This window comes from Hibiscus syriacus, unplaced genomic scaffold (assembly GCF_006381635.1).
Source record: "Hibiscus syriacus cultivar Baekdansim isolate YM2019G1 unplaced genomic scaffold, ASM638163v2 tig00111810_pilon, whole genome shotgun sequence".
Lineage (NCBI taxonomy): Eukaryota > Viridiplantae > Streptophyta > Magnoliopsida > Malvales > Malvaceae > Hibiscus > Hibiscus syriacus.
In genome coordinates this window covers 270138-342226 of record NW_024063186.1, presented here as the reverse complement: position 1 = coordinate 342226, position 72089 = coordinate 270138, and the positions used below count along the sequence as shown (strand labels likewise).

At 35.9% G+C, this 72089-nt stretch overlaps 1 protein-coding gene and 2 pseudogenes across 1 annotated transcript; 2 read left to right on the top strand and 1 right to left on the bottom strand.

Annotated features, from left to right (window-relative positions):
* Positions 1 to 19645: 19645 nt before the first annotated feature.
* On the top strand, positions 19646 to 20792 carry LOC120171095 (annotated as a pseudogene).
* Positions 20793 to 29052: 8260 nt separating this feature from the next.
* Positions 29053 to 32386, top strand: LOC120171096 (annotated as a pseudogene).
* A 1734-nt stretch (positions 32387 to 34120) lies between these two features.
* On the bottom strand, positions 34121 to 54859 carry LOC120171094 (mitochondrial proton/calcium exchanger protein-like). Its single transcript, XM_039178890.1, has 15 exons — positions 54736 to 54859; positions 53665 to 54310; positions 53275 to 53587; positions 52847 to 52993; positions 52616 to 52704; positions 52349 to 52441; positions 52001 to 52127; positions 51581 to 51645; positions 51313 to 51487; positions 50589 to 50783; positions 50452 to 50499; positions 40662 to 40808; positions 40409 to 40491; positions 34660 to 34775; positions 34121 to 34440 (listed from the first exon to the last, which is right to left on the bottom strand). The coding sequence occupies exons 2-15, from the start codon at positions 54246 to 54248 to the stop codon at positions 34352 to 34354; spliced, it is 2271 nt and encodes a 756-aa protein (XP_039034821.1). The 5' UTR covers positions 54249 to 54310; positions 54736 to 54859; the 3' UTR covers positions 34121 to 34351.
* Positions 54860 to 72089: the final 17230 nt, after the last annotated feature.

Genomic DNA, 72089 nt, shown 5'->3' with positions numbered 1-72089 from the left:
AAGTTTCTCCAAATTGGCTTTGAGTTGGATATCATTCGTTGTGAACTTGAAATCCAATCTCGAGCAAATTGTGTCGCTTAAAGTTCAATATCCTTTGCTGTGAAGTTGAAACTGAATCTGAATGAAACTGGAAAGTTGTTTGTTGACAGATGCTTCTTCGCTGTGAAGTTAAACTTTGAATTGGATATCCTTCGTTGTGAAGTTGAAATCCAATCCAGGGATGGATGCTGCTTGTGGGCACAATATTCTTCATCGTGAAGTTGAAATCGTGGATGGCTCCTTTGTTGTGAAGTTGAGCTTTGCATTGGATATCCTTTGTCTTGAAGTTGAAATCCAATCTTGTGTAAGTTACGTTGTTTCGAGTCCAACGTCTTTCGCTGTGAAGTTGAAATTGACTCTGAATGAATCTGGAAAGTTGTTTGTTGACATACAACTTTTCTCGACTTAAGTTGTGCTATAAATTTCCTATAAATGAAGGATGGCTCACCCTTCGCGGGTCTAAACCAATCATATTTCTTTAAATGGCTTCCCTTCTCGGGAAAGCCAAGTGGTATATTTTGTCAGTCAGATATCCTCCGTCGTGGAGTTGAAATCTGGTTTGCAAACGTCAATTGGAAACTAGCCACTCGTCGCTAAGTTAAGCTGAAGTGGATCTGTTTCGAATTGATTCTCGAACCCGTTTGAATTTGATTTTAAGATCTGTCGGTTTTTTAATAGGTCAAGTTGGTTGATGTATAGCTCCTTGCTGCTGAGCTAAGCCCCCATCATCAATTTCTAAAGGTTCTTTCGAATCGACTATCTTTATTCTTAAATGTTGAAACTTGACTCTAAAATCTGCAAAACATTATGTATGCAAAAAAATGGTAAATGTGATACTCTTATGTATGTCTAAGATGCATGCAACATGAATTAGTTATGTTTTATCTCTTGGATGGAGCCTCATTTTTGTCTACTGGTTTTGTCCTTGGAATCGACCATGCCCTATTTTCTTCTCAGGTTGTTGATAATGTCACAAGTTCCATCTGGTCTCTCAGACTGATTATTTTCAAGAATGTGAAATGCTCAAAATTTGGCATTGTTAATTCTTTCTTCAATAGAGGCAAAAAATGAGCCTCAACAGCTTCCAATACTTTTCACATTTGAGACTGTCTTTTTTGAAAATGTTTTTCTCCTTTCTCTTATTTTAGGAGGGAAGAAAAAGATATAAAAATGTAAGAATTCTGTAAAAGATTGTCCCTTAATCGCTTTCAGAGTTATAGCTTTTTGAAAAATTTCCAAAATTTATGAGTTGGTTTTAGGTTGGCTTCCTATTTTCTATGGTTTTGGCCACCAAAATGTTGTTTCTTTCTTGATCCTTTTGAACATCGTAACATGCCCCTATTTCTTATCTTAACATTTTAATCGGATACAGACAAAATGATGCAACTAGCATAATCAATTACTAGACCTTCTATTTCGATCCTCTGAAATCTTCCATTTGTTCAAGCTTTGTAGACTCGTCTAACAAAGGCAGTGTGGAAATATCAATATAAAAATGAAATTCCTGAGTGCTCGTGTGAAATTGACTATAGCAGGTGTTCCTTAACTCCCTTAGTCCATCTTTACTGAAACTCCTTATTTAGATAAGTTTAATTTAATCTGCCAATGTCTGGCTAGTTGAATCCATAAAGCCGGGGCGTTTAACCAATTGCTTTAGAGGGACAGTTCAATATATAAACACCTTTATCAGGTTAACTGAATCTTATCCATAAAGCCAGGGCGTTTAACCAATTACCTTAGAGGGACAGCTCAAGCTTTATTGTATAAATATTATAATCACCTTTATCAGGCTTGCTAAATCTTATCCATAGAGCCGGGGCGTTTAACCAATTGCTCTAGAGGGACAACTCATGCTTTATTGTATATATATAATATTATAATATGGGTATACGAATCCAATTTCTTAAGTTTGTCAAGAAGAACCTGTTATAGTCTAGGTGTTGTTAAATGTCAAGGAATCTCATCTTTAGAGTTCAATTTCCAAGCAACTGACCTAAACTAAATTCACCAACTCGATTATTCCATCTGTGAAGATCATTATCATCATCGAACGTCCTCAATAAAAGTATAGTAATGTCATACACAAAAGACTCCCCATGTTGTCCGCTCCTATGTATATCTAATACCAAGCCACTTGTTCATTCCCTTGTGAAATGAGATGGCTATATCGGTTCTTAAAAGAGAAGGGTATAGTGTTCGAGCATTCCTTTTGGGGTAAAATCAAAGGTCATTATTTTTTAATCATGTCACAATGTCAAAGATCTATAACTTCGATCATTTACAAAGTTTTTGATTCAGTTGATATTCAAAGAATTTCAAGTTGTAAATTTGGTACAACATTCAACATAAATTTATTTAAATATCCTTAAAAAAAAGTTCAAAAACAAATTAAAAAGAAAAAAAATGAGGAAGTTCAAAAAACAAAATCAATCAGAATGCTGCAAAATGGAATAAGGCCTTATTAGGATGCCCCACTAGTTGGATTAGGGCCTTCATCTGCCCTTGCTTCCCATTTCTCAATTGTTTCACTTGTCAGGGCTCCTTTTGATGTACCCTCAAACACACAAAATCCTACTTCCTCCTGAACAGCTTCTTGGGATAATCCTATTTCCTTGTGATTTATCAATATTTCTTTTCCTGGTTGGAAATTGGGCCCAAATTTAGATCCAAAACGATTTTCCTTGGTGGTGATGGTTTTGGATGGATCCCGAACGCATATTGCAGCTGTGACTGGTGTAATATTCGTCAGGCCTTCTAAGATGCCCAAAACCTCTCTTGCCTTTAGGAAATCTGATATAGGCATTTGAGATGTTTTCAAAGCTACGTCTGTCCCATTGATTCTTAAACCCACGGGTCAGTCTTGGACCACATCCATGGAAGCCCTTTTTCTTAGATTTCCTTTCTGATCCTCTTGCACCTTATGTTTTTTGCATGAATTCTCTGTTGAAGCAGTTTGAAGTGTCTTCTTGGCTACATCTACCCCAACCATTCTCAAACCCATGGGCCAGTCTCAGATTACATTCATAGAAGCTCTTCTGCTCGAATTTTCTTTTTCACCCTTTTGCACCTTATGTTCTTCACAGGAATTCTCTGTTACAGCAATGACTTCTGAGTTTTGGACCTTTATCCCTTTTTCAACCTTATACCCCTGAATTGCTTGTTCTAAAGGATTCTCAAGGTTGCTAGGAACCTTAGCTGAATAATCTGGGGTTCCATCCTGGTTTATCCAAGGAATCTCTTTATAGGTCCACTTCTTATTTGGGGGCCACTGTGGTTGGACATATCCCTGTGTAATCCATCCAGCTATGAGCATTTTTTAATGTAATTTTTCAAGCGAAAAGTGGAAGGGGAGGAGCTGAAAACCCTGCACTTTATTTTTCTTCTCATCTGGTCCCCGTGAGGAGAGACTACTTGCCAATGGCTTTATAGATAGAACTTAAGTGTATTGACTGGATGCTTATAACAGGTTAGAACCTCTAATCATGATAGGTTAATCCTTCTTAGCTTTCTTAGTCGATGTTTGGTCCACTTCTATGACCCTCTTCTTTGAGTAAAGCTTATCTTTCACAAGGGAAATTTCATCCCTCATTAGTTCCTCCTCCATTATTGGCCCAGTGGAACCTTATACAACCATATTTTAGTTTCAGCACCATCATTCATAGTCCCATCCAAAATAGGATCCACTAGTGGCTTCTCTCCATGGATAACAACATTTACCATTTCCATCAACTTAGCCATTTGCTTTCTTGATTCATCCTGAAATCTTCTTGCTTGATCGATCATCTCCTGTTGTTTTTTTATAAGTTGCACTTGAATTTTCTCAATCTTACCAACACGCACTAGTATCTCATTCATTGCTTTGGATCTTCTTACAGACACACTTCAGGTAACTTCAATTTGCCTTCAATGTTTCTCTTTTAACTGCCTTTTCTTTGAACGAGCTCGATGTGTCCAATTTTTGTTCCTTTTTATGAGACATCCCTTGTTAGTTAACGTGGTTGTAATGAAGGAAAAGAAAAAAATAATGCGAAATATACAAGAATGCATGATGCATGAAATGTTCGAGGCATTGATCCAAAAATGTGTTTGTTATTATAAATAATCCTTATTGGGGACAAAAGTGTTATTTCTTAAGAGACAAAAAACATGTTAAAGGTATATTCTTCTAGACCCCGAACAACTTCTAATAGTTTGATTCATCTTCTGCATTCGTCTGTCACCAGTTAAATACTCTGTCGAACCGTTCTGGCCTCTCTGAGCTGCTTTTTGTATTTTCTTAAGAAATCTCGAATGGTTGCATCTTTGGTTTTTACTTTCTGCTGAGTCTGCCCTCAACGAAAGCGCCTTTGGAAGCCTCCATTGAAGGGAATTGTTTGAAACTCACTTGTTTGCTTCTTAGATTTGTCAACAATGGCTTGTCGTCCTTGAATGGACTCTTCAGGTCAATAACCTTTTTTTCTCGTCTTTTCCTTGCAACCCTTGTCAGCTCAAAAAGTTAACTTTTGGTGTGTACAATGTAAATCCCAGTCTATTCTGAGTATTCTCTGACCATAGCTGTACTTATGAGCTTTTCATATCTTGTATTATAATCCATTTGTCCATTAATACAAATTATTTACGTTTAATGAACACGTTTTTGGTGGATCAACACCTCGTTTGAATGATGCAGATGATGGAAATAAAATAAAAGAAAACATAAATGAAAAAAGTTAGTGAGGTAAAGAAAACAATCATGAAAATAAAAGTCCTACCCCATATGATATCTACCCCACATGCTTATTATTCTTACCCGGACATGATCTCTATCCTGCATGTTAATTTAGGACAAGTCCTAACCGCATATTTTTCTAGTTCACATGCTTTGAACATAAAATAAGGCAAGAAATGAACTAAAATAGCCTAGGGTTTGAAATGAGGTTTTGGGGTGGTCTCTAATTCTCTATAGTCTCTCGGTTTAGGTTCTATAGAAGGTACCCGAGTTCTCATTGCTGGTGCCCCCTTGGGCTTGTCAGACCCTTAGTGCTAAGCCCATTACAAGCTTATGTGGACTAAGTTAAACTCGAGAGGATATATTTCCTTATGCCCATACGGAGAATAAATTCACACGAAAGCATAAGGTATATGAATCCCGAAGGTTACTTGCTAGGCTCATAAGAAGAATAAATTCTCACGAGAGCGTCACTTTCGCCCCCACTTAAAAAATGGGTTTGGAGCTCAGGAATAGAGCCTTAGATGGAAAAAAGCTTAAAGGGCTAAAATCATTGAAATAAACTGTCAGTACAACTATTTATTTGAAAAAAATAATCAAAAGTAAGTGATAAGGATCAAAAAGTTACCTTAAAATTTAAACTTACCATTTTTATTAAAAAGACAACTAGAAATTTCTTTAGCCTGACTCACTTACTTGTCCCCAGCGAAGTCGCCAAGCTGTCGGAACCGTCTTTCGGGTGGGTCCAAAATTGGGCTTCGACTTAGGAAAATGGTTTGGAGCTGTCACCGATCATTTATTTTAAAAAAAAATAAGTTGATCGTATACCTTTATTTCTTACATGATCTGCATCTTACTAAAGATATGTCAGATTCGGGAGTCGGTTACAGTCAATGAATGGTTTGCACCCTTGAACTGCCCTTTCGGTACTACGTAATTTCTAGCTGTCTTAAATTAAGAAAGTTGTAATTTAAATTAAAGGGTAAAATAATGATTCAAATTGCTTACCTTTAATGAATTTACAAAAATACCCTTAAAAGATCAAAACAAGATATTAGATAAAAAAATAAAAAGCCTATAATAATAATAATGATAATAATAATAATAATGAGGAAATTAAAAATTAAAAATTAAAAAAATCTAAAACAAAAGAAATAAATAAGAATAAACACAAAAAAGCAAATACGAAAAATGCTAATAATAATAATTATAAAAAAATAAATAAAATAAAAATAAAAATATATATATATATATATATATATATATATACAGAAAAAAAAGTGTAAAAAAAGCTACCACCATCACTTCACCGAAAGTGAAGGGGAAATTTTGGTGAGATAGGGGACAAAAGAGGGGCCCTTAGGAGACAAACATGATAGGTAATGTATATATATATAATAAGATATTTAACAAAAAAAGTAAAAAAACAATAATAAGAAAAAAAAATATACATATATCAATAAACATTAGAAAAACAAAAGTAAAAAGTAGAAATATATATAATAATGTATAAAAAATAAAAAAAATAAGTAATAAAATAAAATAAAAATAAATAAATAGATAAATAAATAAATAGATAAATAAATAAATAAATAAATAATAATAATAATAGATATAAAATATTAAATTAGATGAATAAATAAATAAAGAAATAATAATAAGGATTGAACTATAAAAAATATAAAATAGGTGGCAAAATTAAAAACAAAATCGGAATAAAATTTAATTTTTGGGGGCTTAAATGTAAGAATTAAAACAAGGGTGACCAAAACCACGATTTACCCACTTTGATTCAATAACACGTGGGTCAGAGCTTCTTGGGTCGGGTCGGCGGGTTGGATCGGGTCAACTATATAACTTAAAAATCACAAACATTTCTTCATTTTAAAACCTTCCCCCAAATAGATCAAAAGACCCTCTCCCCTTTTCTCTGTAAAGTTCATGTGTGTTCTTCATGTTCTTCAAGAACAAAGAACACGCTGTCGCATTTTTCAGATTCCGACGGTCCGTTACCTCACCGGACGCCGTTTATCGGTGGCAGAACCTTAAAAAATTTTTGCTTTTTCGAAAGCCCGTAACACCCTCATTCCAAATATCACCACCATTTTCAATAAAAGACTTCGAGGAAAGCTAGATCTAGAAAAGATATCTCGCACTCAACCTCCTCCGATCATCGACCTTCCTCCAACAGTGGGTTTTGCAAAGAGAGAGAAAAAGACAACACCCAAACATGCAACCATGAGAGAACCGAGCCGAAATGGGTAAAAAATACATTTCTTTCTTTATTTTCTTTTTTGAAAGTTACAAATGTTCGTTTATTTCCTTGTGATTGTTTCGTGTGTAATATCGTGTCATTTGTGTTTGCTAGTACATTTATTTATAGTCTAAGAGCTTTTTGTTTTTAGTTCGAATTTTTGAGTCCCAATTGAACTAAAACTCTTGATTTTTGTTGTTTTTTTATGTCCTCTAACTCCACGACGTTGCTTGTTGCCGAGAAAAACGATATTGGTTGAGTAAGAGGAGGGCTCGTCGAAGGGGAGAAATGGCGATGAAGGAAAGTTAGGGTCTTTGGAAACCTTAACTTCTCATTTCAGGTTACTGATCCAGTTCGCTCTAGCGGGTCCAAGCGATTCGGATTTCGGGTCACTGTTGGGTTGCCCGATTTGTCTCTTTGGGATGCTGGGTTATTTTGTAATGGCTTTGGGCCACATGCTTTGTAATGGACCTGTACATAAAAAATAAAATGTAAATATATATATATATATATATATATTATAATTTATAATATTATATAATAATATTAATTTAAGCGGACGAAATTAAATGTCTTCAAAAACATATTTTAAACCCATAGTAACATCCTCCAACCGATCACCATTATGCAGTTCCTTAGAACTGCATCCATAAGGACTTACCCTAAGCACACAACAGAAGAGCCTATAACACCCATTTTCCGTATACATTTCCGTACACAAGTCATTGGTGTCACATGACTTTTAAAACATTCCCTCATTTGTCAAACCCATAAAATTTTGTTTCGAAAATAAAACAAACATTTTAGTACAATAATAAAACATTCTTTAAAACATATTACCAAAAATTATCACATTTATATACATTTCAGAGCATTTTTCTTAAATTCGATTACATGCCAGCTAATTTTTAAAATAAACATGGTTGTCCTATTGTTACTGATGAGTCAACCTTAGATTGATGATAGTTGTTGCTGTACCCCTTACTCGGCTAGTCTTTGTTGATACCTACGCGTGAAATCAATACACATTAAGTATTTACTTAGTGAGGCGTAATACTATAAATGAACTACAATTCATACATAAGCATGTCATGACTATCAAAATCCTAGATAATTTGTATACTTCATGAGAGTCATTTAAAATCTTTTCAGTTAAACCATGAGTGACACCTTTTATACCTAATTGCACTATTACCCATTTAACTGTCATTAATGGTACTTTTATGCCAAAATGCACCGTTAGACATTTAACTTGCATTAGTGGCACATTTCTGCCAAAAATGCACAATTATGCATTTCACTTGCATTAGTGGCACATTTCTGCCAAAAATACACTATTTTGCATTTAACTTGCATTAGTGGCACCTTTCTGCCAAAAATACACCATTTTGCATTTAACTTGCAATAGTGGCACCTTTCTGCAAAAATGCACAGTTATGCATTTCACTTGCATTAGTGGCAATTTTCTGCAAAAAAATGCACCATTTTGCATTTAACTTTCATCATAGAGTAATTCATACTCTAAAACTTATTAATAATATCATTTCCATACACATTATAAACAACTCTCTAGCTTTTAACAGGCTTAGTTAGAACCATTCCCCTTTTGCAAAAATGAATAAAGATGTAAACAAGAAAACCCTTACAAGGTAGGTGTTTACAAAATTAATCTCAAAATAACAAAAATCTTTACAAGAGAAAGGAAAATAAGAATAAAAAACTCTTCTCCTGTGTTTGATTGCTTGGATAGGTGTTCTAACCCTTCTTCAAGTATCCTCAACTTGTTTTTATAGGTTTGAATATGTTTGTGGCCATTTCTAGCCGTTGGGGATGATTTGGAGTTGTTGGGGAATATTTTTCTGCAAAATAAAACTTCCCAGGACAGAGAGTATCGATACTACTTTAATGAGTATCAGTACTACCTTTATAATTTTTAAATCAACTAGTTGTTACTAGTCATTGGGCTTGACCAGTATCGATACTATGCTCATGGTATCGATAATATAGTGTAAAGTAGTATCGGTACCCCTTGGAGTATCGGTACCTATTTTGTGGAATTTGAGTTATTTGGAAAACAATTGGTAGCATCGATACTACAGTGAGAGTATCAATACTTCTCTTACCTTTGGTATCGATATCACATGAACAGTATCGGCACTACGTACCCATAAAAATATTTTGTGCTCAAATTCTATTTTAATGGACTTTGAATTATTTTTTAAAACTTTGATCAAATTCAATCAAGCCTGTTGAACCATGTTTTATAATGTTTTGATATAACAAATTATGGAAAAATGTTTTTGGACTTGAATTGATTTTGTTCAAAAGTTTTCAAAAATAATTCAAAGTCCATTAAATTATAATTTGAGCAAAAATAGTTTTTTCACGTACGTAGTACCGATATTGTTCTTACAATATCAAACTATATGGACAATACCGATACTATTTATGTGCTACCGATACCCTAGGTAAGAGAAGTATCGATACTCTCAATGTAGTACCGATACTACCAGCTTACTCAAATTCCATAATGCAAAATAGGTACCAATACCCAAAGGGGTTCTGATACTACTTTACATAGTAGTATCGATATCATAGGCTTAGTATCGACACTGTTAGGCCTAACAGCTAGTAACAAATAGTTTTATTTAAAAATAACAAAGGTAGTACCGATACTCCCTATAGGAGTGTCGATACCCTCTGTACTATACAGTTTTATTTTTGCAGAGAAAACATCCCCAATGGCTCAAAATCATCCCAACGGCTAGAAATGGAAACAAACACATTCCAACATATAAATACAAGTTCAAGACACTTGAAGAAGGGTTAGAACACCTATCCAAGTATTCAAACACAAGAGAATAATTTTTCACTCTTTATTTCTATTCTCTTGTAAATATTTATGTTTTTGTGAGCTTTATTTTGTAAACACCCTACCTTTAAGAGGTTTTATTGTTTACTTCTTTTTACCTTTTATAAAGGGGATTGGTTCTAGTTTAACCAAGTGAAAAACTAGGGAGTTTGTAAAGGATACTCTTGATCATATGAAAAAGAAAGAACAAATTAGTAGATTTGTTGGAAAATCATTGGTGAGGAGCTATGGTAGTAAAGGTAGACTTAGTTGAGAAGTTGAACCACTATAAATCTTTGTGGAAAATTGTCTATCTTTTCTTTCTCCTTACTCCCTAAACAATTTTTTGCCAATTCACCCCTTGTACATTTTTCGGTTGTTCAAATTGAGCTTCAACAATCTTAACAAAGTCCAAAAACATTTTACCTTAATTTGTTATATCAAAATAATATAAAATATGATTCAACCGAAAGTAACACTCTTTCAATAAAGACGTATTACGTAGACAATGTTTTTCAAAAGATATGTTTTGTATAACATATTTTTACTCATAAATAACAATATAAAATTTAAGAATCATATGATCTAATTATTAAGTGTCAAAGAAAGTCTTGAACTCGATCAAATTCATGTTAGTATGACAGTGAAAGATAGTTTTATTTCTATTAGTTTTGGTTCATTTTTTTCATTTCTTACAATTTGATACTCTGTTCGTAGGGACGGAGCTATTAAGAAGGTGAGAACTTAATGTAATAGAATTTTAGGTCATTTTTAGTTTAAGTATTATTTAAAAAATGTATTTTGTCCCTTCCAATTTTTATATTTAAATATTTCATTCAACTTTATTTTTTCATTTTAAAGAAAATTAAACCCTCTTAATATTTGATCTTAATTCCGTCCCTACTGCCATATCGATAAAAACACCCTACAAAATACACTATTATAAAAAATACAATATTTTTCTGAATACCATTTAAATAAATAAATGAATATAAAACTAATATTGCTCCCATGAATTAACCGAAAATAAGAGAAACAAAATAAAAATAAGAGAAAATCGCCTCAGTAACCAAAAATGCCTTATAATATACGATTTTAACCAACTTTTTCCGGATTTACCAAAATGACCAACAAAATCGCAATGCGATCGCTAATTCGCAACGCGATCTCCATTATCGCAAATTCGCGTTGCATTTCACGTTGCGATAGTTGGAAATCGCGTTGCGATGGTCTACAGTGTCGTTGCGATTTTCCCAATTCGCAATGCGAATAAGTAAATCGCAACGCGAATTGGTAAAATCGCAATGCGATACTGACTATCGCAACGCGATACTGACTTTCGCAACGCGATACTGACTTTCGCAACGAGATAATACATAATCGCAATGCGATTTTCAAAGTTCGCAACAGGTTTTAGTTTCGCAACACAAATTTTTTGGGTATATATCTACGCAGCAGCAACAACTCATAACCTAAATCCCTAAATTGCAACTCATTCCATCTCCATCTTTCACTCTCTCTGGCGACATCCGTTCCTATATCCGTTCCTACATCCTTCCCCATCCGGCAACGGGTCTTAGTTTCGCAGCTCGTTTGTTTAGTAAATTAATTTACAACCATGAAATCATCTAATGTTGATCATGTTTGGATAGATTTGTGTTTTGGAGGGTCATGGGAGAATGTTCATGGTGTTTTACAATATATGCCTTTACCCATGAATCTTCAACTAAAACTGTCATTAAAAAAGTTAACTAAACTCTAATGTTACGTGTTTCAAAGAAATTGAATTTAGAGCCCCTAAGTGGATTTAGGCTATCTTATCAGAGAAATGGTAAAGTTTATTTGTTAACCGACAATGAAGATGTTGAACGATTCATTGCTTACATTAGTGTTTCAAGTGATGATGTTACATTGTATGTTGTTGAACCTAGAAGTAGTATTGTTGGGTCAGTAGCGGGTAGTAATCAACTAAATTTTTCTCAAAACCCACAACCTTTCTCTAATCCAAATCCCAATCAACTTTCAGCACCAAATTTCGGTTTTCGTATTGACCAATTAGACGATGATGAGCCAACAGAAAAAATTGTGAGTACTAGTCAGTATTCGAAATTTGATCTTGGTCAATACCCAGACTTTGATATTGGTCAATACTCGGATTTTGATGATATTTCAGAAGAAGAAACAGACCCTGCGTGTAATGATTTTGATATTGGTCAATTCCTGAATTTTGATGATGAAACAGCCGTTGCCAAGGAAGATATTGTTGATGATAATGAGGAGGAAGTTATGACTGTGAATGAACATGTTGAACATCCATTCTGTAATTCATATAATCCTGAAGAAGAAAAAGAAGAAGAAAAAGTCCCCGAAGAAAAGAAAATGCCACGGGAGTATAACTGGAATATGCCAGAATTACTTCAGATACCGGAAGAAGAGTTGGTAAAGAAAGCAGTTGATTGTTACACAAAAGTTATTCGTATCAAGAAAGATGATTGTTTTGATACAAAGGAAGACTTGAAGATAGCTTTGTATACGAAATGTGTGGAAGATAGCTATCAACTAAAAGTTAACAAATCAAGAAAAGATGATTGCGAAATGTTTCAAGTTAGGACTTTTATTGATAAACATACATGTTCAAGAACCCAAGTTTTTCCTCACCATAGACAGGCAAACAAAAAGGTGTTGGGTGGTTTTCTGGCTGAGTTAATGTTTTTTAATGGCAGGGTATATCAGGGACATGAAATTATGACTGACATGAATGCTCGGTTCAAGATTAGTATATCATATTCTCAAGCTTGGAGAGCCAAATGTTATGCCTTGGAATTGTTGAGGGGGTCGCCAGAAGCATCGTTTGCCCAACTGCCGGCTTATTGTCACAATTTAAAGCTGAAAAATCCTGGGTCGGTAACTCATATCAAAACAGATAGAGATGGACGATTTGAGTTGTTGTTTATCGCCATTGGTGCTGCCGTTAGTAAATCAATATAATTCTGTTGACTCATTTTTGTTAGTTACATGCATTTCACATTTAAATGATTATATTTCTTGTGTATATTATTTTGTAGATTCGTTCGTTTATTACTTGCATGCGCCCAGTTATTATAGTTGACGGAGCACATTTGAAAGGTCGATACCTTGGAGTAAACTTATTAGCAGTAGCCATGGATGCTAACAATGGGATATTGCCAATAGCTTACGGGGTTGGCAAATCTGAAACCTCTGATTCATGGACATGGTTTATGGGGCATCTTAGGGATTGCATAGGTCCTATTAGCAATCTGACAATCATATCCGATAGGGCAAACTCAATTGACAACGATGTTAGAAGGTGTTTCCCATATGCTTTTCATGGACTTTGTGGTGTTCATTTGTATAGAAATCTAAAATCAAGGTCTGCTGGTATAAAAAAGCACAAATGGACATACTGGAAGGCTGTAAAAGCTTATCGGGAAGTGGATTTCAATAAGCATATAAACTGTTTAAGACGTGTTTTGCCTCAGTGTGCTCAAACACTAGAAGATGTCGGGTTTGAAAGATGGTCAAGAGTACATCAACTTGGAGCAAGATATGGTTTCATGACGTCTAATAGTGCAGAATCAATCAACGCTCTAAGTCGTCATTCCCGAAAATTACCCATTACTATGTTAATGGAGTTTTTTCGAGCCTCTATTCAACAGTGGTACTACAAGAAAAGAAACCATGCAGGTATTATTTCTTTGAATTCGTAACTTATCATATATTTTACTAAGTTTTATTTATTTAAATTTACAGGAACATTGGAACATCGTGTTACACCATGGACTGAAAAAAAGATAACGAAACGTGTTGTGAAGTCAACGTCATGGAGAGTTGAACCATGTTCAAACACTTTGTTTGAAGTACTGGATAATAACTTAAATGGGCTTGTCGATCTAAATGCAAGGACATGTAGTTGTATGAAATGGCAAACATCTAGTTATCCGTGTGGCCATGTTATAAAAGTTGCTCTTCATCTAAACCAAGATGATTCAAGCTCATACGCTATGGAATGCTACACTACAGAAGTATATCGACATACTTATGCCGAGATTGTCTACCCTATTCCACATCCTTCTGAGTGGGACATACCAGATGACTTACAAATAGTTTTGCCACCAGCCATGGACAGAAGGCTACCTGGCCGACCAAAAAGTAACGATCGTATACCGTCTAAGGGTGAAGAGAAGAAGAGATCGACATGTAGTCGGTGCAAGGAAAGTGGTCATACAAGGTTGACATGTGGATCACCAGTGCCATCACAATCATCTTTTCCTCTACCAAAATATGGATCATCATCAAAATCCAAAGCTCATATTGTGTCAAGAAAAAGGTAATCAAAATCGCAATCATCTTTAAAATCCCAATCACAACTGGCTTCACCTTTTGGGACTGTTAACTTAGGTGATTTTTAAATGCAAACGTTGTATTATGTAGATTTTATGTGTGAACTTTTAACATTTTCAGTTAGGCATGTATTAGTAACTTGAGTTTGAAAATTGCTATGATATGTTCAGTTGTTATCACTTAATAGGCAATCATCTTAATGTCTATCGCAACGCGGAAATTACTATCGCAATGCGAAATGAAAATCGCAACAAGAGAATCGCAATGCGAAATGAAAATCGCAACGCGAATTTCGCAATGCAAAATGAAAATCGCAACGAGGGAATCGCAATGCGAAATGAAAATCGCAACGCGAATTTAATTTCGCGTTGCGATTCTCTCGTTGCGATTTTCATTTCGCGTTGCGATTCTCTCGTTACGATTTTCATTTCGCATTGCGATAGTACTTTTTGCCTTCAACATAATGCAGATTGAAATCAACAAAATCAACCATTACATTTCAATCAATTAAACAAGCACAAATAAGAATTATGTTAACATCAATTAAACAAATCAACTTTTACAAATCACCTTTTACAAATCAATTAAACAATCAAAAAATAAGCAATAATTCTTATTTCCTCATCTACTATTGAATCAACTTTTGCAGCCATACATCATTTTCACGCAGCTCACTTCTGAGATTAACCTACATAAACCAAACATTTGCTCAAACAACACTTTCTACACATCTAAAACCTACAAACAGCAAATTATTGAATTCTAGGTACTTAACCAAACATTTTCAAACCACAAGCCTATAAACATACCAATTGTTTATGGACATTTTTATAACGTGGATGCAGGTAGGCAGCGTCTCGTATATATCGATCTAGCCATATAATGCCGAAACCACAAGCCTATTGCAGCTCTATCTCTATCGGTGGGAGGTAGATATTTTATACTTCCTGTGATCAAACGGTCCAACGCCAAGCATACGAGAGGACCACAATCCCCTCTGGGTCCTTTCGTTTGTTGTGGTGCGGTCTCGTCTCTGCTAACTGTAATATTGAGCTTCTTTGGCTTCTTGTTTCCAGAACGAGTCCAATAATTTATCGCATCCAAGAATTTAGCCAAATAAGAGCTTCATCCCTTAATAATATCTCTTAAATCAGCCAATGATATGTAATTTATCATGCTGTCATATACTATTGCCTTAAGGGATGGGATCTGAAGCTCGACGAGAAGCCAATGTTTACGTTCCAAAATAGGGATAAACACATGCAATCATAAGTAATAATTCATTCATTTGCGCACTTATTTATGAATACCTTTAAACTCAATCTAAAATAAACACTAACCTTATCGACCTCCCACCATGCAGGATAAAGTTTAGCTTGTCCATTGCCCAACGCAAATGATTCATCTCGTTGATTCTTCAAGTGAGCGGCGTTAAAAGACGTCGGCATAATTGTATATCGTGTATTTCTTTTATTTTCCTTAAGTTTCCTAATTATTAGAAAACGTGACACCCACGCATCGATATGCTGTTTTACAAAAAAAGACATATATTAGTAACTTACATAAATTTAAAAAAAAATCAAATTAAAATATAAGAAAAATATAAGACTTACCCCTCCATCGAAATAGCCATTGTCTTCGACCCCTAATAATACGCCCCACCAAGACCGATCAAGCAACAAATAGATATCATCGTTGAGCTTGCATATGTCAGTGAAACACCCCTGGCTCCGTTCATGTAGAAAAAATCAACTGTGGTCATAGCCCAAAGGGTGTTATCCAGAATTGTGTCCGGTAGTTGTTTCCTCTCCACTTCAGATACCGGTATGGTACTGGCCGGTAACTCATACGAGAGCCAACTTGAATCCATCATGTCCGGCACATCAGAGGGTTTCTCAAGAATCCTACATATGACGCCATGTGAATCGGACTCTTGAATGGTGGGAGGGACCTCTTCAACGATGACAGTGGCCTCTTGAACGGTGGGAGGGGACTCTCGAGGAATGATAGGGGCCTCTTCAACGATAGGAGTGGACTCTTGAGGGATGACAGGCGAGTCGGGCTTCTTCTTGCGGTGTCTTCGCACTATTGGGGTATACGGAGACTTAATAGCACGTGCACGTCGTCTGATGCGTGAACTCTGTCGTGCAAGAAAAACCCGACGTAAAGCATCCACCTTATCGCTCAGCTAAATAATTAAATACAAATATCAGTAAATAAACATACATGATATTTAAACAGTGAAAACAAAGACAAATATATTTCAAACTTTCAACCAAAAGACAAAACAAAGAAAACAAAGACAAATATATTTCAAACTTTCAACCAAAAGACAAAACAAAGACAAATACTAACTTCACAGTGTTAAAGAATACACAGTTTAGCAGAATTGGCAGCAACCGAATAAATTTACTTCAACCAAAAGACAAAACAAAAAGGCAAATACTAACTTCACAGTGTTAATAAACAGTTTAGCAGTATTGGCAGCAACCGAATAAATTTACTAAGCAATCTAAGTGAAATGGTTAATTTAAGTGAAATTACGAGTAAATTTATCATCAAGTTAAATATGGAAAATCTTAAACTTACCTCGTTGCATAGAGTATGAACCTCATTCTGCAACGATACTACCATCTCACGTAGAGCTGCAACCTCACCACGTAAAGTAGACACCTCCACACGCCATGCACCATCGTTATCGCGTAGAGTACCGATCTCCTCACGCAAGGCATTAACCTCATCACGTAACTCCCTTGACTCATCCCGTGGAGGTGGAGAACAGGGAGATAGAAGTCGTGGCATCTTTGCCGGTCGCCTATCATGAGGTGATGGTGGAGAAAAGGCTCGATGATGTGACGGGATAGGTGATGGCTCTCGTTGTAGAGGTGTATAGTCGGGTCGATCAGGTGATGGCTCTGGGTGAGGTGATGGCTCTCGAAGTGGAGGAAGTGGAGGCTGCTCATCATTCGTGCCATCAAGAAAACGCTGACTAGCTTACCATCAATCAGTGGCAAGCTCAGCCTCCGTGGGTGTCAGTCTCATTAATGGAATGTTGGCCTCCTAAAAATATAAAAACTCAAACAAAGTTAAACGTCTACTATTAATAACTTGTTTATATATGATAGTATTTGTGTTAACTTACATTATTTATTGTCGCATATGGTATTAAGTCTTCCCAATCCAACAGACGTTTCCTCTTCCAGGAAATAGCCCTGGGAATATCATTTGAAGTTTTTATTGCATATGTCTTCATGGCGGGAAAGGCCTCGAATATCCAAATCTACAAACAATATAATAACAAATATTAGTAATTGTTAAATAATTAATTATAATTTTGAAAACATTATATAGAAATTCTTACCTTAAAGGCCCAAACAAAGCCTGACAAAGTGTATTTCGACCCATCGCCCCGCAAACTTTTACGGTCATCAAAGGCAGACGACAACTTAGTTCAGGTAGCTTTCCATATATACGAACCCCACGGAAACAGATTACATGCATTTAGGTCCTCTACCAATAATATTAGCTCCTGAGGAATAGGTTGTCTGGCCTCTCTGTCTAAAAAGTTGGCATACAAAAGTAGTAGAAGGCATACTCGGACAACATCGACGTCATTCATCCGAGTAAAACCATCTTTCTTATTAAACAATTTCTTCATGTCGTCGACGTGTAAGTTCGGCTTCTCTATTGACTCATCAGGAAAAACCCTGGATAACCATGATGGGCGGGTGATATGACGAGTGTACCGGCCTACATCATCGTGTCCGAATCGTAGACCAGTGATTAAGCAGAACTCCTTCCGCCCAAAACAAGTATACACCGGTGGAAAATGAAACAATATCTCTTCCTCACCACGTTGTATACTGTCGGGTAGATCGCTAGTCATGGTCTGAAGCCACAAATGGGTCAAATTAGCATCTCCACCCGGATGCTGTACTCTCAGCCATGGCCCGAAGCATGTTTCCTCAAACAATTTTTTTTGTGCAGGTGAAAGCTTCGAAGCAATTGTTATGGCTAGGCTAACTTTATTCCTTAATGTCAATGAAGCCGAAAAAAATTTCTACAAAAACAATAAACATACCAAGTTAGATATACCAAAAACTACACTGTCAAGATATACAAAAAACAATAAACATAAATAGTAGTTTATTCTTGAAACTAAAATTTGCAACACTGTTTTGTCTTTTGGTTGAAATGAAAATCGCAACGAGATAATGAGAATCGCAACGCGGAAATGACTATCGCAACGAGAGAATCGCAACGCGAAATGACTATCGCGACGAGAGAATCGCAACGCGAAATGAAAATCGCAACGCGAAATGAAAATCGCAATGCGATTTTGGTTTCGCGTTGCGATTTTTATTTCTCGTTGCGATAGTTATTTCCGCGTTGCGATTTTCATTCTCGAAACTATTCTTCTTCTGCATTACTTCAACCAAAAGACAAAACAAAGACAAATACTAACTTCACAGGCTAAACAGTTTAGCAGTATTGGCAGCAATTGAATGAATTTAATAAGAAATCTAAGTGAAATGGTTAATCTATTATTGAAATTACCAGTAAACTTATCATCAATCTCAATATGAAAAACCTAAAATAATGCAAAAATTTCAAAATAAAAATAAAAAAAACTAACCCTCGGAGGTTGATTTTCCATTTCTGAATGATTGTGAGGGATTTTTGACTGTGAATGGTTGTGAGGGATTTCGCCGGTGATGGGGACGGAAATCTTCGGAGATGGGGACGGATTTCGTCGTAGAGAGTGAGAGATGGAGATGGGACTGAGTGTTGTGATTTTGGGTTTGAGGTTATGAGTTGCGATTACTGTGGACGGTTCAGTTTCCGATTTATTAAGAAAAAATTCGTGTTTGGAATTTGAAAAAAAAAATACGCGTTAATACGAATGGCGCTATGTAAATCACGTTGCGAAAGTCAGAATCGCGTTGCGAAAGTCAGTATCTCGTTGCGATTTTGTATTATCGCATTGCGATAGTAAGTATCGCATTGCGATAGTCAGTATCGCATTGCGATTTTCCCAATTCGCGTTGCGATTTACTTATTCGCATTGCGAATTGGGAAAATCGCAACGATACTGTAGACCATCGCAACGCGATTTTCAACTATCGCAATGCGAATTTGCGATAATGGAGATCGCGTTGCGAATGCGATCGCATTGCGATTTTGTTGGTCATTTTGGCAAATCCGAAAAAAATTAGTTAAAATCGTATATTATAAGACATTTTTGGTCACTGAGGCGATTTTCTCTAAAAATAATCATGTGAAATTAAAGTTTATATAATTTTAATAATATTTATCTGAAAACAAAAAGAATTACAAGGAGCAGAAAAGGGAAACCCCGTCAGTCATCAATGATGAAACGGTGGGGGGTGAAAGAAAGAGGAGAGATAAGCGAACGTAGCCAATACCAAAGCCACAAAGAGCCAATCCGATCCAAGAAAGTGGTGTATCAGAGAAGACATGAGAAACCAGTTAACGTCAACCAGAAACGACAACGCATCCAAGGCCACTCCTTGCTGCACCAAGGTAGGGCTGAAAAGGGGACCATGGACTCCCCAAGAAGACGACTTGTTGTCCACTTACATCAACAGAGAAGGAGAAGGTCGGTGGAGAACTCTTCCCAAGCGGGCCGGACTCCTCCGTTGCGGCAAAAGCTGTCGCCTCCGCTGGATTAACTACCTCAGGCCCTCCGTCAAGCGAGGCCAGATCACCCCCGACGAAGAGGATCTCATTCTTCGCTTCCACCGCCTTCTCGGCAATCGGTATCATTTCTCCGCATTCAATTTCTCTTCTAGGGTTTCTTTCAGGATTCTCGAATGCACCAGACTGTTCTAGGTTTAGGATTTAAATATTTCGAGTTCTATTTTGTTCAAATCCAAATCATATATATATATTAATCAATTGACTGGCCAGATGGTCGCTGATAGCTGGAAGAATACCTGGGCGTACAGATAATGAGATTAAGAACTACAGGAACACTCACCTGAGTAAAAAGTTGATTAGCCAAGGAATAGATCCAAGAACCCACAGGCCTTTAAACCCTATCCACTCACCAAGTACCCATCCCAAAGCTTCTTCTTCCTCCTCCAAGGTTAAATCATGGAGGTGCTGCTACTGCTACAACAACCCCTAACCAAATTGTTAAGCCCGCAGCTTCTTCCAGCACTGGTCAAATCACCACGGCTGCCGGCAAAGAGAATGAGCATGTCCAGAATCACTATCAAACCGATGATGCACCGATGGTCCATGGATTCACCACAGCTCTGCTCAGCAGCGACCAAAATCAAGGGATTCTAAGAAGCAACGAGGAAGAGGACGAGGATTGCAACGATGATGTCTTCTCTTCCTTCCTCAACTCATTGATAAACGAAGATGCTTTGGCCGATCAGAATTCCGTGCAACAGCCGACCAATGGGTTTGCACAAGCCGATGCATTGGCCTGGAATTTCAACCAAAATGATCCCGAGAGGGTTAATGATCAGCTCAACTAGCTCTCTTATGAACCCTCAGGCTCGGCTTGCTTTGCACTATGAAATCAATACAGCTGCAGAAGATACATAGAGCTTGGTTTGTTATCATTTTATGTATGTTTGTGTTTAGCAAATACATAATTATTTATCGTTTTGAACAAAGAATGTACTGTTATGAACTTGTTGTGTGATCAAGGAGTAAGCATAATTATATATTACATTTCGTTTCTTGAATCATGCTGTAAACAAAACATGTACTTGCGCTTATCTGTTTCCACTAATTTTCCATGTCTGTCCTTAGATAAAGTTTTATTATTTATTAGTATGTTTTAACGTAATAATCATTATGTATTATTCTTTAAGTATAATCAATATGGACTGTAAAGTATTGCTCTCCAATATGAAATATTATTCTCGTTTATTATTTTCTATTTGATGTTATTTATTTATGTTTCGAAGACAAAGGTAAATACTTTTGTATGTTTGGAATCAAAATAAACGGAAGTTCCTACTAATATTTGTGGATATAAGTGTTTTATCTCCTTAATGACTGCTTTTCACATTATGAGTATATCTATTTGCTTAATGAAAATTCTCCATCAAAGAATTAATACCCTTGCGTTATACATTAATGGGATTGAAAAACAATTAGATAGAAAAGAGAAAACAATAAAATCTGACAAGGGTGATGAATGTTATGAGAAAAATTCTAAGTCAGAAAAATGTTTAAGACCTGTTTAGTAATGTTGTCTAAAAGTACTTTTAGTTAAAAAAGCTCGTTTTGTCCATAGAATAAGTGCCAAACGGATAAAAATTAAAAAAAAATTGGTGGAAACAGTGGTTTCAAACAAACAACAAAAACTAAAATATCTAGCCTTTTCATTCCAATTTTGTGTTTAGAAGCAAATGCGAAATTAAATAAAAACGTAGATTATATAAAGAGATTTTCTCACCAATCTGATCTTAAAAAACTAGAATTTCTAGCCTTTTCATTCTAATGTTGGTGTTGGTGTCTTGTTATGATTTAGAGTTACACTAAACATATAGGAAAATATCGTATTTTTTTCGATAGAGATCCTAAGAAAGAAGTATATGTAGACAAACTTGAAGGTTGCTCAATTAATCTAAAGGCCATATGATGTGCAAACCTAAGTAGTCAATGTATGGACTTGAATAGGCTTCTACACGATGGCACATCAGACTCAATGATACTATAAAATCTTCTAAATTTTAAGAAGACATCGTTAATTTGTGTATATATCAAAACATGATCGGTAAGAACATGTTTATGTTCTTAATTCTATATAATAAGGATATTGTACTAACTACAAATGGTTTGGAGAAATATTGTGCGAGATTAACGTTTATCTCTTGAATAATTTTAAAAATAAAACATATAAAAGTACATTTTAAGTGATAAGAATTAGAATATTTTATGATAGATATTGTTAGGGTTGTCTAAATATTTTATAACAAGTGAGTTGGTTTAGTATGTATACAATGTCCAAAGAATTATGCGGAATAAAAAGAAATAATCGATTACTTATATTTCAATTCAAACTAAACTTTTTTTACTTAAATAAGAAAAATACTTAAACTATATCATTTTTTTGCTTTAAGTACCTAAACTATTTTTTGTCAAAATAAGACCTTAAACTATTGTATGCAACCACTTTAAGTGCCTCAACTATTTTTTGGTCAAAATGAGTCTTTTTTCTCTTCAAGCTACTAAAATATTTTTTTGCTAAAAAACAAGTACTTAATTTTGTGTGACATGTCAATATTTTATTTATCAAAAAATAATTTTCTAACTGTAAAAGTATTATGACTTAAAATAATTAAATATAATTTTTTAAGTATCTAGTTTAATAAAAAAATAGATACCTAAAAATTAATGAGACTATTCAGGTTTCTTTTTGGGAAGTACAAATTTCATGCACGTGTTTCAGAGATTGAAGATCAAAAAGTCTTTACCAATTGTCTTTGTCACCAACTATATGAGATTCACATCATTCAAAATTTTATGGATTTAGGTAGATTTTTAAGAGAAAATGAAGGGAATAGTGTTAATGTAATGATACAGTTTTGACGGTTTGAAACGATTCACTCGGCCAGACGAAGAAGAACCATGACGATGGTTAAAGGTGGTCAAAGATTAGAGAGGGGGAGAAGATGTTTGGTCGTCATATTTAATGGGGATTCTTGAGTGGAAGTTTTACACCGATTCGATGTAAAGAATTTTAGTTTTACATAGATTTAAGAGGGTAAGATAAATAAAAATAGACAATTAAGATTAATAATTAGAAAATATTTATTAAAAAAATAAGAAGTCGATCTCAATCGTTAATTTCTACTCATTTAACGATATTAGATCTGTGTAAAATTAAAAAAAATAACCGTGTAAATAAATTCTAACCATATATATATATTAAATGAGGATGAAAAATGATTAAATAGTTTAATTTTAAAAAAATTTAAATATTTAATTTAAAAATAGAGAATAAAAATCAAAATGAGAGATTTTTTTATTAATTTGGGGTAAGTATAAAGTAGTATCTGTTCAAAGATGCACATTTGATCACTGTTACTTATATATTCTATCAATTTGGTCTTAATTTTAATAAATTAAATAAACTTAACCCTCAAATCTTTAATTCTAAAATATTTTAAAAGTTACAACATATTCTATATTTATAACAAAACAAATCTTTTTACTAGAAATTCCATTTTTGGTCCTCAGAAGCATCCCGTTAATGGTACCATAACCTCTTTTGGTTTTAAGAAAAATATAGTTGATTAGCCAATGCATATAAAGTTCGTTGGACAAAAGTTTATACTACTACTATTTGTAAATGACATTCTACTAGAAAAATGTGATATAGTCTAACATGTAAAACTAAGAAATTTTTATCCAGTAAATTTCTAATAGAAAAATGTGACATATATTTCTTTCACGTTTGACACAGTATTCCTTTAAAATTTTTAAAATTCATCTCCTACCGTAAAATTTTATATCCATCTTTAATAAAAGTTTATACTAATAAGATTCTCGGTGGAACATGCAATAAAGAACCAGAGGAAGACAGGGTGAAAGAAAATAAAGGAAGAGGAGTGAGTTACCTGGTGTGGTGGAAGCCGAGTGGGAATACATTGGTGTGGAATGAGCAAAGATTTTGAGTAAAGAAACACGAGAATTTCTTTTTGTATTACGCATCTGAGAATAAAAAAGGTGGATTTGGATTGAATGGTAGATTTGCATCACAGCGGCTGGGCAGTTCCAGCGTGGACCGACCAAACGTTCCTACCAGAAAAAAGGAAAATGTTAGACAGACCAACCTTTCTTCTTTCTTTTACAATTTCCTTCACTTTAGGATTACTGTATTTTCTACACTCAAATGGAATAAAATTATCATCTGTTAATACATTAATAAAATTAGGGTAAACTACACGGGTGACCACTTAACTATTACCCAATTTCATTTTGACCACCGATATTTTGATTTAATCAACCGACCATCCAACTATTTAAATGCTTCAATTTAGGCTTGTAAACGAACCGAACGCACACGAACGGAGGTATGTTCATGTTCGTTCATTTAATAAATAAATGAACATAAAAGAACATAAACAAACAAAAAAAAATTTGTTCATGTTCGTTTATTAAGGAATATAATTTGTTCATGTTCGTTCATTTAATAAATAAACGAACATAAACGCGCGTGAACATAAACGAACACGAACATAAATGAACACGAACATAAACGTTGAAGACCCTACCTAGGGGTGTAAACGAGCCGAGTCGAGCTCGAGTATTGCTGAGCTCGACTCGAACTCGAAAACTTTCAAAGTCAGCTCGACTCGACTCGAAAACTCGCGAGCTTAAAATTATCAAGCTCGACTCAAACTCGAAATATAATATTGAAACTTGTCTCGAACTCAAAAAGGCTCGAACTCAAAAAAAATTAAGAGCTCGATTAAAACTCGAGACTCGAGCTCGATTCTGAGCTCGATTCAAGCTCGACATTACCCCAAGCGCAAAGATGCTTAAACCTATTCTCCCCCATCTTCTTTTATATAAGTTATCAACCCCGAACTGCTTATTTACTACTGATGTGGGATTGCATAACGTTCATCCACTTTCTTTCTTCCTATCTCCTTCAACAACAGTCGAGATGAACACATATTGTGTTTCATGTGATTGTCGACCTTAATCCTTGGGGATCAAACAAACATGTCCTTAGCTTCATGCTATGTAGAAGTTGAAAATTGGGAGATGAGAGAAGTAGGTTGGCTAAACTTCCATATCCGGATGGCGCACAAAATTTGTTTGATGAAACACATTAAAGAACTTCTCAACCTATAGAATAAGGCCTTACCATTATTGGGTTCTTGAGTTAAAAGTAAGCTGACTTGAGTTGTTGGTTGATCACTATTTACTTGTAAATTCGAATACTCGATTATAAATGAAAGAAAATAAGATTATTTGAGTAGAAGAAACGGTGCTTAATACTTAGCATCCCTTCCGGAATCCATCACCTTTGGACTTGGTTTCGAAAGCAACCGGTTTCTGGGACTCCTCTTTGCTCATCGGATAACTAGCTGGTAGCGCAGTCACATAGGGTTCCGACGCAGTGGATGTTGACGGTGCTGGGTATGCAACTTATGGATCGTTCAAAAAGAACTAAATCATGTTAATATTGTTGGGTTTTCCAAATAAAATTGGGTTAATTATGGAGTTGGTTATCAAAATATCAGATTAATTAAACGAACATTGGGTTAATCATAAATGAATGAACATAAACGAACATAACCGAACGAACATAACCGAACGTTCACGAACGTAAATGAACGAACGAGACCTATGTTCATGTTCGTTCATTTAATTAAACGAACACAAAATCTTGTTCATATTCGTTCATTTAATAAATAAACGCACATAAACGAACTTTCCGCCGCACGGTTCATGAACGGTTCGCTGAACGTTCAGTTCATTTACATGCCTACTTCAATTAAACCACCAACGGTTAACTTTTAACAGAGATGGTGATGTGTCAGTTAACAAAATTGGCATAATTATACACTTGGTCCTCAGTACTTATATACTCTATCAATTTTGTCCTAATTTTAATTTAATTTAAAAAAATTAACGCCCAAGAGATTTAAACTATACTTTATATAGTTAAAAAGTTAACGACCAGTGGCTTGATTAAAACATTTAAATAGTTAGGTGATTTGATTAATTAAATCGAATTATCGATGGTCAAAATGAAATCGAACAATAGTTAAATAGTTGGTGAGCAGTAACAATGAAGTTTCAAAATTAATATTTTCAAATCCAAATAACAACCAACTAATGTACTTCATTACAATGGTAAATCTTTGCCTTGGGAGAACAAAATACATGTATTTAATTCATTTACATAAAATAAGATTATTTTTTATTACAGGTGATTATGAAGTAGTATATGTTCTAAATACTCTTCATTATTTAATAATGAACGTTCAATCACCCTGCTGCAACCACTCGTACTCGAACCCGTGACCTCTATGAACAACAATGATTCATTTTACTAAAATAAGTTGATTTGTTGATATAAAATAAGATAAATGCGTTGACACACATTATAAATAATAGTTGTTTAATTTATTATGCATTATATGTTTTTGTTTATTTAATTTATTAAAATTTTATATAAAATTTATTTTAAACGTAACAATCTAATATAATTTAATATACAAATATATTAATAATAATTTTCAAAAAAATCGAGAGAATTAATCGTGGAGGCCCCCTCTGGCGCTCGTTATGATCATTGATTGTCAGGTGAATCACTAGTCCCGTTTGTATAAAAAGAAAATTATTCATTTAATCACTCAATTCTATTCTCATTCTTATTTTGATCATTAAAATTTTAAAAATTAATTACTAAATTGTATAGATTTAATATTTTATTTACTCGACTGTTATCTTTCTAATTATATAATGACATGATATTTTTTAATTAATTTTTAAATATTTATATAAATATTAATTAATATTTTATTAATGTTGTTCTTTTATTAAATTTTATTCTCCATCGATCTCCCTGGCATCATCGTCCTTGTTCCCATTCTTCCGTTGTCATTCCAAACCTACCATTAATCAAACTTCCATCCAATCTCAACCATTCAAAGCTAAAATAAATTTTATTCTAAGGTCTGCCAAATGGATCAATGACTATGAATTCATAGATTTTGCATTCACTGGGCTAAAACAAACTTGGTGGTAGAAGTGAACAAAACTCGATTTAATTCGAAAAATCGAAAAAAAAATCAATTTTGAGTTATTTGAGTCGATTTATTCGAGTCAATTCGAGTTATAAATTTGGTTATCAAGTTCGAGTCGAGATGAAATTTTGAATTTTCGATATACTCGAAAAAATGAAAATTTGAATAAATATTTTAACATTTTTACGATTTAGTCCATGATTTCAATATTCCTTCAATTCCTCCTTCATTTTAAGTCTGCTTTTTTTTTACCAAATTTGAATCATATACTCATAAACCATCATAGAATACCTACGTGTTTTCAACTTCTCCTTTTTATAATTTTTTTTTTATTTTCCAACTTAGTCCTTAATTTTTCATATTTCTTTATTTTTTCAATTAATTATTTATTTTAATTCCGTCTTTTACCAAATTTGAACCACATTCTCATAAACCATCGCAGAATACATATGTACTTTCAATTCTTCTTTTTGATAATATTTTTTAATATTTTCAATTTAGTCCCTTAATCTTTTATATTTTCCTTATTTATTCAATTCATCATTTATTTTAAGTCCGTCTTTTATCAAATTTGAACCACATGCTCATAAACCACAATAAAATACCTATATAACTTCAATTCTAACTTTTTTACTAAAATTGTACTTTCTTTTTATTTAGTCCCTTAACTTTGCATTATACTCAATTTGGTCTTTTGACTACAATTGTTTACAAATTCTTTCTTCCCATCATTTTCTTAACTCCTTTATACTCTCATCAATATTTTACCCTCAAAATAATTTATTTAAAATATAATATTATGTATATATTTCATAATTTTATATTATATTTGATATATTAAATAACATTATAATGTTAAAAGAATATATATATATATATATATATATATATATATATGGTTAGAGAAAGTAATAAATGGAACAAATGTTTGTCATAAAACTATAAATAATTCTAATAAAATTGTTATAAAAATTCGAATAACTCGACTCGAAAAAATTTCAAGTTATGTTCTAGTTGTAAAATACGACTCGTCAACTCGAATAACTCGAAATATTTTTACTCGACTCGACTCGATCGAATGCTTATCCCTACTTAGTGGGTGGAGAAATTATTTCATGGTCCCGACTCATCATGTCATCCATGGTCCCAGTGAATGAGAGCCACAAATTTTAAAATAACTTCCAAATAATTGTCTGCTATTTATTTACACGTATGACTGAGGTGGAGATTCACCTTAAAAAATGAAATGAAAAATAATTATTGGTTGTAACTATAGATAACGTGATTAACCGAGACTATCTAATAATATTTCTATTGGGGGACCTTACATGAATTTATCGAGCTTTACTAAAGGGTGGAAATAAAATTAAATATAGGGTTTAAGTAAAAACAAAGTTTTAAGGTTGAATTTGAAGGTTTAAGAAGGAAAATGTAAATAAATCGAGGAAAAAAAGTTATCTACTTTCGTGGATCTTTGACGGTGGGAGCTTTTATTTAAAGATTCCAATGATAAAAAATTTATTTTGAGACGTGAAGCATATGGACTCAATTCCACAACAAACGATGAAAATAATAAATTGAAATATTCAACATTAATTTTATCAAATTTGGGGTATTTTTTTTTTAATTCTATAAACATTAGATTTGCATTCTTGGTGAAAATTTTTGGAACCCATTGATCATTGTTGATGGCTGGTCGGTATGAACAATGGTTAAAATCTAGCTAGATAAGAGAAAAAAAGATGAATAACGAAGAAAAGATAAAAAATGATTTTAAGAGATGCAAAACAATATCATTTGGATGTAAATTAATATTTTCACCATGATGTCATTTTGGTGACATCTATTATGCCATAACGCCTTAACTATTCATCACTAAAATAAGAGTAATTCAAAATTTTAATAATTAAATTAAAAAATATTAAATTTTATTGACCAGCATAAGAGTGAGTTTAAAGTTGAGTGATGAAAATTGTAATATACCCTCTGTAAAAGAGTAGCAACATTGAAACGGTGATGGAGGTAGGTAGATCTACTGGCGTAGGCGAATCCGAGCGAAAGCAAAGAAACAGATGTATCGATGGATTGGTTGCAGAAAGTTAGGTGGGCGGAGTTAATCGCCTAGCGTTGCCATTTAAAAGCAAAGCTGAGCATTTCGCAGAGCTGAGAGTTCGATCGGATTCGGATGTTCGCCGGCGAGGGGACGGCGACGGCGGAGAACAAACAGGTGGTTCTGGAAAGGTTCATAGAAGGACCACCCAAAGAGACGGACATGGCAATGAAAACGGGTAAAATAGAGCTGAAGTCGCCGAAAGGTTCGGGTGCTATCCTAGTCAAGAATCTCTCCCTCTCTTGCGACCCTTACATGAGAGGTCGCATGCGTGATTTTCACCGTTCTTACATTTCCCCATTTGTCCTTTCTAAGGTATTCTCTCTCCTACTCGATCCGATACGGTTTCGATTTATGGTTTTAGCTATATGATGATGATGATGATGATGATGATGATGATGATGATGATGATGATGATGATGGGTTTAAGGCCATTGAATGATTTGGAGTGGCGAAAGTGTTGGATTCTGATAACCCAGATTTCAAGCCTGGCGATTTCATTTCGGGACTCACTGGTTGGGAAGAGTACAGCTTGATCCGCAACACTTGGCAGCTCAGAAAGATACAGCCCGACCATTATATCCCTCTCTCTTACCATCTAGGACTTCTTGGTATTTGTTATTTCATCCTTTTTATCATTGTATCTGGGTTTCCCCCCCCCCCCCTTTTTTGCCAACATAAAAATTCCAAATTTATTCTTTTTCAGTTATAATTCTTAAACTTTAAAAATAAATATTTTAAATAATTAAACTCTATAAAATTTATATTTAAAATTAGCTTGATTTAATATTTTTTAAATATATTTTTATATTTTTATCAATAATAAATTTTAAACAATAATGAGTTAAAGTTTAAAATAACCAACCAAAAAAAGTCTCCAAGAGACGTATTTAATGGGATAGAAAGAGTATTATTCAAGGGTGCAAAATTATAAAATTGCACTTGTATGAAATTAAATTATCCATAAAAAATATAAGGAAATCCCAGCGTCCTTCTGGTCTTACAGTTGGTTCAATGTCAACCTACTTATTTTGGAACTTTACTTGCTAATGAAAACTGAGAACAATTATGGATTTTCAGAGGTGATTAGGCTAAATTTCTAATGGAGGTCCTTACTCTACGTTTCTATGATTGTCATTGTTTATCTGGATAAGAAAGGATAATCATAGAGAACCATCATTATGTATAGAGAAAATAATTTCAGTGACCGAAAATGCTTTATAATATACGATTTTAATCAATTTTTTTATTTGCAAAAATAACCAACAAATTCGCAACGCAAACTCTTGTTTCGCAACACAGTTTCCAAATTCGCAACGCGAACATGGAAATTTTCGTAACATGAATTTCGTTTTTGCAACGCTAATTATCAATATAAGTAAATACAACTATTCGCAACGTGAATTTTGCAAATCCCAATTTCGCAACTCAATTACCGATATAGGTAAACACGGTAGAAAAAATCGGGTAAAAATCCTAATTCGACAATTTGAAAACTGAGTTGCGAATTTGGCAAATTCGTGTTACGAAATGTAAAATCCCGCCTCTTAAAGAAAAATTTAAAGGACATAAAATGCAATGGAGTGGTTTTCAACCTGGGACATCCTAGTTGCTAAGTCCACGTATGAATCACTCAGTTAAACTTACGCCTGTAAATGAATTGAACAAACACGAACGAGGGTATGTTCATGTTCGTTCGTTCGTTTAACTTTAACCAAACGAACGAATTGTCGAAATGATTTTTTCTTTAAAAGGAGAGATTTTACATTTCGCAACACGAATTTGCCAAATTCACAACTCAGTTTTCAAATTGGCGAATTCGGATTTTTGACCGAATTGTTTTACCTTGTTTACCTATATCGGTAATTGAGTTGCGAAATTGGCGAAATTGGCGTTGCGAATAGTTGTGTTTACCTATATCGGAAATTCGCGTTGCGGAAATTTTCATGTTCGAGTTGCGAATTTGGAAACTGTGTTGCGAAATATGAGTTCGCATTGCGAAATTATTGGTTATTTTTACAAATCTAAAAAAAGTTGGTTAAAATCGTATATTATAAAACATTTTCGGTAAATGAAATTATTTTCTCTTATGTATATTGTGCATAATTATGATCACATAGAGCTTGGGTATGATTGTTGTCCAATCAAGAGAATTTTTTTTCTATATATTTGTTTAAGCTACCTCTGATGCTTTTGCAGAATCTCGAGTTCCTTTTTCTTCCAAATTGCTTGCCATGCACAGATCATACGACATTAGCTTATCGATTAGTATTATGTTAATATTGGCAAGGTTGATTTGGAGGGATTTTTAAATGTCTAGTATTTCATACCGACAAATTACATAAAAAAATCTTTGGTCTTGCTGCCTGGAACTTATGTCTTGCAAACCAAGTAGGTCGTTCCTAGACAAATGGCATAATGATTGAGTTCATTACTGATTTAGAGGTTTAATGCAGGTATGCCAGGTTTTACTGCTTATGCCGGATTTTACGAAATCTGCAGCCCGAAGAACGGAGAATATGTTTTCTTATCTGCGGCTTCAGGGGCTGTTGGCCAGCTTGTTGGACAACTTGCCAAGTTACATGGTTGCTATGTAGTTGGAAGTGCCGGAAGTAGCCAAAAGGTATGTTTCTTGTTCAAAACTGTGAGCTAGTTTTAAACGAATCCTCATGCCATATGATAATACAAGAACTGATGCAAGAAAGAATGAATTTGGCATACAGATCGATCTTCTAAAGAACAAGCTCGGATTCTATGAAGCCTTTAACTACAAAAAGAGGAGACAGACCTAGATGCTGCTCTGAAAAGGTCAGTAATACATTAAAGCTTCTCGAATTATAATTTGATGCACTTGAATAGCGTTGCTGCATTTGTCCAGTATTCATTGGTTAGATAAAACCTCTGCACAGGTACTTCCCCCAAGGCATCGATATCTACTTCGACAACGTCAGCGGTGCCATTTTGGATGCAGCTTTGCTCAACATGTGGATCCATGGACGTATAGCTGTCTGCGGGATGGTGTCGTTACATAGTATCTCTGATACGAAAGGGATCCACAATTTGTTTTGTGTTGTACCCCAAGCGCATCAGGATGCGAGGATTCTTGCAAAGCGATTACTTGCATAAGTTCCCACAGTTCTTGGAACACGTCACCGAGAACTTCAAACAGGGGAAGATTGTGTACATTGAAGATATGAATGAAGGCTTAGAAACAGCTCCGGCTGCTTTTGTTGGACTATTTGCTGGTATAAATATCGGCAAGCAGGTCATATGTGTAGCCAAAGGCTAAAATGTTGTTGCTTAAAGAGTTTGTATTAGTTTAGTAAAATAGCTCAATCAGCTTGTATTACTTGGAAATGGTTTCGATTTAGAAAAATGAAAGCTCCAAATGTACTTTTGCATGAGAAAGACACATGCACGGATTCATGGGGACGATCAATCCCAAAGTTGTTTGTTTTATGATTGAGTTTTAGACCCTGTTCCTGCATTCTTTTCATCCATCTGATATGATTTACGGTTTAATTGTTGTTCTCAGAAGCAAATATGACCAACACCGATCGATTTTCATCGAAATCTCAGGGTAAAGATTACATCCAAGATCTTTATATAGCTGAGCGAAAAGAAAGAACATTTATAATAACTGAAAGTTTTTTAGGAGAAACAATAATTTAATTATAAAAATGGATAGGATTTTTTTAAAATTATAATGAAAGTTTTTTTTAGGAGAAACAATAATTTAATTATAAAAATTACTTTTTTAATTCATCTTAAAGTTGAAATAAAAAATAATTTTATTAAATTATATTATGTCAAAATATATGGAATTCAGATAATTTGGTCATTCCTTATAAATAATAATATTTAAAAACAAAATTATAAACATATAAATATTATATATAAAAGTTGATAAGGGTCATCTATATGGTAAAAAATAATTGAATATTATATTCTCTTATAAAAGTTAAAAAAAACAATTAAAAGTACCTAGAGTAACACAAACTCATTTGGGAATTTTCTAAATGTTACCAACAATGTATAAAATAATTATAGATTATAAAAAAATAAGCAATGATCCAAATATCTATAAAAAAAATTGCTGTCACAAAACTCGCATGCCTTTTTGTCTTTAATTTATTCATAAAAGAAGGAAAACTAATTTATCCCTTAGGATAACTTTTAATACATGATAGATGCATTTAAATTAGTTTATCCTAAAATCATTATTTGCTTTCTAGATTAATTAAACCATTGTTATTACCCATTATTTATAATATTATTTTAATCTGCTAATTTTTTTTAATATATATTAATTTTTAAATAAATATTTACAATTTTTTAAGCCATTAGTAACTATTATTCATGCTATCATTTAATTATATCAATGCAAACCAACACAGTGATATTTTGTTATAAAAATCCTAAATACAAGTAAGGTATGCTTATTTTTCTGTAATTATTTTTTTAAACATATTTCATATGTTTTTAGCATTTGATTCAAGTAATTGATTAATGCAAAAACTAATTATAAATTAACTAAAAAATATGTTAAACAGCTTACCAGAGAAATCATTTTTAACTCGTAGTTACCACTTTTTTCTAACATACAACGCTTTAAAGGAAGAAAACATCGATGTAAATAAGTCTTTGCTTCCTCGAGCATAAACAAATTATGAAAAATAATGAACGCTTGAAACGAAAGAAACTGACACTGTAAATAAATTAATAATACTTTTATAAAAAATAATTCTAGTTAAATTATTATCGAAAATAATGCTAATATTTTTTTATAATAAATAACACTGTTTATTTTATTTGATATTTATAATGAATACTTTTAAAATAAAAATTAATCATGCATAAAATAATTTACCCAATATTTTCCAAAATTATTTTTTGAGATCAGCTTTCAGTAAAATAAGCACTAAAAATCAAATCTTTCATGACTATCAGTTTGATGTCTTAGAGATTTCTCCATCGTCAAAACACTGAAGTTAAAGTTAAAAGAAGAAAATGGCCTCAATGTCGTCTTCTTCAACCATTCAAACAGCATCGCCCTGTTTCACTATAACCTTGTGCGATAAAGAATATTGTAGGGTTCATGTTTGCTCGACTTGTAATATATTCAGTTTGTAGTAGGTGACATAAAACCATCATACCATATGCTAAAGTCAAGTGCTACTTTATTTCTAAGTTTATAACAATGTTGTATTAAATGCACTAACGATGATACTTCCAAAAAAGATTTCACGACAAAAAATTTCAGTACATTTCCCTATGGTCTTCCTGCTTCAGCGGTGTCGTCCTCGGCATCTTCTGTTTCACCACCTAATTTGATGAGATCTTCAACAAGTATTTTTCCTTCTGTTGCAAAAAATTCAGGGCAAGAAGCAAAACAAAGGGAATTTAAGGTCTGAACAGTAATGGTATGCAATTACACAAGAATATTAAAGAAAGGACCTAAGTTTATGGGCCAAAAAAAGATTTAACTATGTCCTACATAGAAACCACAACAGAGTCCAGCCTAATGGAAAAGGTATTTATCTTGCTCCTAGATGTTCGAAATTATAAATAAAATCTGACCTCGATCTATGGAGAGGTTGCTAATAAGCTCTTGAAGACCCTTCTTGCCCAATGTATCCTTGAGATACATAGCAGCATGGGCAACCTCCTCAGGAGTTACTTTACCATCATAATCCCTGGCATACAAATGGGGAACACAGAAATTTAACAAAATCCTTCCATTGGAAGAGTAATGCATTATTTGAAATAAGAGTAAAAAAATAGAATAAGATGGAAAGGAAGGATCTATATTCTACGTAGAAAAGTGAAACATAGTTGCTGATAGTGACACATCAATGTATATACTTCAGGGAAGTATGAAAAACGGTTAAGGTCCCATTTGATGCAATACCGTGTCCTGGATTCAATCAAAACTTGGGTACATAGGATGTCCAGGTTTTGAACAATGCATGTTATATGCCTGGTCTAGCTAAATAATAGGAGGTTAGTCTGGGTGATTTTATTAGGTATGTCTTTGATTTATATTTCATCAAATGCGATAAACAGATTTGTGGATCCTTTAAAGGTTGATTTAACACAAGGAGACAACTTTCATATTTGGCAACTCTGAACCAGGGGAGTAGACAGTCCCAGAGATGTGATTCAAGGTATAGAAGCTTCAAAGATGTTACGGTCTTTCTAGTGGGTTCATTTTACACCCATAAAATTCACAGCTAAAAGAATAGCATACTAACATAGGGTTCATTTAGGTTTGTCTTTGGAGAGTGATTCACCTTCAAATTGAACAAGATTTTATGTTTGTCTAATTAAATGAACAAACACGACTCTCATTTCTACCAAATCCTCCACTTTAAATATAATAAAAACATTTTTTTGCTCTCTAAACATGACAGTATTATGTTCTCCACATGGAGGAGATTCTTGGTCAGTGTTCGTTGATAATCTTAGTAGGAGAGTGCATCGTAGTGCTTTATGAGATCGTTTTAGTGATTATGGAAAAGTCAACAGACCGAAGTATAAGGTTAGTACGTTTGCTTTTGTCCATTTCACAAGCAAGGAGGATCTGTGCAATGCAGTGGAAAAGATGAACAACGTCACGATTGATGGAAGGAAAATTTCTGTGACAGTAGCTAAATATGAGAAACTATCTGGGAAAAGGAGGCAGAAAGATGGTAGGGTTGAGGGATCAAATAGTGTTGGAAAAGGAGGGGAGAAGGTTGGAAGCTTGTCTTCTCCAGTTGGAAGGGTAAGGAAGATGGAGATGATGAATAGGTTTCATGATGGAAGGACCTATAAAGATAGGTTGTTGGGGTGAATAAAGATCCAGAGGGTGTCCAAGAGGGCAATCATTTAAATATGAAGGAGATGAAAAATCCTATGGAAGTTTTTATTCTGGTGGAGGAAAGGGTCTGGTTGAGGTCATCCCTTACTGGCATTTGTAAAGAAATTTTTGAAGTAGATTTTTTGCAGAAAGCGTTAAGGAATGAGGGCATCAATGTAAAGGTCGTAAGGTGGGGCTTTGCAAAGAATGCTTGCCTGGTAGTTTTCCAATCGGTGGAGGAGAGAAGGAAGGTGATGGAAGAGAAATGGGAAGCTTTGTCCTTCTGGTTTGAAAGATTGGAACCTGTTTTGGATGAGGGAAGTATTCCACTAGCTTTTTGTACGATCTCCATGATAGGAGTTCCATTAAATTGCTGGTCGGTTCCTTTCTTTACTAGTTTGGCATCCAGATGGAGCAAGTTAGTGAAGATCAAAGATGAAACTGCTCAAAGAGTGGATTGCAGAGTGGCGCAAATGCTTCTTAGGGTCGTCAGTCCTTTTGACATTCCTGATCATATTAACATTAATACGTATGGGAGGAAATTCCTGATTAAAATTAAGGTTGAATGTGGTGAATATTTCTTTCCTGAGTTATCAGATATGGTTGTAGAGGATGTTCCAGAGGATCCATGGGCGGGGAGCTCCTCTGAATGGAGCCAAGAGGATGTTCAGGTGCAGCATGAAGGGCACGTGGGATTTCAGGAAATGTCAGAAACCCATAATAGGGTGCAGGAATGGGTCCAAGGCTCACATCATGGCAAAATTACAGAAACCGAGGGAGGTTTGAAAATTTGCTCAAATTCAAAAAATAATTTTTTGGTGGATTTGTGTAAAGGAGTGAAAGCTACAGGAGTTGTCTCCACCCAACATGAAAAGTCGGAAGGTTTTATTGAAGGAAGAGAAGATGGAGAGAGTATGGGGGGTGATTCCTATAAGCATGATAAAGTTGGCTGGGAGAATGGGCTTCAGAAAGGCCTGGGAAGACAATTGTTGTGTGGACTGGATCAAGAAAATGGTCGAATAACCATGGGCTGTCATATTTCAACATCAGATAATATTAAGGATCCAGCAGGGATTGAAGATGGACTGGGGTCTGCTGAAGGTTTAAAGTTGACAAGTTCAAGAGTTGGTTCGTAAGTTCGTTCAGAAAGCCCGTTATCCATGAAGACCGCCCTGGTTGGAAGGAAGTTAGTCAGAAGTTATTAGAGAATTTATAGTAGGTCAAAGGGAAGGAAGTTATGGATCCAATATGTGCAGGATTGTAAGGATGTGTCACGAGGGGAGTTCAGTAATAAGTTGGGTAGGGCTTTAAATTCAAGAGGATGTAATTCTGAAATTCCAGAGGCTGCTGGTTTTTCAGTAATGGAGATTGATGGTTCAAGGGTGAGAAGACTCAACAGGAAATTTAAAAGATCCCTCATTAGAGACGCTGCAGATCATTCTAGTGTTTCTACATTATCATCATCAGCTTTTCCATTGTTGTTGGAGGAAGCTATTGCTACATGGGAAATTAGCAAGATATTGGGTTTATCTTTCAAAGAAGGGAAGGAAGCTTTCCTACAAAAAATTATGGACTTGGAGAAAGGCTTGAGCGGGGCTAGCTGAGTTGAGGGTATATCCTTGGATTGTTTTGGTACTACCAAACAAGAATATGATGCCAAAGTTGATTATTTTTTCTCGGAACGTTGGGGGTTGGGTAAAAAAGAAAAGCAAAGAGTTGTACAAAAACTAGTTTCTGAGAATAAACCATCGTTTCTTTTTCTACAAGCAAAACTTGAGACTGTACCAAGCTCTTTTTTAAGGAGAAGTGGTTTGAATAAGTTGCAAGGGTTCGTTGAGTCTCCAGCAGCAGGTTCTTCAGGAGGTATTTAAAGTTGTTGGGATGACAGTACTTTTGAGTTAGAAGATCAGCATATTCACAGGAGGTTTATTGCTATTTTCGGGAAGTTCAAATCCAACCAATTTAGGTGTAGTTTCATAAACGTTTATGGTCCATCTGTGGAAGAAGAGAAGGCTGGTTTTTTTGAAGAACTGGGACTGTTTTTAAATGGGTACAGCGTACCTTTTTGTGTGGGAGGGGACTTCAATGCCTATTTAACAGAAGATGAGAAGGAAGGTAGAGCTCATAACAGAAATTCTATGAAAATTTTTAGTCTCTTTATTCAGCAAAAGGGGCTAATTGATATGCCTTTAATTGGGGGTAATTTTACCTGGAGCAGCAATCGAGATTTTCTTACTGTTGTAAAACTCGACAGGTTTCTGGTGAATGTTAGTTTCTCAGCAAAATTTTCTGGTATCAACCAACTTTTACTTCCTAAATCTATCTCTGATCATAATGCAATTATTCTTGAGAGTGGGGAAGATAATTGGGGTAAGAGACCTTTTAGGTTGTTTAGCTATTTAATGACCGAGGATGGTTTTGAGGAGAAGGTGGTAGAGTCTATTAAGGAGTTCAAGAAGGTCAAGAATAGAGCTGAATTTTGAGCATACTTAGGAATACAAAGTTTTCCATTAAAAGCTGGTCCGGGAATAGAAAACAGTTTCCTCGTGTTGACATTTCTGTTCTTGGAGACAAAATTCACCAGCTAGAAAAGCGGATGCAACAAAATCAGATTTCCAATGCAATTGATAATGTGTCAGAGTTGAGGTTTTTGAGAAATGAACTTTGGAGACTATACAGAATCAAGGAGTAAATATGGTTTCAAAATTCAAGAGAGAAGTGGGTTAAAGATGGAGACCGGAATTCAAAATTTTTTCACACTTGCGCTACCATTAGGAGGAGGATGAATTCTCTGAATGCTATTACTGTTGATGGTGAAATTATCAAAGATCTTGTTATTATCAAGTCTAGTGTCAGAGAGCATTTTTTTAAAGCTTTTAACTGTCGTTCAACTTTGGAAGTGGAGGATATCAAGCTAATCTTTTCAAGAATTTCTCTGGAGCAAAGTCTTATGCTAGAAAAGGAGTTTATGGAAGATGAGATTTGGGAAACCATAAACTCGTGTGATAGTAAAAAAGCTCCGGGGCCAGATGGGTTGAATATGTGATTTTTTTAAAAATTCTTGTCCTACTTGAAAGGTGATATTCTGAAGTTTTTTCACAATTTCTTTTTGGAAAAGGATTGGGAGCATGGCATTAATCATTCTTTCATAACTCTCATTCCGAAGGGCTCTAATATTGGGAGTTTAGATGATTTCAGACCTATTAGCCTATTAGGTGGGATGTACAAGATTCTTTCCAAGTGTCTTTCGAGAAGGTTGAGATGTTGCATTGATGATATTATCAGTGATTCACAATTTGAGAGGCTGTTGATCCAGGTCCTCCTACTTTGATTGAGCTTTTGGCAATTAAGAAGGGCTTAACTTTCTTTGCTTCGATTCAGCAACGGTTTAAGGAACGTTTAATTGTTGAAACTGACAGTAAACTAGCAGTGGATTGGGTCAAGAACAATGATAGTTGTCCCTTTGTCTACATAGATTTAGTGAAAGTCATTGTTACTATGTTAAGAGATTTGAAGGGTATTATTAGATGGGTTGCTAGGTCAGCCAATGTTGAGGCTGATAGCCTAGCTAAGGCTGCTATTGGCAAGTTTCATTGTTTTGTTTAGGTTACTTTTAGGCTTTGGGTTGGTTATTGTAAAGGGAGTGTCTATGTGTGTTTTTAAACATTATGTATCTTTCGGTTATTAATGAATTCTAAGGCACTCTTTTCCTCCTTCTGCTGATTAAGGAGCACTTTGTGATCCATTAATCATGAAGGGGGCTTTTAACGAGGCCGACTTTCTTATAAAAAATGAACAAAAACGAACAAATGATTCGTTCGTTCACTTACGTTCGTGAACGTTCGATAATATGTTTGTTTATGTCGTTCATTAAGATTTGTCTATGTTCGTTCATTTATATTCGTTCGCTCATGTTCGTCCGTTTATGTTCAACCCAATCTTCAAACCCGTTTAAAATATTAAGACATAATAAATTTTAACCTTAAAGCCATTAACATTATAAATCCCAATTAAATTTAAACCAAAATAAAAATACCCAAATCAATCGAAGAAAATATGAACCCTAAATTTTTTTTAAATGAAAAAAAACTTTCCTCATATACAAACCCAATTAATTTTATGTTCGTTCGTTCACATTTGCTTATGTTCATTTACGTTTGTTTATATTGGTTTATGCTCGTTTGTTTGGGTTCGTTTACGTTCATTTCTTTGTGTTCATTTATCATTTTAACGAACGAATACAAACAAGCTACATTCCTTAATGAAAGAACATGAACGAACACGAACAAGTTACATTCCTTAACGAATGATCACGAAAAAGAAATTTTATTCGTTTAGTTGTTTGTGTTCGTTCATTTGATCAGCTAATCAGCTAAAGTTAAATGAACGAACATGAACATACACAAACCTATCAACAATCATAGTTTTATATAGAATCAACAATCAAAACAAAACATGCAATTTTTTTCAGAGTTGCAATGGACAAACCTATCCAGTAACCGCCATCGGTCTCCAATCTTGGCATCAACATCATCAATTTCTTTTTCCAGTTTTTGGAGCATAGCATCAACCTGAAATGTAAAAAGTCATGTTAACAGGGTTTTGGGGTTAAAATACTGTGTTAATTTCCAGGTTTAAAAGAGCATACGTTATAATCAACTATGGAGATAGTTAATATATTTAGAGCACCAAGATTGAAGTTGAAGACCGTCTTAACTGAAGAATATACAGAAATTATTACCCTGTCTATAAGTGCAGAGGAAACTTTGTCACCAATTGCCTTCTGAGCTGTATAGTCACTATGCTCTCGGGCAGCTTGGTAAGCCTTCTTAGCTTCTTCTTCTTCTTCTGTACCCTCTTTCTCTACCATACTGTTGTAAAGTTCTACCTGAGAATGTAAGTGCAAAGAATAAAAAAAAATAACAAAAACATGTTAAAATTGTTAAAAGAAAAACAGAAAGGAACTCGATAACTTTAAAATCCTAAAATGTATCCGAAATATAAGACAATGTTAGTACGCATGGATAATATTCAAATTTTATATACAGGATTTAGGATTGTATAATAGTACATATATAGCAAAGATCAAGGGGATTTAATTTTCTCCGCATTAAGTGAAAGCTACCTTTGCAGCTCATAAGGTGCCCAAAAGTCAGTTTGTCAGAGCTTAAGAATGAGTTTAAGTAGAGCTTGTGTTCATTTCTTGAATTAAACAACTGAATAAAAATTTCAAGCACATTCAAAACATGGAACAAGTGCTTAAGAATGAGTTTAAGTAGAACTTGTGTTCATTTCTTGAATTAAACAACTGAATAAAAATTCCAAGAACATTCACAACATGGAACAAATTTTAAATGACGTGAGTTTTGATCACTATATTGATCAGACTTCTGATAAACAGTTTGTAAACAAGCTTGTCAAGAGTTCGGTATTCAATAAGAACGTTATGAATTGTTTATTGAGTTCTGATTTCTTCCATAAAAATTGAATCTAACACAGTTTTCATTGCTTGTTCATGCAACATAAATGATGCAAATTTTAAGGTTAACAAATATGCAACTCGATCATGTTTTAGTGATTATATGGTCAAAAATTGCTGATATAGTTCCAACTTTGAATCTTAATTAATAGATTGCACGTAATTTGAATTGCAATATAATATCTATAAGGTGAAGTCATATTTTCTTTGGCTGATCAGTGAAAACTAAAAATTGAATGCATGGCAATATCTTGCTAAAAGTTAAGAAGATAGGCGGTAGGCGGTGATCCAGTTATTTGCATGCGTTGGTGGGAAGAACTTATTAAGAGAGAATGAGTGCGAGAGGTAGGGTGAGAGGGAAAGAAAATTTGAAAGGAAATTATGTCTCCAAAAAGGAGTGGACAGTTTTCGTTGATAACCTTAGTAAGAGGGTATCAAGAGCGTTAAGGGAATTATTCAACCACCATGGCCAAGTTGTGAGGATCTTCATCCCAAGTTTTACTGAGCCAAAATATAAAACATCAACTTTTGCCTTTGTTCAGTTTGCTAATGAAGAAGGTCAAAGGAAGGCAATCCAGTATGTCAATGGAACGTGGATTGATGGGAAAAGAGTTACAATGGGGGTTGCAAAATATCAAAATATTCGGAAAAGAATAGCTGTTGAAGGCAGGAGTCAGATGGAAATCACCAAGCCGAAAAGAGTTGAAAAAACAAAGAACGGGGGGGTGTTGAGTCTTTGAGAAGTCTTAGGGATGGCAGAACGTATAAGGATGTATTGAATACGGATAGCAGAATGCGAAGTGAACCAGTTACTGGGGTTAACAGGTAGGGTGCATTGTGTCGTGGCCATCCCTTTCTTATATGGCCACAACCGGATAGGTATGCCAAGGCCAACCATGTATAGGGCCTAGTGGCAGGGTATAATAAGCTTGTCCTCTTTTCAAGCATTTCAATGTTTTAGGTAGGGAGTGGGGATACGTCTTAATGTCCCCTGTTCGAGCTTTTCAACGTCTATAGGTAGCATTTCTGTTATTTTGTTTTCGCATATATGTAGGGGGTGGACAACCGGCAGAGTTTGGGCTGATCCACAGGTAAAGGTACGTGTCTTTTGAACATCATCGAGGGCCGCCCCTACGGCCTAATCGATGGTGTAGGTGAGTCTTCTGTAACCCGATGTTTCTTTTGTTAATAAAACATTTTTCTCTCGGAGAAGTCCGGGGGTTGAGGTGTGCATTCGCTATGCCCCACGGGCTCAAATTATTGGTTGAAGGACCATGTTGCTACAATGATCTAACGTGATGTTTATTCCTGTTTGATCAGATATACGAGATAAAGGCTGACTTGACTTAGGAAGAGTCCCTTTTCAGGTGCCGCACGGATTACAAACCTAGATAGAAAAGGTAAGTCCGTAACACTTGGTATCAGAGCCGAATGATTCGTGGTAGACGAGATGTGTTCTTATTTCTTTTAAGGAATTTCGCCGAGCGCTTCAACATTAAGAGTTGGAAGGGGGACAGAGTTCATGCCGAGCGCTTCCAGTGGGGAGTAGGCCGGATGACCTGATCTTACGCCGGGCGCTCTAATGTATAGGGTAGGCAGGGTATTCCTATTTTCACGCCGAGCGCTTCACCGTTAAGAGTTGGAAGGGGGTCAGAGTTCATGCCGAGCGCTTTCAGTGGGGAGTAGGCAGGATGACTTGATCTTACGCCGGGCGCTCTAACGTGTGGAGTAGGTAGGGTGTTATAATATCACACCGAGCACTTCAACGTTGAGAGTAGGCAGGGGAGACAGAGTACATGCCGAGCGCTTCCAGAGGGGAGTAGGCAGGATGACCTGGTCTTACGCCGAGCGCTCTAACGTGTGGAGTAGGCCGGGTGAAACAAGATGTGCTATAATATCACGTCGAGCACTTCAACGTTGAGAGTAGGCAGGGGAGACAGAGTACATGCCAAGCGCTTCCAGAGGGGAGTAGGCAGGATGACCTGGTCTTACGCCGAGCGCTCTAACGTGTGGAGTAGGCCGGGTGAAATAAGATGTGCCTTAATGTCACGCCGAGCGCTTCAACGTTTAGAGTAGGCAGAGGAGACAGAGTGCATGCCGAGCGCTTCCAAAGGGGAGTAGGCAGGATGACCTGATCTTACGTCGAGTGCTCTAACGTGTGGAGTAGGCAGGGTGTCCCAGATTCACGCCGAGCATCTCAACGTGTAGGGTAGGGAGGGTAGACAGAGTTCATGCCGAGCGCTTCTAGAGGGGAGTAGGCAGGATGACCTGGTCTTACGCCGAGCGCCCTAACGTGTGGAGTAGGTCGGGTGAAATAGAATGTGCTTTAATATCAGGTCGAGCGCCTCAACGTGTGGGGTAGGCAGGGTAGACAGAGTTCATGCCGAGCGCTTCCAGAGGGGAGTAGGCAGGATGACCTGATCTTACGCCGAGCGCCTTAACGTGTGGAGTAGGCCAGGTGAAATAATATGATCTAGGCACAATAGTGCTCAATTGTGAAACTGCGCAGGGATATTTTCATCTGAGTAACAATACAAGCACATGTAATAACACTGTTTGGCAAGGGGATCTTGCTTTATGTAGCACGGAGGTGCTTTATGGTAACATTTGTGCGAGAATGCTTATTTGTGTTGTTGACATCAAGGCGATACTTTTGGCACGAAGATGCTGAAAGAATTTGTGTTGTGATAAATTATATTCCAAGTATTCTGGTACTTGTGATTATTATTGTTTTTACAGTGTTACCTAACAGATATTGGAAAATGGTTGGAACACGTTCCAGTGGTTCTGTAAACCAGAACAGAAGTGAGAGTTTAGAAGCCGAAGTAGCGGCACTAAAAGCTGGGATGATTTCGGAGGATCGAGTTCGAGTGATTGAGTTAGCTCAAGCTCAACTCTCAGAAGCCTTCAACGAACTTAAGGCTGAAGCGCAAAATGCTATCAGTTCTGTGTTAGAGTCGTTCGACGAACTCAAGGCTCAAGTCAATTTAATTCAACTCGCTGTGGGTAATCTGGGCTCAGGCATTGTTGACAAAAGTCAAAGGGTCAAGGTACCGGAACCTCAGCGGTTTGGCGGGACCAGGGATGCTAAAGAGTTGGAGAATTTCTTGTTTGACATGGAGCAATATTTTAAAGTGATGTAGGCTAACTCCGAAGAGGACAAGGTCTCTATGGCCTCAATGTATCTTGCAGGAGATGCCAAATTATGGTGGCGATCCAAGTTTGTTGACGGCGTGTGTTCCATCAATACTTGGGATGATTTGAGGAAAGAATTGAAGAAAACCTTCTTCCCGGAGAATGTGGAGTACAATGCACGAAAGAAGTTGAGGGGACTAAAACAAACAGGAACTGTTTGTGAATATGTGAGAGAATTTGCAACATTGATGCTAGACATCCGAGACATGGCTGAAAACGACAAAATGTTCTATTTCCTGGAAGGGCTCAAACCATGGGCTAGAACAGAGATCCAAAGACAACGAGTAGAGGATGTGACTGAAGCTATGAATGCCGCTGAGCGTCTCAGCGATTATACTAATGTTATAGTCAAGCGAAAAGGCCCCTATCAAGGAGAGGACAATCTGTTTAGGGGTGATGGTGGTATTAATTTCAGTAATGGGAATAAGGTGGCTAGAAGGGATGGAGCTTTCAGTTGGGAAACAGATAAGAGGCCTTTTCTCCGAGACCCAATACCAAATACATCAAGTAATGGGTATAGGCAGAGTGGCGATAAATCGAGGCAATCTGTGGATTCACATCCTAAGAATGGGCATAGGCAAAGTGGGAAAAGACCCAGATCATCCTTGGAAGTGCTATTTGTGTAAAGGCTCTCATCGATTGGCTGAGTGTCTGCATAGGAGGGCGTTCAATGCGCTTGTGAACACATCGAGGAATGAATCACAACAAGATCCATCAGAAGAGGATACTGAAAATGAACCAGCTAGAATGGGTTCGATTCGATTCTTGTGTGCGTTACAAACTCAAGTTAGTAGGTTAAGGAAAGAGCCAGTTAGGGGCCTCATGTATGTGGATCTCGTAGTGAATGGAATAACTTCAAGGGTCCTGGTGGACACTGGAGCAACCGACACTTTCATCTCCCCTGAGGAAGCTATGAGGTGCGGATTGAATGTTACCAAGGAAGAGGGGCAGATGAAGGCAGTGAACTCGTCTGCCGTGGCGATATGTGGGACCGCTAAGAATGTGAAGATAAAACTAGGAGTATGGGAAGGGGAAGTTGACTTTACCATATCTCCGAAGGATGATTTTGATGTTGTCTTAGGTATCGACTTTATGATATCAGCACGAGTTATTCCGATGCCTTCTACAAGTTGTTTGATGCTGTTGGGAGAGATCTCGTGTGTAGTGCCGACAACCTTGCTGCCGAAGTTGGAAAGGAAGAATTTTACCACGAGAGAAGTCCTCAACACAACGTCAAAAGGAAAAGGTTCGAGAAGCACTCGTCGATGAGGACATCGACTAAATGGGTGGGGTAGAATGTCGTGGCCATCCCTTTCTTATATGGCCACAACCGGATAGGTATGCCAAGGCCAACCATGTATAGGGCCTAGTGGCAGGGTATAATAAGCTTGTCCTCTTTTCAAGCATTTCAATGTTTTAGGTAGGGAGTGGGGATATGTCTTAATGTCCCCTGTTCGAGCTTTTCAACGTCTATAGGTAGCATTTCTGTTATTTTGTTTTCGCATATATGTAGGGGGTGGACAGCCGGCAGAGTTTGGGCTGATCCACAGGTAAAGGTACGTGTCTTGTGAACATCATCGAGGGCCGCCCCTACGGCCTAATCGATGGTGTGGGTGAGTCTTCTGTAACCCGATGTTTCTTTTGTTAATAAAACATTTTTCTCTCGGAGACGTTCGGGGGTTGAGGTGTGCATCCACTATGCCCCACGGGCTCAAATTATTGGTTGAGGGACCATGTTGCTACAATGATCTAACGTGATGTTTATTCCTGTTTGATCAGATATACGAGATAAAGGCTGACTTGACTTAGGAAGAGTCCCTTTTCAGGTGCCGCACGGATTACAAACCTAGTTGGAAAAGGTAAGTCCGTGACACATTGCAGGCTGCAAAAGGGTTGAGGAACGTCTGGGAGATACACATTCCTACTGAAGATTTGGACTGGGTGAAACGGTCCTTAACAGGGATAATCAAATCCTCCTTCGAGCAGGAACTGGTACAGAAAGCATTGGCGAACGAGGGTGTTGAAGTAAGAATAGCGAGATGGGGTTATGTTTGGAATGCTTGCATCATTACGTTTAAGTCGGTTGAAGAGTTTTCAAAAGTGTGGACAAACAAGGAGGAGGAGCTATTTTTCTGGTTTGACTGGTTGGCTCCATTGTTGAACGACGAGGGTGTTCCATTAGCGTTTTTTCTGGTGGAGTTATATGGAATCCCTCTATTATGCTGGAATGGGGCGTTCCTGGATAAACTTGCTGGGAGGTGGGGAAAGTTCATCTGTATTAAAGAGGAGTCCAAGAGTAGAGTGGACCTCTCGTCGGCGAAAGTCCTGATCAGAGTGGCGAGCCCCTTTGACGTCCCTGAAACGGTCACAGTAGGGTCTTATAGCAGATCCTTTAAAGTCGAGATCACATTAGGGTAGGTTTTTAAAAAACCTGATGAATTTTCTGGGGAGGAGATGGAAATTTTTTCAAAAGAATGGTATAGTGAAGATGTCTTGTCGAAGGAAGAAGACAGTCGTCGTCCTACATTGGTTGCAAATGGAAGTCAGAAATTATCAGAGGAGTCTAGGCTTAAGGTGGTCAAGTGGCTGAATCAAGTACAAAAGAGTGGTTTGAAAGAGGTTAGTGGGGGACAATTACTGTTGAGGAAGTCAACCACGGAACCTTCTAATTATGGGTTGTCAGATTGTTTTGAAAATGAGATAAATCCCACAGGGGATTTCGCGGGTCTTGGGTTGTGGAAAGAATTGGACTCGGATCCTCAGGCCCAATTGGAAGATAATGGGGAACCATATTCTCCAGTCCAGAAAATTACTCCTGCGGGGCCTGCTTTTAATTTAAAGTGGGCTGGGTAGGGACAGAAAATAATAAGGGTCGGTTTCTTCTTCAGTTCAATAAGGAAATAGATACTCTTGTAGAAGTTACAAAAGAGGGAGAAGGGGAGTTAGAAAAGGAACCTACAAGAGGGGAAGGAGCTGAGTCAGAAACTGAAGGGAATGTTGCTCTTGGTAGGAGTCAGTTAGAAGTCCTGAGGCGCCAAGAAGGATAACTTGTATCTAATGCAGAGAATTTAAATGTTACGGATATTACCAATAAGATTAATCCGGTTACCATTAGTGTGGGAGAAGAACCCTTAGATCAAAGGATTGTTCTTCAGGAGTTTATGGGTGAACCGACCCATCCTCAGATTGGGCATATTACGGGTAGCAACTCGACTTTGGGTTCAAGTGCAAGCAAGTTTGTGAACCAAGAGGTAAATATAACTTGGACCATATCTGATGATCATATTAGAGCTAAGGAAAATCAGAAGACTCCTTTACTAAAATCTGTATCGACTATTTCTCGGTCGAAGAGTTTCAGCCATCAAAATCATACCAGTATCTCTCCCCGTCGTTCAGGAAGTGTGTGCTCGGAGGGTAGTAGATCAATTAGCTTCTTTGACAAAGTCTATAAAAGGGATTATAGAAGCAAGGTCAGGGAATCTCTGGAGCAGGACAGGGACTCTTCAAAGTCGTCTCATTCCTCTATTAAAGCGAGAGAAGCAGCAGTTGCTACTCGTGAGGTATGTAATTTGTTGGGGATTTCTTTTAAAGGGGACAGCAAATCTTAGAAGAGGAGATCTTGAAGATGGAACTGAGGGGGTCTGCGAAGGAAATTGAATAGTATTTTTCTTCTTGCCATTGAGCATCGAATAAACAAAAATGACAAATCCAGCAGGTTGACACTAATAAAAAAAAATCTGGAGTTAGTTTTAACTAGAATAAGTGGGTATGGTTGGGTTCGGCTCCTCCTAGAGTCGAAACCTTTCTTTGGCAAGCTTCCCATCAAAAATTGGTAGTCAAAATGGAGCTGAAGAAAAGGGGGTTCCCTTGTATGATGTTCTATGTCCACTTTGCCATAAGAATGAAGAAACCATTCAACACCTTTTCATTTCGTGCTCTGTTGCAGAGGAACTTTGGAACAGATTTTTCAGGATTTAGGACATCTCTACAACATTGCCTCATGATCCCCCTACCCTGCTAAGTTCATGGTCTGAATTAAGGGCTAATTCTTCCATTTGGAAATTTATCCCGGGAGTTGTTTTTTGGTCCATCTGGAAAGCTAGGAATTCAATTGTTTTTGATAATATGAAACTTGACAGAGCCTCTCTCTTCTTCATAATTAGATTTAGGTTGGCAAAATGGTTTCTAGCTAAGTTCTCTCAAGTTCATATCAGGTTGATTTGCAGGTTAGGGACCCCTCTCTTGCAGACAGGCTTTCTAGTCATTCTTTTCATAGAACGATGGTGCAAAGTTGGCTTCCTCCCCCAGTAGAATTTTTCAAAATTAATGTAGATGGGGCTGTCAGGATAGATGGGCTGGCTGGTGGAATTGGAGGTATTTTAAGAGACTCTACACTTAAGCAACCTTCCCTGATAGTGTTGGTCTTGGTCCTCCTCCTATGGCTGAGTTGAAAGCCATTAAAAAAGGCATTGACATTTTTCTATCCTCAATTTTGGCATTGAAGGGAAGACTGATAACAGAGAGTGGTTGCAAAACTATCGTTGACTGGATTATGTTGCCGAGTTATGCTCCTTTCTTTAGTACCCAAGTCATGGATATTGTGTCCTTAGTTTTAGCTAGGGCGATTATTGTTAGATTGATTCTTAGGGGTTGTAATTAGGAGGTTGATAAATTAGCTGAGGGGATTGGGTGATTGGAATGGTTTTTTTCTAGGAAGCTTAAAGTGGTTTTTGATTAAACTGTTGTCTAAGGTGTAATGGTTTACTCTTATGTAATTGTCGACTAATTAATAAATTGAGGCACTCTTTTCCTCCTTCTGCTAGTTTCCCCTTTTCAAGAGCCAACTATGAGGGAGGCTTTTAATGAGGCCTCCTATTTTTATAAAAAAAATATAATATCTATATGACTAAAATATAAATATGAATAGTTTTAAAAATAGTTCTAATAACTGATGGGTATCATCACTTATATAATGAATAGAATAGACATAGTAAACAAAAATACAAATAAAAGAAAGGTTTGCTGCTTTTCAAAATAAGCATAAACTAAATGGAGTTTGAAAGAAGCAAACATCTTTCAATTCCTAAACAATAACTCTTTCAAATTCTTATTTGAGTCTATCCAAAAGTAGATGGTTGATAAGATATGGAATATGGGAAAGGAAAGTGTTTCTCAAATCTCAAATAGAATCGGAAAATCGAAGGGGACCTAGGACAAAAAAGAAGTTGATATAAGCAGACACTGGATTATCTATTTTCACCGTACTCTCTTCCAAAGATCATGGTATTTGCATGTAATGCTTTCTTGAATTGTCTCACAAGGAGTTCCGCTTGAACTAGAAGAATCGGGACAAGAAATACAAATAGGAAAAAGAGACCATTTCTATTAACATACTTAGTCTATAGGCCCCTAAGGAGTTCCACGTGAATTGAATTTTTGTCGTTCTTCTATCTTTCCAATCCATTTACTTACTCATGAAGTCCTTGTCTTTCTTCTTCCTATTTGTTTTCATGTATTGTGCAATTAATTGACCATTACCTATGGGGCAGAAAGTTTATGATTGGTCCTTTAAATGTTTTCAAGTCTTATTTTTGGGGGCATGCACCTGCAAGTGGATAAGCTTCGTAAGATTAGTTGAGACGAGGTTGATGTTAATGTTGAACAGTTTCTAGAAAGCTTAGAATGGGTTTTGTAAGTTTTGAGCTTGTTAAAGTTAAGCCAACCCAAGGTTGAATCTCAGGTTGGATGGGCATTTGAAGTCACAAACCTTCATGCTTCTGACCAATGCATCCCAAATCAGTAATCATAAAATGAACATGCATGATTAATAATCTAGTAACAATTCCGCACTAAATACCTCTTTCTTGACAAGTCTCAGAAACTCTTCACGCTCCCAGCTGACTGACTGAAAAAGTAGTAGCAAAGTCGAGAATCAGAGTACAAGGTATCAAATATAAGATACAAATAGGAAGTGTTATTACAGCCGGTCCTTACAGATGCAGAAGCTAAAACAGCTAATGCTCGGCTGAGCTCGCATAGCTGCTCATGTTTCTCCAATGTTTTTGCTTTAGCTAATTCGTGTGCTTCTTTTTCTGTGGAAGCAGTCATCTCTTCCAGAGCCACATCCTTTTGTTTGCTAATAGATTCTTTCAACTTGGCTTGTTCCTCTTCCTCCTCCTCTTCTTCCTCCTACACATTTGGTTATTCAAATATAAATAAGAAGTCCACACACATCAAATGCAAAAGAGCTAGAACCTAAGATCTAACATTCTCAGATATAAATGCCTATAGTAAATCAAAGTCAACTTGTGTGCTTTAAAACATGCAGGGAAATTAAGCACTGCAATCCTAATCCCAATCCAAAAGCTAGGTTTTTGCCAATAAGCCCTTGAGATTTATACCTTATATTTTTCATTGTAATCCACCTTGGCATCAGCCTATATTACATGAGCTAAACCTTGATAAAATGATAACTTTTTTCTTTTTCTGGATAGTTAACATAAAATAAAATGATAATTCATTCAACACAATGTAAACGAGTTTTTCTTTTCTTTTCTTTTCTTTACCGGTATCATATAAGAGAGCAAAGAAAATGAGAATCATATAAAGGACAAAATGTCTAACGGCTCGGGAGAAGAATGTGACTATGGAATGAAAAACTGTTTTCCTATCTTCTAAGAGATTGCAAAATCACGTAAAGCATTAAAGCAGGAAAAACCTTGATAAGCTCTTCCTGCATTTCAAGGAATTCCAACTTTCTCCTCCTTTCTGAAACAGAATCCTCAGATGGTAAAGCTGTAACCCCAACAGTATCGACAACCTCATCCGGAAGAGAGGAGAGTGTAGCTTGAACAGCTTCTTCTGGTCTGACTTTTCCAGACACAGCGAATGCTCTGTAGAGAAAAAGAACAAGGGAATAAATTCTGAATGCAGTCATAGGTCAAATAAAAACAAAACAATAATAAAAAGGTGTTCATCAAAATTACCTAGACAGAATCAATAGAGACGAGGGCAGGGAGTGATTGAGAGATAAATCCAGCCAATCACGCAACTGGGAAGGAGAATAATTATTCAAAGAACATGATAAGACATTTCAAAAAAACCTATAAGTAGCAGTAATTAATAATCGAGGTATAAAATTAGAAATGAGGTTCCAAAACAAATATTTTAATCAAAATTTTATACGTGACTGTATGCATGCATGCATGCATGTATGCCATAAAATCCTACTGCTGTTGACTATTGGGAAAGAAGAATAACAAATTGTTGTTCTTTTGTTTGAAGCTCCTTGTACTAATCCAAATTAGCCACATTTTGTAATATCCTTGAAAATTTTTCAATGAGCTTCTGAATGAAGCCACCTAATTTTTAGTTGATGGAAAAGATGGACCAGGTTGAACACTAACCTGTTGCCTCATTTCCTCCACTGAAAGTAATCCAAGTAAGCCCCGCTCTCTGCAAGCTTGTCGAAGCTCTGCTTCTGAAAGGGACTCCACACCCTCAGCTTGAATCATCTTATCATCATTTTTTATTCTGTAAAACACATACAAAATATTAACAATTCAAATTTTCAAAAATCAAGCAAAACTGAAATTGTGCAAGTTTCCTATTCATGACACACTCCTAATTCTTAAAACAACCATTAGTTTTTTTATAAAGCAATAATGATCAAGACAAAGAAACTAGCTAAAACTGTGTCAGCTAAGCAATTAAGCATCCTGTAAACATCCCCAAAATAAAAAGCAGAGTCTTACTCTTGCAGTCTTCTTCGAAGCATATATCGTAAATATGCATCCGTACCATATGGACTGATACCCATATATTTGCACATATTCACTAAACGGGGCCTGTAACCAACAAAGAAAGCAACTAAAATCATCAACAGTATAAGGAAACAACAAACTGAAAGACACAACAAATCCCTCTTTTCTTATTCCATCTAAGAGGAAAGAACATGCACACATATCCATTGAAGAGATGAAGTGTGGGATAATTAAGACAATATCTAATGTAGTACGAACCTGCTAATATTGTCTAAAGTAAGTTCATCATTAAACAACTTGGCAAAGCCTAAAATTTCATCATTGGATACACCTGCACCAGTTCTAACCTGTTCATATACCAGAATGAAACACTTATCAATATCTTTCACTTAAATGAAAAACCAAAATAAATTTCCCCCTATAACCAAAACAGGAGAATCAGCTTCCATTTATGCCATGAAGAGTAAAATTAAAAAGAGAAAAAGATACCTTGTTCATAAATTCATCAAGATCTTCTGCTGTCTTTTTAACATCACCACTCCGTGAGTTTTGGATTTCTTTTGCCATTTCTTTCACTGTATCTTGAAGAAACTTTGCATATTCTATCCTGGCATTTAGCCGTCTTTTTAATGCTTCCTATAGGTTAAGCATATCAACTGAGACCACAATCTTACTTTATATGTATAATAAACTCAACTTCAGTGGATAGTTGTTAGAAACTTCACAAAGTACTATTATAAAAGGTAGGCAGACAAAGTAATAAAAAAATATTCCTTTCTATCATAAACAATCAGAATGATCACGAACACCAGGTTAGCATAAATTGGCTACTTCTAAAGCCATAGATAACACAAATAAGAATGATGGTAAAACCAGATAAATGCTTCATTAATGGAAAAACGCAAGGAAACAATTACCTGTTCTTTCATCTTGTCCTGAAAGGTTGAAGGTAACATGTTGGGAAATAATTTCAAGAATACAGGTAGCAAGAACTCCATAAATGGGACTATGATAAAGACGGCAAAAGGAACTAGCCTAAAAATATCAGCTGTCGTTCTAGTAAGCTGTTGTCTTTCCCTTCTAGAAAGACCCTTCCCACTAGCAAGTTTTACCAACAACCTTGAGCTTATCCGAACATCAGCCCACAGTAGCTTTGTACCCAACCAATAGTGTTGCATTGTAGATTTAAATTCATCCTTCCAATGGCGAAGCTTCTTTGCCCAGTCTTCTCTGCAGAATGGTATAAAATAATAAGTATCAGAGCAATTACATCAGTTCAACCATAAACAAACTAGAAAAGTTTAAACCTGCTCATAGAAGCAACAGCTCTCAAGGCAGGTCCAATGCCAAGAATCATAGCCCATAATTTCTTGATGAACAGTTGTGCACTTTTGTTGGAGTCCTGTACCTGCTTAGCTTTGGCTTTGGCTTTCACTGTACTCAGGCCCTCCACTGCTTGATCACATTCCTCAGGCGAAGCCTCCTTCACCTTTTTAGAAGCCTGTTGTTCATTCCCATGATTATTGGGTTTACCAGCAGTGGCAGTCGAAGCTGAACGCACAGATTGTGAAAACCATAGAACTCCCAATGGAAATCCAAATTCTAAATTTCCCACTTGATAACCCGAGCTTGAGATTCCAGAAGAGTTACTCCTACAATGTTGTGCTGCTAGGTTATTTGATAGCTCATTTTTCAGAACTGAAGGTAAAATGGCTTTCTTAAAATCAGAATTAGGATAAGGACGACTAGCAACCCAGGGCGATTCTTGTGAATCCTCGGATGTAAATGATTGCCTACGCTCAAAACTAGAAAAGCCCCGAATCAGGGAAGTAAGCCGAGTTGGGGAATTGTAAATGTAGCTCCTCCTCCGCAAGATTGCTCTCGAAGCCATAACCAAATAATACCAGCCTTATCAATACAAAAAAGCGACCCTAGCAATTTGACTTAGCCAGTCTGCAGATAAAATATAGAAATAGAACGAATAACACGTGAAAACACTTTACTGTCTGCAATAATAACTCGGAAGATTGCATAAGCATAATAATGTAAAGTTACCAAAAAATACCCAGATCAAAACCAAAGAACATCACAAGATAATACTAATACAGGGCAAAAGGGGGAAAAGAAAGGGTATTGCACAATCACGTGAAATAGTCCTTACTATTCCCACTTGTTAGGTAGAGTTTTGTTGAACCATTTGAGACAAATCTTAATCTCCCTTCAAGAACTTATAAAGCCATTGATTAAAATCTCCAATAGAATAAACGAAATGAAAACTATATTTGAAATGACAGAAACCGTGGATTGAGAACCATAAAATCTGAAGATATGCATAAACTTAATGAATCAAGAACCGAAAGGATGAATGAGACACATACCCTTTAAAGAATTGAAAAGTTGGAAAATCTACAACCAGTTTGTTCGCACAGAGAAAGCGGTAGCCGAGTCAGAGAGGGAAAAAGAGAAGGAGCTGGAGCAGTGGAGAAGTTGACGGGTCTTTACTTGACGAGTACTCGGAAGGTAAAAAATTGGTAAACTACACATAAATGGTCACTAAAATATGAGTATCTTTCTTTTTTTGGAACTGAATTTTTAAAAGTAACTAAATGGTCATTAATATTATTATTTTTATAACAAATTGGTCACTCGACCGTTACTACAGTCACATAAATTTGATGTGACATATTTAGACGGCCGAATTGTACTTATTTGACCACGTTGGTATTCTTTAATCATATATTTTGATTTTCACTTAAAAATATAAATCTCTAAAAAAAAGGTCGAAGAGATAATTTAAGAGACAAATGATTTATTAAATCATTAGGGAAATTCAAAACCTTTAATGGACAACTCAATAAAAAAATATATAATTCAGGAGACAAATGATTTATTTTATTGACAATTCTAAATTTAATCTCAATCTTAAAAGTGAAGTGAAAAAGAGACTTTAAGGGAAGAAATTGAAGTACTTGCTTAGACAAATAATTTGTTAAACTCACAATTATTTGATAGTTATATTAGTTCTAAGATATAGGTTGCATATGCAATTCATGTTATGTAAGTATGTGATATAGTTTGAGTAAATCTTGTTTGTCTGTATTTGTGATCTAAAGTTAGATCTCTCTTATTCTTAATGCTATTGACAAATTGAGTTTCAGAGTTTCATTCAGTTCAGTTCATGGAATGTAGGATTATCTCTGTGAATAGGATTACCAGAATGTAATATTATCTGACACATTACTGGAATGTTATATTACTGTGTTTGGTTTGGCAGTAATGTAAGATTACAGTGTTTAGTTGAAGGAATAAAAGATAACTTGAATGTATATTTTATCAAATTGTCCTTGTGATATATTTATTTTTAAACAAATTGAATTTTAAATATTCAAATGAAAATATTTATGTAATAATTCATAGAAAATATATTAATTTATTATTTTTTAATTTTTATATAAAATTTAAATTCATACAATTTATTTGTTTACAAAATTTAAAAGATAAATGAGTAAAATAAAAGAATAAATATATCATATATTCTTTTAATCTTAATCAATATTAGTTTTTACATCAGTTATCTATAAATATATCAAAATTTTACATCATCATTTAAGTATAGAAGAATATGAAAATTTTAACAGATTAATCGTTTTACTTCTAAAAAAATAAACATGGGTAACTTTATTATTTTTTTAAGATTATCTTCAATATACTGATTAGAATATATATATATTATTAAAAATAATAATAATTTTACTTTTCTAATGTCTAAATTCGTTTAATATTGATATTATCTAAATCTTTCAAAATAATTCTTAAACCTCTGTATACGTAATACCAATTTAATATCACAATATTTGAGTTATGAGGGAATAAGTTGATTGAAGTTTTTTTTTTAAAGTTTAGAGTTTTCATTTATCCCAAGTTCTTGATTAGTTTCTTTTATATTCTTTTTTTTCCTTTTTAATTGTTTGTTTATAAATTATTTATACAAAAAATTATCATAATTTATTTACAAACTAGTTATAGTTTTGGGCAATGAACACAATTTATTTTCATGATTTGTCATTATATATTGAATTTGAGGTATTGCTCTTCATCTTTGTTTATGGTAACACCAATAGTAATATTAATGATGATATTAAACAAAATATCTATTGTTTTTTCTAATACTTTTTGTCTTGATTTAAACTAATTTGATTATAGAAAAGTGAAATTAATAAATAGATAGAATATAAGCACCAAATAAAATTTGATAAACCTCACACTGTAAAGTTCACTGTTGTTGATGGAAAAACAAGAATAAGTACAACAGGTTTGGAAAAGTAAAGAAACCACAAGTTTTGTACATACAAACTCCATATTCCATTGAAATCTCCAAATACTCAACATCAAATATGCATTAAATACTTGAATGAAAATCGCCTAAACATATTAACTATTCATGTTACATAAAAAAAATTTCTCATATAATTTAGAGACTTACATTCTTGTTCAGCTTACAAACAAAAATAAGTAGAGCATTAACGATAAAAAAAACACATATGTTCAAACCTACAAAAGATAATAGCCATGACATTATAAACTTAAGCATATATGTTGGCTATATTATATACATAAAAAATTGTTACATCAAAAGTAGTTTTACATATACTTAGTGAAGCTAGACAAAAAAAAAATTGACATCATATTCTAAAGCCAAAATAAAAAAGAAATGCACACATCTATAGAAGGACCAAAGTCACAAGGATGGTCGATACATATGACATTCAACTAATTGCTTAATCACATAATCTTTTTTGAATTCTTTTGACAATGAAAAGAAGAAACCTTCCTTGTACGCATCTTTGTTGATATACTCTCCTGCAGAAAGCATTTTATCATTGGAGAGACCTTCAATTTTTATGATTTCGGTAAAAATCGACATTCTTCGATCATTTCCTTTCGCCCCCTTTTTAAGACATGCAATATTGTCCTTAATTCCTTGGGCAGTTTCTCGATATGCAGCACCGAACTTACTTATCTCCTCTACAAGATCGGATAACCCATCATCACTCCGAGAGCTTTTCTTACCATTTATTTTTTTATTGTAGAGGTAGAGACAGTAACAGTAGATGTTTGGCAAGTTGAAGCACCAATATCCTCTTTTGATTTAGAATCTCTTACTCTATCTTCTTCAATAAATGCATTATCTTCTACATCAAGATCCTTCACTACATCGGTTGATGTTCCTGTTGCTCTTTCTTTTCCAAATATTTGGACAAAGTCATCAAAAATGGAAATGATTTGTTTCTCAATCCAGCAGCAGTTGGATGACTATGTAAGATAATAAATTATTAAATTTAAAGAATTTTACAATTATATATATGTAGATAACAAAGAACACACAAATTTTAACTAAAATACTTATTTTAACCCAATCATCAAACATATCCTTTGGTGCAGTTAAATATTTTTCTTCTTCTTCCAACCAAATACACTTCCAATATTAAGCATTTCTGATAAAGGATTATATTATCTTTTCAATAACTTCACTCTAGATTCAACATGCGAATTGGGGCAACTGGAATTGCTGTCGGTATACAAGATAATATGCCATCTTCTAAGGATGTGCAATCTGCTGATGCACCGGTGAAGAAGGACCACTGGTATCAATGCAAACGGCATCAAAAACATTTGCTGGTACCAAGGATGACTCTGGGGAAAGTCATCTAAGAGGCGGTTACAAAGGAAATATGAAGTTACTAATATCATCACTTCAAAACAATAGAGAGTGTCCACTACTTTCGATAGTGTAGTTGGGGCAACTGGGAAAACTAAAAAGATATCGGCGAAGGTTGTGGGACAGCTCCGCCAAACGCCATGAATATGTTATGCTGGAACTGTCGTGGTCTCTCAAATACTGCAACAGTTCAGTCTCTTCGACATTTTCTCGCCCATCGTTCTATGTCTATCATTTTCTTATAAAAAACTATGTTAAATCAGAATAAAAGTGATATTTTTCATAATCGTTTAAATATGCAGAATTGTTTTACAGTAGATTGAGAAAGTTAATGTATCAGGCTTATGCTGCTTTGGAACAATGAAATAAAAGTTGATCTTTTGTCTTACTCGTCTAATCATGTTGATATTATAGTGCATACTGAACAACACCATTTTATGTTTACTAGTATATATGGATATCCAATTCTAATCGAAAAAACAAAACTTGGACCTTACTTGATAACTTGCAAAATGCTTTTCCTCTGCCATGGATAGTTGGAGAGGTGCCAAGTGATAATGAAAAGAATTGAGGCAGACGCAAACAATGTTCTCACATTGCTTTAGAGATGCGTTAAAGTCGCAATGGTCTTGTCGATATAAAGTTGTAGAAATGGTGGCTAACATGGCTGTATGAGACTCGAGATGGCACTCACTTTACTGAACGGTTGGATATATTTGTAGCCACTAAAAGTTGGTTACGGCATTACCCAAAGGTCAGAGTGGTTTTGAAATTTGTATACCGGTCTGACCATTATTTTCTCTCACTGGATACAAACTAGAACCAGTAGAATCACGATTGTCAAGGCTAGCAAACGAACAAAACCACTGGACTCCTCTCTACTACCCTCTGCTAAACTGTTGCTGCAGAGAATCAGAAGACACTCACCCCGCACCCGACAGAGAAATTTGGCAAGGTTCACACGTGCATGCACAGAAAAAAAAAGGAAACGAGAATTAAAAGGGAACCAACAACCATATTAAGAGGGGAGGAGCAAAAACAACCAGAGAGAAACCAAGGGATTTCGAATACAAAAACTAGAGAAAAAAAAGGTGATTTCATTCGAAAAAACCAGAAGTCATTTAGCCCTAAACCTTATTGGGCTGAAAGTGTCATATTGGACTATCATGGTAACTCGTGATTTTCAAAACCTGTCCATTCTCATTTTAAAACATACTATGTGGTACCGAGAATAAATATATACAACAGTTATTAAAATACTTTTATAAAATCGGAGTTTCATGACACATAATTTAAATCAAATAACACAACTTAAAGTTTACAAATCTCAATACACAAGTAAGGGTCCTATTAATACATAATCCCACAAGTAACCAACCAGTACTTTATGAGAATACGCTGGAAATCCTGTTGCGACAGTACTCCTCGAACGGCTCAAGATAATAACCTGTGAATGGAAAACATCCGGACGTTGAGCTTTCAAAGCCCAATAGTATAATCGCTAATCTAAAGCAGCATTACAAGTTTCATAAACACAATTATGCTAAAGACATGGTACTAAGCAGTAGGTACATGCATGATCCTAATCAAGTTCTACCTCTTGAGTGTAAGTCTCATTCTTCCCTTAGTCTTTACTAAGGACCATGCCATGAGTAATTGAATACTCTCTAACCTCGATATCATCCTACAATGCATCCTCATACAATACACAATGATAGTACCCGGTATCACAAAGACAACAGGTGCAATAACACAACAAGAAGTAAGCATCATGGTGTAGCTCGGGGGGTCACATAGCATCAGGAGACTCACACCCCTATTTGCTTACTAGAGGTACCTCAGGTAATATCTGGGTCATATAGCATCAGCATCTCACAAATACCTTAGGCGTGGTCCCAGTTTGTAACACTCTTAACCCATATACGTACCCGTATATGAGTCAGAGATGTCACATCATTCGTATAGAACCTTTGCTATTCAAAAACCAATGGAATTTTGTTTCTTTACAATTACTAAACATATTTCTTTATTTTATATCTAATAATCACGTAAAATTATAATTTGATATTTTATTGTTAAAATAAAATTTTATTTTAGGCAACAAACATGCAATTCAAAACAGTTTTATATCATAAATAATAATGCCTAAATTGCCTATTTTTAAAAATCCTCTAATTAATTTCTAAAACATGATTTGTTAAAATGTTGTTCATTATTTCTACTAATTTATACATAAAATTTCTATATTTAAAATATTTGCAACCTAAATAAATTTCATATCAGAGAAATTAAAAATTCTATAATATATATGTCACTATATAATTAAAAAGTAATATTGTATGATGTCTGATGTCCTTTTCGATTCTTTAGGCAAATTTGATTCTTCAGAAATGATGCCGACACGCTCTCTACTCTGCTCACTTGCTCATACGTACGTGTGAAAAAATCACACGCTAAGTGTAGATGTTCAGTTTTGTCTGGGGCCAAGTCAGAGCAGACCCGAAGCAATGAAAGCCCAATGATCCAGCAGAGAAGCCCCCAACCCACGTGAATACTCCCTGGAAAACAAGAACAGTTATAGGGGTTAACAAGTTATCAGAAGTTACCTAAAAATGGGGTAACCACTGGAAACTAAAGAGAGGGGGATATTAGAGAGCATTTAGCATAAAACAAGGTGGGAACAAAAGGAGGAATCAACCAAAACACAGAGAGGATTTCATCAACAAGGGGGGTCCGAACAGAAAATAAAAACAAAAAAAGGAATCATTTTGCAACAATGGATTCAACAAACAAGAAGAATAACCATTGTAACGGAAATTTCACTCACCATTGTATCAAAAACCGAGGAATCAATAGAAAGCAAAGAACTTTTTCTGGTATCACCCATATTTCTTTCAATTTTCAGCTTTCTTTATGAATGTTTTTCTTTCTAAGCAAGTAGAAAACGTGAAAAATCAAGAGTTTATTTTTGTTACCTTTTCTTTTGTTCATCCCATCGCTGCTGGAGTCTAGGTCATCGATACTTAGTAGAGATTGTGTTGTGGTCTAGGTGGATTTAGGTTTTGGTTCTATCATAGGGTGGGTTATTTGTGACCATCGAGAGTGGAACCGCTGGAGAGTGGACGATTTATGGCATGGGTAAACGTTTGGGTCTCGAATGAGGGGAGGAATGAGGACTAAAAAACTTGAAAGCTTTTAGATAGATTAGGTTGGTCGCTTGGGTTTTGTGTAGTCGTGATAGGTAGTGACCGAAGAGGGAGCCACCGGCGAACAGGGGGTGGCGTGCAATGGTTCTGAGACTTTTGAAGTCTCTGTCGCTGCGTGAAGAAGGAAGAGAGTTGAAGAAGGAGTCTTGATGCGGCTGGGGTGTGCTTAGGATTAGATTTAAGTCTTAGTTTAGGTTTTATATTAGAGCTTTAAGGTAAATAGTTTTTTAGCCATCAAAGTTTTAGGGTTATTTATGTTTTAATTTTGTCTTCTTATTTCATGAACATTTGAATTTAGTCATGGATGCTAGTATATTTATTTTCCGTTTACTTATACATTTGGCTCGTAATTCTTTTCATGTTATATCTTAGTGATTGAATATAATCTTTTCTGCTTTTTTTTAATTTAGTTATCCATTGTTTCGTTCATTTAATTTTAGTCACTAAATCGGAATTTCCATGTTTTTAATTTGATTTTCATATTTGTAAGTGTTTCTTTTTTAGTCATCAGTTTATGTTATTTTTTTTCTTTGTGTTTTTTGTTTGTCTTCGCATTTAGCATGTAATTTCGGTTAATTGGCGTTTTAGTCTTTAAGTCTAATATGTTGTTTTTTTAATTTGATCTTTGTATTTCATGCTTATTTAATTTTAGTCATAAATATTAAAACATATGCATGGTTTATGATTATTAATTAAAACATATGTATATAATTTATTTTGCATGTCACGTTGTATGTTATTTTTTAATTTTGTATAATTAATTTTTGGTATGACATACTTTTTTCACAAATTGCATGATAGCCTCATTTGCATAACTCGACATATTACATAATTGGATTAAGGGTAATACCCTTTTAATTTAAAATTGTTTTAAGTGGGCAGTCATAACTGATTTGAGGTCCGCTTTTAATGTTTTTAAAATAAAAGTGTATCCCGAAAGTGAAACCAAAAAATTGATTCGTCACCTAAAATTTGAGAACGAGAGAAAAAGAAATGTTCGTTTATTTAAATATATCGAGAAAATGTTGTTATATCTTTAAGATCTGGTCTCGATATTTGTAAATAATCGAACATTATTTATCTTTCTAAAACGACTTGGTAATTTTAATTTAATTTGTTTGAGTGCTTTTGAATGTTTTTAAATTTACGTCATTGTTTTATGGGATCAAAAATCAAATTAAGTTCGAATTTGTAAAGTTCATTGCAAGGACGTTAATTAATCGACTAGGTACCAATTTAGGGCGTCGTGGGGGTGCTAATCCTTCCCTACACGTAACCGACTCCCGAACTCGGATTTTGGTAACGCAGACTTTAATTTGTTGTTTTAATTAAAATTAATTTTTATTTAAAATAACAAACATCTTTGGGTGCCCAATCACACCCTAATCAAAGATTGGTGGCTACTCTTTGAACAATATGTTTTTAACGAAAAGAAAATTTCAAAATTTTCAAAACGAGAGGTTTTTAAATTGTATTTGTTTTTAAATTAAAAATCAATTGAAAAAGGTAAATTAAAAATTAATGTGGTTTTTCAAAATCTCACATTTTTTCACCTTCAAGAAAAAAATCGTTTCGACGGCTTGGCGACTCCGCTGGGGACCTTTTTTTTAGAGTCAGGCCGATAGTCGATTAATTAATTGTCTTTGCAATTGAAAATTAAAAAATTCGTTTTAATTTGGTTTTTAATCCCTTGTTTGGTTTTTAATAAGTTTTGTTTGTATTTTGATTTAATTCGATTAACAATTAAATAGTTGTACTGATATGTTTGCTAATGATTTCAGAATAATTGTGTGTTTTAGGAATTGATTTTGAGTGTTTTTATTGTTTGTTTTTTCGCTTTTCCTCACACACTGCACAGTTGCATTTTCATGACATGAGCTAAAACCCCGCTCCGTCCTAATTAAGTAGGAGTGAGAGACTATGCCCTCGTGTGGTTTTCACCTCCGCATGGGATAGTGGATCACTCCTGGAGCTCACGCCTTATGGTCCTCTTGATGGTAATCACCTCCGCATGGACATAGGGAGGTGTGTTCCCTCGAAATTGAACTCGATCCCCTAAAGCCTATGATGGGCCAGGATTGAGTGTTCGGTAGCCCAAGGGGGCACCGACAAGGACAATTCGAGAACCTATTACTTTAGAACCTAACTCGGCATATAGTGAACGTAGAGCCTGAACTTAGGTTGAACCAAACCCGAACCTTAAAAATCCCGTGAGGAGGGTACACAAGGAAAAGCTTTTTTTGAGTTATTTATTTTTGTTTTTCGAATAAATGCATGCGAACTAGATATCATGCAGTTAGGTTTATTTTTCGAACAAGCATACGAATTAGATATCATGCGGTTAGAATTTCTTTTTGTGAATAACAAAGCATGGGGGTAGATATCATGTTGGGTAGGATCTGATAAAGCATGATTGGGTAGCCAGTATGTGGGTAGGATTTTTTAACAAATTATTATCCCGACTTAATTGCTTTATGTTTACTAACTGATCTTTTGTTGTCTTTGCTTTATTTCTTTTCTGTTCTGCATTGCAATGTCCATTACATGGTGTTGATTTGGGATCGATGTCCATATAGAAGGCCAGTAATATGGAACGAACGGTTCAGAAAGAGGTTGAGGATAATGCAGATGTTATGAGGTGGTCGGAACAATCCCAATTGACCAATGGGGACATCGTGATGCCTGGATACGTGTCGGAGTTATTTGATTACACTCACATCAACGTACGTCAGAATGATCTGAGTGAGCTAAGAGAGGTATGGGGAAGATGGGAAACAACCGATAAAGAGATATTTTATCAGTTGTATGGCGATATTCCTTATCTTTTGGATGTTCCTATTGACCGAAATCTATTTAGAGCATTGGCGCAATTCTGAAATCCGGCTTATAGCTGTTTCACATTTGGTAGAGTGGATCTAACACCAACAATAGAGGGGTATCAAGCTTTGGTCTGTTGTCTGAGGTCCCAAATAGATAGAATATATACCAAGCTGCCAGTCACACATTCGTTTAAGAAGAAATTACTATTGATAACCGGAATGAGTGAAGATTGGGTAGTCAGAAATATTAAGAAGAAGGGAGACAATGAGTGCATCTCTTGGGATACTCTGAAAGAAGTAATTGCTCATCACCCTGATAAGATAAAGAAGCTTGACTTGTTTGCTTTAGGGATTTATGGGCTCGTTATTTTTCCAAAGGTGTTAGGATATGTAGACGTATCAGTCGTTGACTTGTTTGAAAGATTAGACAAGCGCGTGGATCCTGTTCCAGCTATTCTAGCTGAGACTTTCCGGTCTTTGAGTTCTTGTAGGTGCGAAGGAGAATGACGCTTTATAGGGTGTGCGTCTTTGTTGCTAGTGTGGATTCTGAGTCATTTCAAACATGTTGAAAGAGCACCAGGACGAGTGTTTCTAGATTGGTTTTCTCCTTTAAAGGATTTTCTTTCTAAAGAATGGTCTGGGGTTTCACCGAAGAAAAATGGATGGTCATCTTCAAGGATATCAAAGACGGTGATATTTTGTGGTGAGCTTCGTGGAATGTGTCTTCGGCTATACTTTACCGATGTAGAGAGCGAGATTGGGTTCCTTTACCAGGTATATGGGGTTCTGTTGGGTATACACCGCTACTAGTTTCCAGACAGTATGGGTTAAGGCAGTTCATTCCAGCCACATGGGACTTGGCAGGGTCAGATTTTGCATTCAAAGGAGATCAGTATAAGGGTAAAGTTAAAGGGGTTGCTGAGGCCTGGAAGCAAGCTCGTCGTGTGAATCTGTTCACTTATGATCTCGAGTTATCTCAAGAGTACGAGCAGTGAAGAAGCGGTCGAGTAAATGACAACATCCCAATAGTGAATCCTGAAAATATTTAGCCGGCGGAGGAACAGGTGAGAGTGGTGCCATCTCCATTAGAGTTAGCTAAGCGCGATTTCGAAGTAAAACGGAGACAATGGAGAATAACTTTGCAGAAGCTGGAAGATGAAGTGTATCAAAAGGGATTGGAGATTGACATTCAGAAGAGTAGAGCAGATCGAATTGAAAAAGTAGAGAAGCAACTTCGGCTAGATTTTGACGATCTTCGGTCAACTTATCAGCGAATGGTAAAAGCTCAGACAGGTTCTAGCTCAAGTAAGTCATCTGTCGAATGGAGGCAAGAGGTGGCAAGCCTCAAAAGAGTAGCCGGAGATAGTCAAGAAGAGCTCAAGCAAAGCAGGCACCAAGTGAAGATTTTATCGAAAGAAAAAGATTCTTTAGAGCAGCGGTTACAAGAGAGTCAAGCCCATAATGAGAAGTTGAATGAGAAAATTTCAAGTTTAGAGACTACATTATGACGATACCGAAGCAGGGAAGGTAGCTCAAGCCATGGGGAAGTTGAAAGTCTGAAAAAACAAGTGAGTGAGCTTGAAGCTATGGTTCAAGATTTTCAGAGGCAAGCAAGTGAGCTATCGATAGTTCCTTATGAAGGGGATATACATTGGCGTTTTCGATGGGAGCGAGCTCAGGCGAGAGTTAAGCAAAGAGAGGATCTTATTGCTTGTTACCTAGGACACACTCGAAGAATAGCTCAATATTTGGTCATTCTATCTGAGGAAGCTGCTGATGTGACTGAAGAACTGTATCCCGAGGCTGAAGAAAACCAGAAGATCGTGGAGTTGCTAGCACATGTACATCAAATAGGAGAGATGGTGCAGATTTATTTATGATATATTTTAACTTTGTAATTGAACGTCGTTCTAATATAAAGAGTTATTCTAAGGAGTCATTCCAGGATCAACCCCTGCATTTTGCATATGCATTTTTAATACATTTAAATTTTTGCATCGCATTTTATTCATTCATAATCATATATCTCATATTCATTAATAAATATCAGCGATAACAAAATGACTCTGTGATAGAGTAATGCTGGAAAATCCCAAGCATATCTACAGAACCAGGAAGAAAGTTATGGAGGACAAACTTGCCCAAATTGAGAAGGCTCAGTTGGAGTTACAAGATAATATCAAGAAAATGCAAGAAGATATGATGAATGCCCAAAAGGAGATGTTTGCCAAGTTTGCGAGTATGTTGGAAGGATGAAATCCAGAATATGGGAAAAGCCCTATGCCAGAAGGTGTAACTGAGGACCCACTTCATCATCCAGGGTTAACCCCAGAACAATCTCAGAACGTTCAAGTGACCCCTGTTCATGTCGGGAAGGTGCACATTAATCCAGTCGGTGCTTCTGTTAACATACAGCCTGGATATAGTTCGTATCACAAAGAACATCAATATCATCAAGTTCCGGACCTTGATGAAGAAGCCAAAAAAAACCAAAACGATCCGTTGGAAGTGAAATGGAAACAACTAGAAAGAGAAGTTAGAGCCATGAAGGAAGATACTAGTGTCTATGGATTTGACGCAAAGGAGTTAAATCTAGTTCCTGATCTGGTCTTGCCTCCAAAGTTCAAGGTTCCTGACTTTGAGAAGTTTGATGGTACCAGGTGCACCTCTACGCATATCACGATGTTTTGTAGAAAGATGACCAGATACATAGGGGACGATCAATTGTTGATACACTGCTTTCAGGAAAGCTTAACTGGCTCGGCAATCCGATGGTATAACCAGCTGAGTAGAGCTAATATTAAATCGTGGAAAGACTTGGCTAAGTCCTTTCTTGAGCAATATAAACATGTAAAAGATGTTAGGCCCAACAGGATGATGTTGCAAGGAATGGAAAAGAAGTCTAATGGGAGTTTTAGATAATATGCTCAAAGACGGAGAGATGTAGCGGTGCAAGTCCACCCGCCATTGTAGGAGGAGGAAACAAATATGTTTTTTATCAATACCTTAAGGGCTCCTTTTTTCTCGCATCTTATTGGTAATCCTTATCGAAGTTTTGCTGATGTAGTTACGGTAGAAGAAATGATTGAAATGGCAGTTAAGAGTGGAAAGCTCGAGGGAGGAGAGTCTAGTAAGAGACCACCAATGAGGAAAAAAGAAAACGAAGTCAGTAATGTGAGGCAGTACGATTCTAATAACATCACTGTTTCCCGTCCTCAAGGAGCACATCAACACAAAATGACAATAGACAAGGAGCAAGGGACCAGAGGAGAGAGATGACTCAATTTGATCCAATTCCGATGACTTATAAGGAATTGTTTCAGATTTTGTATGATCGGCATGTGGTTTCGCCGTATTACGTGAACCCAATGCAACCTCCTTTTCCTAAATGGTATGATGCTAGTGCTCAGTGTGAGTACCATGCAGGGAACCATGGGCATTCCATTGAGAATTGTACTGCTTTTAAGAAGGTTGTCCAAGCTTTTAGAATGAGGAATGTCATCAACTTTGGTGACAGTGAGCAGCCGAATATAGCTCAGAATCCGTTGCCAAGCCATGCAGAAGCAGGAGTTAACGCGATTACTGAAGAGAGAGGAAAAAGAATTGTAAGGAATGTTAGTGAGGTGGTATCACCCATGAGTTGGGTGTGGTGCCAGATGGTTAAGGTAGGATGGTTGAAGCCCAGTTTGGTGGTTGAACATTTTAACAGTGGAGAGGTATGTCAGTATCATAACAGTGAAGGACACAGTATTCAACAATGTCCTGACTTCCTATCTTTGGTACAAGACATGATGGACAGTAAAGAAATTGAGTTCTTTAGAGAGATTGCTGAAGAAGAGGAAGCGGAAGTTTGCGCTTCAGAATGATCGTCTAAAGGGGTATACAATGCCAGTTGTCCCCTAATTATTACTCCCAAGAATCGAGTTGCTGAGAAGATAGCCCCGAAAGTGGTTATTACACCTCCATCTCTATTCCCATATCAGGATAATAAACAAGTGCCTCGGAGATATGATTGCTAGATGGGTGATTTAACAAAAGAGAAAGAGGAAGTAGATGAGGTGGGACACTTTACTAGAAGCGGTAAGTGTTATTCTCTTAATCCACCTAAAGAGTCTGAGAAGAAGGTTGTAGTTGATAAGGGGAAAAAGGTTGATGTGCAGATAGAAGAAGATAAGCCTGTTATCAATGAACCAGTAACCGAGAGTGAAGCGGTAGAATTTTTGAAGTTTCTGAAACACAGTGAGTACAATGTTGTTGAACAGTTACACAAGTTGCCTGCCCATATTTATGTTTTATCATTACTTTTGAGTTCAGAGGCCCATAGGAATGCTCTGTTAAAGGTTTTGAACTAGACTTTTGTTCCGAAAGAGTTGCCTATTGAAAAGTTGGACCAGTTAGTTTCCAATATACAAGCTGATAATTTTTTATCTTTTTCTGAGGATGAGATCCCTTCTGGGTTGATTGGTAGTCAGAAGGCTTTGCACATTACAGTTAAATGTAAAGGGCAAGTGTTGTCCCGGGTTTTGGTTGATAATGGTTGAACTTTGAATATGATGCCCTTAGTGACTTTGAAGAAGCTTCCATTAGATAGTACGCTTATGAGAACCTGCCAAAGTGTGGTTCGAGCTTTCGATGGGACTAAAAGAGAAGTGTTGGGAAAGATTGATGTTCCTCTTACTATTGGTCCAGCAGCATATGAAGTTGAATTTCTCGTAATGGACATTATGCCTACGTACAACTGTTTATTAGGAAGACCTTGGATTCATCAGGTTGGTGCAGTTCCGTCCACATTGCACCAGAGACTGAAATTTATGATTGATGGAGGGTTGGTATGTATTCATGCTGAAGAGGACATTATTGCTTCTGTTTCTACTACTTCTCCATACATTGAAGTGGATGAGCAAGCGGTCGAGTGTTCTTTCAGATCGTTGGAGTTTGTCAATGCTACGTTTGTGGCTTAAGGCAGGAAGATACCAAAGCCTAGACTGTCAAATTGTACCAAAATGGGACTCAAGCTGACCATTGGAAGAGGAGCAAAAGTTGGGAAAGGGTTAGGAAGTCAGTTACAAGGACCAGTGAATCTAATATGCCCTGTTACTAAAAGAGATCGATTTGGCTTGGGGTATCAGCCAACTCCGAGGGATAAGCTGAGGGGAATTAAGAAGGGTTAGGAAATAAGAAAGGCCAGATTGGCTGGTGAAGACCTTAGCTGGGAACCCATGATCTTCCCGCCGTTGAGCGGTATTTTCATATATGGGGGACATATGTTTCAAGGGAATTCAAGGAACACTGAGGTGATGGTTGAGAAGGCCTTGGGAGATTTAGGCATTAATGTTATAACTGATAGTGAGTTTGAGGAAATAAGAGCTATGGGCATTTATCCTGCACTGCTGGGCTTCGTGTTGAACAATTGGACCGCGGAAGAACTGCCTGTAGTTTACAAATCTTTTACAGAGTAATGCACTGGAACTTTCTCCCTGTTGTTCATTCCCTGGGGCAATAGGTGATTTTATGTAAAGGGTTAAGCTGTTTGTTTTTTCTTACTTTCAATAAAAGATGCATTCTGTTAGTTCCAAATGGCAAACATTCTCCCATGCATTTCATTCATTCATTCTTTGTTGTATATATGTATGTATTTATTTATTTCTATTTATTTATATGGGAAAAGATCCTCCCATATGTATATATGTATATATATCTTCTCTTTCATTATTTTTTCAGGAGCTCAGATATCAATAATATGAATGCTAATGACTCTGACCCGGAGATTGATTTCGAGAAGCCTATATGTCAAGGGGAAATCGAGGATTGTGATGATGATGAGGGATGTGAACTACCTTCTGAATTGCTAAAAATGGTGGAGAATGAAGATAAGCAGATTCTGCCTTATAAAGAGTCTACTGAGATTTTGAATTTGGGGACGGATGAGGATAAGAGAGAAATAAAGATTGGTACCACTCTGTCAGTTGGAGGTCGACATGATTTGATAGAATTGCTTCGAGAATACAAGGATGTGTTTGCTTGGTCATACGAAGATATGTCGGGTTTAGATACAGAACTGGTTGTTCACAAACTGCCAATAAAGCCTGAATATAAGTCGGTACAACAAAAACTGAGAAGAATGAGACCCGAGATGCTGCTCAAGATTAAAGAGGAAGTGAAGAAACAATTTGATGCCGGGTTTCTTAAAGTGGCTAAATATCCTGAATGCGTGGCGAATATCTTCCCAGTACCGAAGAAGGATGAGAAAGTTCGAATGTGTGTCGACTACAGAGATCTCAACCGAGCTAGTCCAAAGGATAATTTTCCTTTGCCACATATAGACACACTAGTGGATAATACTGCTGGAAATTCTTTGTTCTCTTTTATGGATGGTTTCTCTGGCTACAATCAAATTAAGATGAACCCTGAAGATATGGAAAAACGACGTTCATTACCATGTGGAGAACGTTTTGTTATAAAGTAATGCCGTTTGGACTGAAGAACGCAGGGGCAACATATCAAAGGGCCATGGTGACGTTATTTCACGACATGATGCATAAAGAAATAGAAGTTTATGTCGATGATATGATTGTCAAAGCCAAGACAGAGGAAGAACATATTGGGAATTTGAGAAAACTCTTTAACAGACTAAGAAGATGCCAGTTAAAACTCAACCCAAATAAATGTACTTTTGGGGTGACATCTGGGAAGTTATTGGGATTCGTAGTAAGCCAAAAAGGAATTGAAATAGACCCAGATAAAGTAAAGGCTATTCAAGACTTGCCAGCCCCACGAACACAAAAAGAAGTCAGAGGATTTTTGGGGAGATTGAATTATATAGCTCGGTTTATTTCACAACTGACGGAAAAGTGTGATCCCATATTCCGCCTTCTTCGCAAGAATAACTCAGGGGAATGGAGTGAGGATTTTCAAAGAGCTTTTGACGCAGTGAAAAGATATTTATCGAGTACTCCAATCTTGGCACCACCCATTTCAGGCAAACCATTAATTTTGTATTTGTCGGTTTATGAAAATTCAATTAGGTGTGTGCTGGGGCAACGTGACCAAACTGAGAAGAAAGAAAGGACTATTTATTATCTCAGCAAGAAGTTCACTGAATGTGAGACAAGATACTCACCCATTGAAAAGTTATGTTGCGCTTTAGTATGGGCTACCCGAAGGCTTAGACAATATATGTTGTATCATACTACTTGGCTTATATCCAAGCTTGATCCCTTGAAATATCTAATGGGTGTGCCTGTATTATCTGGAAGATTAGCTCGTTGGCAGATCTTATTGTCCGAATTTGACATCCAGTATGTAAACCAGACGGCAATTAAAGGAAGTGCTATAGCGAAATTCATTACAAACAGGGCTTCGGAAGAATATGAGTCGTTGAGCTTTGATTTCCCAGATGAGGATTTAATGTCCATTTCGGTGGAAGAAGCAGTGGCGTCGACTAGTAAATATTAGAAGTTGAACTTCGATGGTGCTTCAAATGCCTTGGGACATGGAATCGGGGCAATTTTGGTCTTACCAGAGGGAGAACATTATCCTTTCACCAGTCGGCTTAATTTTGATTGTACAAACAATATGGCCGAGTATGAAGCTTGTGTTTTGGGTCTTAGAGCTGCCGTTGATCGTAAAATAAAAATGCTCAAGGTGTATAGGGATTCAGCTTTGGTAATTTACTAGCTCAGAGGAGAATGGGAGACAAAAGATCCTAAGCTTGTAGAATACCGTAAGTTGGTTATGGAACTTGTTGAAGAATTTCAAGAAGTAACTTTCAATTACCTCCCCAGAGAAGAGAATCAAATGGCAGATGCCTTAGCCACACTGGCAGCAGCATTTAAGATGAACGACATTCAAATATGATGCCCATTGAAATGAAGGCTTATGAGTATCCAACCCATTGTTTTAGTATTGAAGATGAAGAAGATGAAAACCCCTGGTATTATGATATCTTGCAATATATAAGGTATCAGAGTTATCAAGTACAGGCCACT

Bases quoted from the DNA above. Each gene is read 5' to 3' on its own strand.
- LOC120171094 (XM_039178890.1), bottom strand. From the start codon at position 54,248: ATGGCTTCGAGAGCAATCTTGCGGAGGAGGAGCTACATTTACAATTCC. The intron at 53,588-53,664 runs GTTTAAACTTTT...ACCATTCTGCAG, and splicing joins GCTGTTGCTTCTATGAGCAG to AGAAGACTGGGCAAAGAAGC. The intron at 50,500-50,588 runs GTAAGGACCGGC...CTACTTTTTCAG, and splicing joins CTGTTTTAGCTTCTGCATCT to TCAGTCAGCTGGGAGCGTGA.